This window comes from Pararge aegeria, chromosome 20, assembly GCF_905163445.1.
Source record: "Pararge aegeria chromosome 20, ilParAegt1.1, whole genome shotgun sequence".
Taxonomy (NCBI): domain Eukaryota; kingdom Metazoa; phylum Arthropoda; class Insecta; order Lepidoptera; family Nymphalidae; genus Pararge; species Pararge aegeria.
In genome coordinates, this window is record NC_053199.1 from 9,615,563 (window position 1) to 9,687,651 (window position 72,089).

At 34.8% G+C, this 72,089-nt stretch overlaps 1 protein-coding gene across 1 annotated transcript; it reads right to left on the bottom strand.

Moving 5' to 3' along the window:
- Positions 1–19,095: 19,095 nt before the first annotated feature.
- On the bottom strand, positions 19,096–34,865 carry LOC120632879. Its single transcript, XM_039902918.1, has 8 exons — positions 34,624–34,865; positions 33,118–33,329; positions 31,552–31,664; positions 31,118–31,193; positions 24,514–24,646; positions 22,897–22,996; positions 20,863–21,018; positions 19,096–19,149 (listed from the first exon to the last, which is right to left on the bottom strand). Exons 1-8 carry the CDS (start codon positions 34,863–34,865, stop codon positions 19,096–19,098), a joined length of 1,086 nt encoding a protein of 361 aa, XP_039758852.1.
- Between the last annotated feature and the right edge of the window lie 37,224 nt (positions 34,866–72,089).

A 72,089-nucleotide genomic window follows, 5' to 3' on the forward strand; every position in this document is an offset into this window, starting at 1 on the left:
AATTTGCAAAACTAAAAAACTGGGTCATTTATGTTGAATATCGCCGAGTGTCTATGATGACACTAATTTAATCATTGATTATATTATAAATAAGTTCAATTCAAAGAAATGGTTTTAAAATATAAACAAATTTAAAGTTAAAGGTTTGAAAAAAGCTCTGTGTACCTATATCGTCAAAGTTTGTATTAAGCGAAAGCTTATAGAAAAGTCCTTTTATAGTATAAAGGATTACGTAAACGATAAAAAAGCTTGGCTGTGAACAATTGCTGTAACCAGGTTGCTTCTTAAATATTTTCAAATGACAATGTAAGATGGTGATAACAAAAAGAAAACCCGGCTAAGTTTGTTGTAGGGTCTTCTTAGACCAGGGCGCTTTTGGAACCCTCGTAGCTTTAGTTTTAAGTTTACGGATGTAGTTATCGCCATCACTACTCACTGCTATGTACACATTTTGTATATAATCAACACATCAAAAGTGCCATCTATGTGCCTATTTGAATAAATAAATATTAGACTTTTTACATTGACTTTAAAAGTTATTCATTGATATCTTTATATTGTTAACTATATTAATGGCTCAATTACTAATTTTAACATGCTATCAGTTTGTAAAAATCAAACTTCATCAAACTAGCGGGTGCTATTTTAACTCACATAGTTTATCACAACTTTACCCTCGTCATCATCAATAGCCTATAACTATCCTCTGCTGAACTGAAGGCCTATCCCAACGGGAGGGTTTGCCCATAATCACCTCAACGGGTCAAACAAATAATTTTTTTTATATATATAATTATTGTATTTGTAATTATTATATATATATATATATATATATATAAATTTAACCATATAATTATTGTAATTGGTAGAATACTTTTTAAATAAATCTTATTTTTTCACAGAAACGCAATTTCGTATTTGTTTCTACTACACATTGAAGGGGATATTTAAAACATTATTATATAATTTTTTTTAAATAATATCAAAAGATATATTTATAAAAATTAAACATACAAATAAAAAAGAACATGAATGTTAGGAACTTCGTGATTTGTTGAAGTTATTTTAATTAATCTGTTATATCATAATTTTAAAGTCAAGTCGCGCTTTTTTAGGAAAGATACGTTAAAAGGTTACTTCAGAAGAAATTTACTGTCCCGTCTAGTAATATTCTAAGGTAAATTGTTTATTGGAGGAGTTCCTAAAAACCATTAATTTCAGTGACACAAATGAGAGCAGTCTCACAAAAGTATAATTAAATGTAAAAGAGACAAAATAACTAAATGGATCTCAGCTACTGAGCATTATGCAAATCTCGGGGTTCCATGAATATTCATCTTCAGGGTACTCATTACAGGAGGTATTTAGAAGTATCAAAAATATATCGGAATACGGAAGTAGGAAGATGTTTTATTAAAATTCCTGAGCAGATTAGGATGTAAGTTTCGTTTGGAATGTTTACTGGCTGACTATATATTTTTTTAATATATTATCAAGCGGCTATATGGTATTTTTTTTCTCAGATGATAGCGGGCTTATTTGTTAAGAGGTATGGCAGTCATAATAAACCCATACACCTAATCGGCTTCTACGCGCACTGGAACGTTTCATCGCTTAGCGGCACGTCTTTGTCAGTGGGGTGTTAACCGAACACGGCCGAAGTCTTCCACCAGACCAGAGAAAATTCTATAGAGTGAAGGAAAATGGCAGATGTCAGTTAGGCATCCCAACATATTTTTGTTAAACATACATTCTGGCTAGAACGGAATCACAAGATCAGCAGGCGGACACTTCACAATCCAAGATAAAGTTAAAGCTCCTATATTCTCCGCAATTTTAGGGCCTTATTAATAAACATGGCATCACGTCGGAGTAGTTGTGCATTTTTTGTCGCCCTTCAACTGACCGCAGCTGTGATAAATATGGGCACGTGTTTAAGTGGCCATATTAGTGGCTAGAGGCATCAGAGAAATGGTAATCTATAAAAATACATGAAAGCGATAATAAAAGTAATAGAAAGTGACGAAAGAGGGAAGGTAAAGGGACAACGACTTTAGTGGTAGGCCAAAAGGCAGGTACACTAACGTTTAAAAGACAGGAACGGTTTTAGCTTGTAGGAGTCCGGAACTCTCCATAGGGATCTCCATGACGATTTTCCCCTCCTAATTATAAAAAAAAAAGTGGCCAGGTGATCATACTACAAAGCTGCTCAACTTAATCGTGACCCAAGAAAACGTGGCAGAGCCCATACTAATCTAGATAGCAATCAAACGCAGTAACCTGAATAACGTAAAAATACCTAGCCTGATTACCAAGGATGATATTAGTTTTTGATAGTTGTGTGTGAATATTGTTTGACTGTACAAATTTCGTATATGATCAGGACTCAGGACCGGTATAGAATTCCTATCACGCTAAATAATATGTTGAAAGTTATTACTTAAACAACACTGTTTAGTAAGATAATATATACTAAACATTCTACAACCGAGTGACTGTTACTATTTGTACAGTTTGTACAGCTTTGCTTACTTGAAGGGGTAGCATATGTGGTTTTGATTACAGTGGTTACAAATGCAATTAACTTTTATGACAGGTTAGTAGGTTTACTTGACAGATTGTTTTGTAATAATATTAACTAGTGGTCGCCTATTGGAGATAATTAAGGTTGTATTGTCAAAGATTACAGATTTTGTTTTCGAAGGATAGATGTTTTGATTTGTCTTATTTCCCTACTGAAAAATAGTAGGTATACAATAATAATAATGATTTTTCTTTATTGTGGTGAAAACCCAAAAAGCACAAAAAAGTACAAAAGTATATAAATAAAAATATAAAAAATCATAATTAAAAATCGAGAATAAATTAATAAATATTCTGTCTATATATATATACTAGCTGAGCCCAGCGCCATCTGTCGGGCTGATTTGTGAAACTAAACCATGCAGGGTGCCACCCAAACGCATACCGAAAAATTCATTCAAATCGGTCCAGCCGTCTAGGAGGAGTTCAGTGACATACACACGCACACAAGAAATATATATATAAAGGTATGCATTTGTGTAAAATATGTGGTAATGTTGTTTATGTAGCAGTTTTTTTAAAAATTTAATGTATTTTTGTGCAAAATTTAAAAAAAAATAGCATTCTGCACTTTTTCTCTATATAAACTAAAAGTGTGAGAAATTTCATACAATTTTAAATGCAATTTTTTGTAAAAAGGGGTACAAAGTATTTGTTTTACCTATTAATATATCGGTGATAGCCTAGATAACCTAGTGGGCAAGTCTTCGGCTTTCCTTTCGTGGAGACCGAGTTCGAGCCCCAGCATGCACCACTGACTTTTCGGAGCTACGTGCGTTTTTAAATTTAAGCTATTTAAATATCACTTGCTTTAAACGGTGAAGGAAAACTATACTCGGAGAGCCATGCTTGGAGTATATCTAACTGATCAAATAAGAAATGAGGAGATCCGTAGAAAAACCAGTATTATCGACGCGAGGTGGACAGATCACATCAAGCGCCACGCAGGGTGCCGCTGGACGCAAGCGATCTTCTGAATACTTTTATTCAGAAGTGGACGTCTATCAGCTGATTATGATGATGATGAATACATTAAATGGACTTAACAACAACCTGATCTATACAAGCAATAACTCATACAATATCATTATTTATCACTAGAATTTACAGCTACTGTACTACTTTACTTTTATATAATATTCAATTTTACAAACTAAAAAAATCTGTAATCTAACACCATGCTATTTGTTGGACATCCGAATAAAAACTTTATTGAAAAATCATTTTTACGTGCAAAATTGAAACAAGCTTAACTAACAGCAGTAATAGAAAAGCAAAACAATTTAGATTTGAATAGTTTCATAACATACTGAATTGGATAACTAAAATTGCGTCAATTGTTAAAATACTGCGTATGGCTTTGGGTAAAACATGTGACCGCGGCTTCGCCCGCATTAAAAATATTATTCTCAATTCAATAAGACATGAAATGCGAAAATGTGAGCAACTCAGATTATATGACGTCAAACTTGACACCTCTTAGGACAAAAAGTGTCAAGAATTACAGTCGCGGTTATATTTCAACATCAAATTGCTGTTAGAATTCTCACTCATAATGACGGGTAAGCTAAACTTGGGTGCGTGTAAGTTTGAGAACGTTTTTGCGAACCCAAGACGAGTTCGATTCCCGAATCCCGTCGGGCTAATAATAATTAGGTAGGTATTGAGTTTTTCTTGTAAATCATTTTCAGGAGCAGCAATTGTTAGAAAACGTGCGTTGGTTGCTCTTTACTCTTTACCGTCTCACGAAAAGTAATTGTCCAAATAAAGTAAATCACCGGAAGTGATGTGTAATGCCTGCTAGCCCACATTAACGCCAAGTGGTGGGTCCAAATCCATCTCTCGTCCGAGAGAGGTCTGTGCCAAGCAGGGCGGCGTGAACAAGCTGAAAATGATGGTGTATAGAAATATGCTTGATAACTCTTTGCACTAATATACATAGCTGAGGTTTAACAGTGGTCGTTAGGTAGAAGATAAAAAAATAAAGGAACTTCTTTCACTGGTTTTGCAGTCTTCTAGTTAAAAAGTCAGTGTGAAATATTTTTAACAAGAAACACTTTTATTTTACAGTTCTAATTCTAGTTACATAATTTTTATAAAGCAATGTTTACTACATAAAAATAAAGCTATGGTATTAAATTCGCAACACACTTGCTACAAAGAAAGAAATTTAACTTTAAATAAGAAAATTATGTTCTTTATAAATTATATATTTTATAATAAAAATTCTTCATAAAACTAACTAACTTCGAAATAATATAAAAGGCTGAGAAGTACATTCAACTAAAAATATAAAAGTAATTAAAATGTAACATAAAGAAAAGGGGATTTTAAAATAATTATTTCTCACGTTGCAGACGTTATTTCTGTTCCACATTTTTATAATTCACAGCGTTTCAGCCTTGGAGCTGATTTACAGACAGGCTTCTCTGGAAACGTCGAGCGAATAATTTATTTCTATACGTATAGCTCCATTCTTACTTCTTAAGGTTAAGACATAAATTATGTAGATTGAGTGGCCCATGGATCCACGTAAGTGATGACGACTACATTAATTATACATGGTGAGCTAAAATGGAAGAAAGTTTTGGTTGAGGGTGGGTGATTGCCAGATCTGGTGTCCAGATCATTCTATATTAGTCAACAAGTAGTAGGCTCTAACATGGTTGGCTTCTGTAGTGAAGTCATGATATTCGTTGAAGAAATCGGGAGAGATTAAGTCCATTTTTTTATGGGCATCCCCTTTCCAAATAGCCTTAAATATAGATAGTTTATTACACAAGGTTTACATTTCAAATCGAATCAAAATTTTATTTATTCACATAAGCCTAAGAGAAGGCAATTTTAATAAGTCACAATTTTTACATTGTAGTGACATGATGTTGGCAACTACAATCGTGAACTAAAAACTAAAGATATGAAAGATTCCAAGCGCGCCATGTAGGGCTGGCATATCTCTATAGAAAATATAACTGGCAGAGATAATTATTTCGTGGTGCGTAAGTTATTCTGATCTAAGAATACGTTAATATTCATAAACATGTAGGTATTCACAACCTTGGTATCTCTCATCCGATAGATAATCACCTACGCCAAAACATGTATCTCATTCGAAAATTGATATTATCTAAGTAGCTTCGCGGTAATCGTTATTCCGGTTTCCGGAACATGACACTAAATCTTAACATACATTTAGGACACCGTGGCATTTGTAATGTAAAACATAATCACTAAATTCTGATATTTATATCCAGGGACATAGGGACTAAAATTATTTGAAGCCGCAATGATTATAATCTAGATTATGCAGTTTGTAACTCCACACACGCGCCGAGTTACGCTTAATGACGGTGATGTAGGCAATTACCTCTCTCAAGTTTTATCTAACCCTAACATTAAGTGATTTAGAATGATTTATATACGTTTGAGTATACTGTAGGGGCACTTAAAGTGATTAAACAAATATACCTTTCAGCGATGTCACTAGTAGATATTATATATTAAACTCGTGGAATATTAGTTACTAGCTGTTGTCCGCGTTCTTGATCCACGTTGATTACAGTTTTGTAAAAAACTCTAATTAATCCTTTCCTGGGACAAAAAGCAGCCTTGTTACTGTTCGTTCTTTCAAAAATTATTGGGTTGGTTAGTTAGGGCATGAAGAAAGGACAAACAAACAAACAAAAATTCTTTTGCATTTGTAATACTTTAGTAAGGATTATCAGACGTCAAAATAAAAATCATAATATTACTTTCGGTGGCGGCCACCAGCCGTTTCGAATACCAGTACTTACCTCTAAGTTTTCTGAGTTATGTGCGTTTAAAATATCACTTGCTTCAACGGAGAAGGAAAACATCGTGAGGAAACCAGCATTCCTGAGAGTTCTCCATAATGTTCTCAAAGGTGTGTGGAGTCCACCAATCCGTGGTGATATAGTATAGTGGTTAGCATTTTCAAATAGGGATCCCGAGGTCTTTAGGTTCGATTCCCGTGTCGGGCCGATTGTAACGTACCTAATAACAATTCTAAGTAGATATTTTAGGAAATTAGGCATAGTATATCCTCGTGCCTCGAAGAGCTCGATAAGCCATCGCTCCAGGTTCAATTTCACAGATTTGTGATAATAATCGTTAAATCCTTCTAACCTGCATTACAATAGCACCGTGCTATTGTAATGTGGGTGTATGCTCTAACACCTTTGCTCCTATGACAGAGGATGCATGTGCCCAACTGTGGGACATCAATATTCTAATGATGAACATCTGGAACAGATACAGACGTGTTTCCAAGCTGATGTTACTACTATTTTCTTTCGACTTAATAAGATTAACTTGAGTTAATTTAAGTATTCCGCTCGTACTAGAAAAAGATCTCATTCGACAAAATGAGGCGTCTCAAACAAGCTATCAAAGGATTCCTTATCACCGACGTGTTGGAGCTTGGAGTGGCCTGAAATTGATTTCTTTCTTTGAAACTAGTCGCTTCGCCTTTAGGAAAAATCCAATTATCCTTTTTATCTTCCTGTTTATTTGTTGATGAAATTCGTTTCCTCTAGTCTTATGAAACAGCTTGAATAAATCTTTCAAACATTTTTGATCTCTATTTTACGTTGGTGAAAACGTTTCATCTTACGCAATAATGCTTTGAAAATTAACACACCAAATGTTAATTCTCAAAGCAGAGTCTCAGGTTACAGGGATGTCTACCAAGTTACATGAAAATAATACGCATCTTGACTTGTCTAGATCTTAATCTGGGCTTAATGTGAAATCAGTATTTCTGGTATTATTTCCAGTACCACTAGACACTAAATATAATAGAATGAGAAAAAAAATATCCAAGCGTATCGGTAGGGATATTATGATGACGTGGATAAGAGATAATAATATATAAAAACAGAGACCGAGTTCAATCCCCAGACGCACCTCTAACTTTTCAGTTATATCCGTTTTAAGCAAATTAATTTCACTTGCTTTAACGGTAAAGGAAAACATCATGAGTGAAACTGCATGCCTGGGAGTTCTTAATAATGTTCTCAGAATGTGTGTGGAGTCCACCAATCCGCACTTGTCGACTATAGCAGCCTAAAATGTTCTGACTCCTATGCCCTGGAGTGTGCCACTAATGGGTTGATAATGATGACGAATTGGTTGTATTTTCTATAAACACATACCGTATTAGTTTCACCGATTGGCGCAGTGGGCAGCTACTTTCTGAGCCAAGGCCGTGGGTTCGATTCCCACAACTGGACGATGTTTGTGTGATGAGCATGAATGTTTTTCAGTTTCTGGGTGTTTATCTATATATTATAAGTGTTTATGTATATTATTCATATGATTATTCATCAGTCATCTTAGTACCCATAACACAAGCTACGCTTACTTTGGGGCTAGATGACGAGGTGTGTATTGTCGTAGTATATTTATTATTTATTATTACTTACCACATACAAAAGGCTCAGGTGTGATTGTAATCGAACACTAAAAGTAATTCAAAGAAACCTGTAATAACTTTTATATTGAAAATATGCTATAATAATAATAATTTATAGCCATTTCTATTTCAAAGCCATTATAAGTTAACCAGTTCAAACAATTAAAGGATTGCCCCGTGAACGTTGCCACATCCTTTGTCCAGTTGCGGTCGTTATTATGAAATGTGGTTCCGCTGAGAACGAACAATGTCCACAAGACAATTTATTGAATCTGTTAAATTTAATATTGACTCTGTTTTAATAGCTGCAAAATTATTTTCCATTGCGTAAAGCCCAATGTTATGGAGAGGAAAATGGTTATTATCAGTTATGGTGTACAACGGAAATTAATATTTAAGCATTAGCTGCTAGTTTTGTTCGTAGACAAAATATTAGTCTTTATAAACAACAACTGTAAATAATAATCAAGTTACTTAAAACGTATACAAATTAGTTGTATCTGCATATGTTCTGCGAAAGGAGCAAAGGTATTTTGTGGGGATGATTTTTTTTTATTACAAGGTAGCTTAAAAAATGTTAGCTGTGCTTTCATGTCCCACTACATCGATAAACTATTGTTTAATTTTGAAATGTTGATGCTGGAATCTTATCGAACATCAACCGCAAGTGCAAGTTGTCTATCTGTCCGTCTTTCATCAAGTTTTCATCTCATGAACCCTGATAGTTAGACAGTTGACATTTTTAAAGATAATGTATTTCTGTTGCCGATATAACAACAAATACTGAAAAACAAAATAAATACAAAAAAAAAATTAAACATGAGTGCCTATGGAATGAGAATATCGTTCAGAAGAAGTACAGGCAGATGAAGCCATGGGCAATGTTAGTTATAAATAACATTATGCTAACGGTGATTTTATTAAAAAGTAGTTTTTCAGATTACATTACACTCTAAAGACGTACTTATTATATATCTTGGAGAATCGATGAAATGGTAGATAAGATAGCAAGGTCACAAATAATATATTTCTGTACAGTTTTTGCTTTCAGCCATATAAAAAGCATTTTGTGAAAGCGAATAAAGTATTAAACAGCAGAAACCATTTTGCTTCGCCCCCTTACCTCATTAATTTTCATCACATACAAGCGCAAACGACGTAAATAGGTCCAGTTTGTTGGCACGCGCAAGAATACAGCCCAGTCACGTATCTATTGATTCCCAGAGGCAAAAGACTGACGTGCCTATTACAAAGATTTCTCTTTGGCTCGACAACTGATGTAATCCCATTGTCTTATTTTAGAACATAAGGAGAATCTGTGTCTAAAGCAAATGCTTCAATGCTTAAAAAAAAGGCCACAATGTAATGTAAAAAAGTAGGGATAGATTATCTTTCTTATGGCCTCCCTTTTGGGGGGACGGAGTTTGATTTCCGGCACGCATTACTTTCTTTTCATAGCTGTGTTCGTTTATAATTTAAGAAATTAAGTATCACTTGTTATAATAGTAAAGTGTGATGGCCCAGGGGGTCTTCACTTTCGGGGGAGCGAGTTCGAATCCCTGCACGCACCTCTAAATTTTGTAAGTTATGTGTGTTTTAAACAATTAAAATACCAATTCTTCAATGGTGAAGGAAAACATCGTGAGGAAACCTACATACCTTAGAGTCTTAGATAAAATTCTCAAAGGTGGATCTCATAATCTCAAATTCTCATAGTGGACTAAGGCTAGAAGGAGACCCGTGCCCTGTAGTGGGCCGGTAATGGGTTGATATGATGATGATGACGGTGATGGTAAGAGTGAAGGAAAATATTGTGGGGGAACCTTTTTTATTCTGATAGGAGACGCGTTACCTGTAGTGGTAATGACATGACAGACGCGGAAAATTATGTGATATGGCGATTTATTATTTTCATTCCGTTACATCACCAATGGCATTTGATGGTCTATCTGTGTCTATTTGATTAGCGCGTTATAACCATAGTTCTTTATTCACGTTTATTGACCATTCGAGATTAATTATTGGTAGACATTACAAGTGCTTAGAAAGTTAAACTTATTTTTAGAGTACCTAAAGCACCGAAGATATGTTAGCTCCCTTTGTGTTGTCTATCGACTTTATAATAGGAAGTGTTCTGCTAAGTTTACATTGATGCCACTATCCCTGTATTCGGGCTGTACCTCTCGCCGAAGAAATAAATTTTATCCCCACCTGCTAGGAGCCTGGTACTTTTCTACTACTTTTTATTTGATAATTTCTGCCGCGCTTTTGCAAATTGCAGAACAATCTTCTGTGTTCCTTCAAAACTGCGATTTAAGGGGTATTATATTGGTAATTTATACTTTATTTTATTGGCATTTATTTAAAGGGGCAGACATATTTATTAAATCCAGCAACGCATCGGTGGCTCCTCTGTTGCTGTAGATTTTTAGCAAGAATCACTTTAAGTGAGGTGACCCGGTGGCTCGTATCCACTATTGATATAAAAAAAAATACCTTGTACACGAAGTGTTTTACTAGTCAGCTTATTTTTCTTTCTGTTAAGACTAAGTGGTTCGCGCACATTAACGGATTAACGTTAACGCATTCAAGTCATTTATAGGTGAATCGATTCATGTCGAAAAATATATATGTACAGTTACTGCGTAGTGTTTTCTAAGCGATTGCACTGATTGTGACCAATAATACCAACAATATATATAAAATTCTTGAAAGTATGGTTTCGTGACCAAATAGAAAAGCCATTTACTTTTTTTTGGACAGAAAAACCTTCAATCGATAAGGCCGCCTTTGTGCATATGTGTATTATCGTTTTTTTAACCTGGCTTTCTATTCTTATGTGCAATAAAGAATTTTTCTTCTTCTTTTTCTTCCTTATGAATAACACACGTTTCACGAATTCAAAAACTGGTAACACGTAAATAATAGCTATTTATGCAAATGCTACGTAATAAAAAATAATATTAAATCGAATGCTATTTTTAATACGAAAATCATGAAAATTAAAATGACTAATTAATTACAATTAAACTACTTTTAAATAAAAAGCAACCAGTTTTGTAAAACATTAAGCCCATAAAGCCTTCCATAATAATGACATTTATTGCATAAGGTGGCAGAGAAGATTCATTCGAATGTTTATGGCGTAGACGAATGTATAGGTAACGACTTTTGCCTTTCTTTTCCCTTGCAGATTATGAAGATTAAAATTTCGATACTGGTGGTTAACTTATTTTTTTTTAATAATTGTTACATTTTGTTACCCAAGGAGATAAAAATACTCGTACCTAAAACCGCACACTTATTTGTGCTAGTTTCGTACTTTCATTCATTCACAGGATATAAAATATGATTAGGATTCTGTAAATAGGTTTTCTAGTCAGATCTAGTCGGACGTTTTCGATGCTAATACGGAAGTTTATTACGCGGCTTTAGAATATTGAGTATTGGCCTCCGTCGGGCATAACACTGACGGTATTAGCATCTCATTTACTTTATCTACTTATTCAGTAGTGCTTTTTGTGACTTACTCCGTTTAATGGAATAATTTACTTAGAAAACAAAAACAACAATGCCGAAGAGAAAGCAACGATAAATATTATTTTTGGAAACAGCCTTCCCTTCTTTATTTATTTATACAAGTGTTTCTCAATACTGTTTCTTGTAGTGAAATAGCCAGTTGAATAAAATGCACGAACTACTAATACATATGCAAACGTATATCATTCAAAAACATTTTACTTTGACGGCCGATTGGCGCAGTGGGCAGCGACCCATCTCTCTGACTCCAAGGCCGTGAGTTCGATTCCCACAACTGAAAAATGTTTATTTGATGAACATGAATGTTTTCAGTGTCTGGGTGTTTATCTATATTTTATAACTATTTATGTACATTATTTACAAAATTGTTCATCAGTCATCTTAGTACCTATAACACAAGCTACGCTTACTTTGGGGCTAGATGGTGATGTGTGTATTGTCGTAGTATATTCATTTATTTATTTATATATCAAAAATAAAAATAAATAAAATAAACACTAATGCAATACTGTTGTGCCGGGCAAATAATTGTAGAAAAAAAGAAGTATCGTGTGCATTCATTTAGATATTGACTATTGAAACAATAAAAAAGTCATTCGATTTCTTGGCCTGATTAATGTGTGAAGGATTCTGAAGTTATTTCCACTCTGCAGTGGCGACTTTGACAATTTTTTCAATGCAGTTGTTCTTGGTCATTCATTTAGATATTGACTATTGAAACAATAAAAAAGTAATTCGATTTCTTGGCCTGATTTATGTGTGAAGGATTCTGAAGTTATTTCTACTCTGCAGTGGCGACTTTGACAATTTTTTCAATGCAGTTGTTCTTGGTCATAATAAATAAGCTCTTATGTCGAAAACTGCCATGACAAATATCAATCTGTAATATATTTTATTATATGAGATTACAACAAACAAAACATTAGTTTTTATTATTAAGGTTAATAATATAATGGGGCTATTGCGTCTACCACGTTATTGTAGTGCATTTGAAATGTTCGCGAGGGCTCTTACTGATGACTTTTTTGCCATCAGAAGAAAACCAATAGCATCCATGACGAAAAGAACGTGGGTGAGCAGCAACGGTATTCTGAAGGCATTAATAAATATATACGACTCTCCAATTTACAAGCTCCAATATATTGAACTCCATGTAGGGCTGCCTTGAGGCAGAAATTCTAATTAGTAAATATTCTGTACTTATGATATTAAAATCTCATGTAATTTTTTTGAATTACTTTTTTATTATTTCTGTATTTTAATTATTCTGTTATATAATAAATAATTGTTATTATTATTTATACCTATTTGTTAATTTGACAATCTGGATAAATGCTTGGTTTTATGTGTCTATTTTAATTTACCTTAGATTTATTCTTGAGTGAAATGTTAATCAAGACTGTTTCTTTATTGTTTTACTCTTTAACGTTATCGTATCGGAAGGTTGGAGAACAAGCGGCTAGCAAGCTTCAGCAACTAAGCAAAACATCACTTGATTGCGCAAAGGAACGGAATTTCATTGAAATGCACAAGGTGACGACGGGTCAAAGGGGCTCCGCGTATCCCAATGATATCAGTGTTAGCCTACGTACTCGTACAATGTATTGGCTGCGGAAACACCGGAACTAGCCTTTCGAAGCTGTTACCAATACATGGATCCTAAGTACTTGAAGTGTATAAAATTTTCTTTCTGTTTTTATTTTGTGGAGCAATTTTCTGAGGTCAATACGAAAGCCAATCTGGCTTACGTACTTTGTATACGGCGAAAATCTTTCCAAATATAGAGATTCTATGTAACATAAACACTCCCAGTGCTAATTTTTTCTCGTACTAAACTATCTATTTTAAACAACCCAATCATTACTTGATCTTTTATTCCTAGACAATAGGCATCTCCTGGAAATCAATTTATCTTTTATTCGATGACAGGTAAGATGTTGACTACGTTCTTACTATATTCCTAGACCATCTACCTAATGTTACTCATTTCCAGTACAGTATCAGTACCAAGAAAAAGTAGTTAATTGACGTAGTATCTCTTCTTAGCTTCAATTGATTGAAGACTATAAATTAAAGCACAAAATTAAGAAAACACTGAAACCTTTTACACGACTTCTACTGAAGCATCAAAAACCACTCCACTTTAGTAGTGTTTCTCGCAAAGGCTAATATTCCAAATAACATAAAATTTTGTGCAAGAAAAGTTTGTGAGCTAGCAAAAATCCGCGGGTTTGAAATGTGACGTGCGCGGAGCGTTTCACTGTTTTCGGACACAGTGCACTGCATGCAATAATAGCTGAATGAGCGTACGTTCTTATTCAATTATAATTATAAACCACAGGTTTTGACATATTGTGGAATACAAGCAACAAATACATATATCGAAACCTTGACATACACAGTACAGCATTAACTCATAATAATCTCAAAATAATCAGGCCACTAGAAAAAACTTGATCTTCGATTGTAAGGGCCGTCTTAACTATATCAGCAATTGAATTGGTTGAATAAAATGGAATGAACGAAGTCAATGGACAATTTGCCCGAGTACAAGTCCCACTCAGAAGCTGCTTCGGTATGTCTTTAATGTATTCAGGTATTTATGTAAACTCTTTATTTATACACATCTATGAATTTAAGAAAATAATAAGTATAATACAAAAGGCGGTCTTATCGCTCAGTAGCTATTTCTGCTTAGCTGCAGTAGGCAACCTTAGGATTAGGACACCATGAATTGAATGAGTGAAACGGCAATCCTGTTTTCTTCTTTCTCTAAAAATAAAGTGCCATGTCGCAGGATAGAAAAGAGAAAAAGAGCAGTGCGGTAAAACTTTTTTTTTGACCGTGACTGCAATCTCACCTTATGGTAGTGATGATACAGTCTAAGATGGTAACGGGCTGACCTATGGGTATGACGTTCATATTAAACCTATACCCCTGGTCGTTTTCTACGAGACATCTTACAGGAATATTGAATAGCTGAGCGACTCGTCGTCCGAAGACTACGTTATAAAAGCTCTCTTTAGGGAGAACAGGCTTGTGCCAGTCATGAAGGCACCGGTGCATTCTTAGGAGATCCCGGAGCCTCCCAATATATGCCAGGGATAGTTACCAAGGGGATTTAGTGGGTAAAAATATTAAAAAAACAAAAATTGTCCCGTGCCAGTGGCACATTCCATTAGCTCTCACTAGATTTTTACGAGCACAAAACCCACTGCAGCGATCACAAAACTGTCTCAACATTGGTAAGTTTAAAACTTTTCCATCCATTCTGGTTTTATATAATTTTTGTGGTCAATGAATAAAATATAATACTAAGCCATGTACCCGTGAAGTCGTGCTGAAAATGTTGGCCGCATTTCTACGCAAAACAGGTTGATTGTTTGCCATCACCATATGTGTCAATAAAACGCGGTTTTACTAATATGTGGTCTTAGCATTTCCATTGTACACACGATGTCATTATGTCAGACCATTATACTTAGTGGGTAGTCAAGTAGGAATATTAATTAAGAATATTAATTTTCCATGAGCATGGGGAGTAAACCTATTATTCTAATTAAAGCTAAGCATGTAATAAGCGTTGAAGCGTAGCAGAAAATAATTAAGGTGAAATTATTTTACTTAATAACTGCACAGCGGAGGAAATTGCACCCTGCATTAATCTTAAATGGCTCGGTAACTTTATTATGAATAATTATGAATTTTCCGAGACAAGGAAGTTTATTTAAAGTATGCGGTACTCGGGAATAGGCCATAAAAATTAATATTATACTACACCACTTTTAGCTATAACAAGCTCGTAAGTCTGAAAGCATTTATGGATTAGATTCAATGACCAGGCATATGATTGTATCTAAACAGCATTTCATACAGATCTTTGGGTTTAAAGCATTCGTCATTACCCTTCTATAGTTATCCCTTGATTGCAATCACACCTGGTTGTAAGTGATGGTAACAGGCTAGCGTGTTAGGGAGTATGGCAGTTTTAATAAACGCATACTCCTTATACGTCCCGAAACGTTGAATCGCATAGCGACACGTCTTCGTCTGTAGGGTGGTAACTACCCACGGCAGAAGCCTTAGATTAGATAAAATTCAGTAATAATGCCTTACTGCCCCTTCCGGGAATCGAACCCAAGAACTCCAACTTTAAGCACAGCGATGACCGCTGATGATGAAGAACTCGAAAACGTCATAATATAGTGGTGTTGAAGTCAAGTTTTGACGTGACAACGTCTTATTATTCGGTGGAGCCGGCTGCACGCACAAAAAAATATGACTCATGTGGCGTTACCTCGCTCACCATCGCTTTCCATTTAAGGCTTGAAGTGCAAGCGAGAGCGCGGATCCAGCGACAAAGATGCACAATCGGCCTCTGCGTTCGGCAGCTTTCGACATCTGTCTCTTTCCTACTTGAGTCAGCGATGCGTCCGCGTGGACAGCTGCTATAAATTAATACATTTACATGTTTTCGTCAAGTAAGAAGTGCAGTGAAAAGTGAATATGGTGTCAATTGTGATGAAAAATTTACATAATTATATTTATGCGTACAAATAAATGTAACTTGATCGATTCACTTGTGATTTCAATTTACCTACTTCTCTATCCATACAAAATATCTATCAAACAAATAAAATTAAAATTTTCTTTTGAAAAATGCAACCATTCCATCAGTATTTACCTATGGCGTTGTCACGTTCAACTATCGTCCGTAAACCGACGTTACAGACAACCGATTTTTTCAAGTAGGCACAGTTCAAGGTCAAAGTCAAAGTCAAAGTTAAAAATATCCAGTTAGAGATAATTCACACCCAAGCTTTTTTATCGATTACGTAGTCCTTTATACTATAATAGGACTTTTCTACAAGCTTACGTTTAATACAAAATTTGAACTTTTAAAGAGACATCTCCAAGATGTCAATGGGTATATGTTTAGTTTATGTGCCATATTTCAAATAGGTTAAACTACTAACATCTTATAGACTACATCATCACTTACCACCAAGGGAGATTACAGTTAAGGGCCTAGATGTTAGAAAAAAGGCTAAGTACTAGTATCATCATCCAGTACTGGTGGTAGAGTCACTTAGAGACATGACTTTTCAGAAATGTCTATAAAATATGGCCGAAATATTTTTTTTTCTATCCTTTGACCATTTTGAGATTAATAAAATAATGTGTCCCTTTTAACAAAATATATTAAGTTTTTAATAATAGCATAATAATAAAATATTTATAATAATATGCTCTCAGGCATAATATACTCGTACATGAAGATAAATAAAATCGTTTGGAATTTTTTAACGAGATCTCTGACCTCTCGGTTACTCGATATTCTTTTAAAAACTCTCCTATATTATGAGAGGTGTCGAGAAACCGATAACGCAAAATGAAGGCAGCGACAATATCGTATGATAGCAATTGTCTGTTATCAGGGATCTTTGAGAACCGTGGGGACGCATAGGTTTCACTTTACTGCATATTGAAGTCTTGCGCAAATTAAGATAACTTTACGATAATTGTTACTTCGCTCGGGCAGGTATCTATACCATATAGCTAATAAGTCCGTTTTTTTTTAGCGCGCTAAGCTCTGGAACTACCAGGATCGAAAATCTTTCTTGCCATCAATTGAAATAAAGATTTTTGACCAAGAATTGGGTTAACAATCGCCCAATTCTTGAAAGTAATTCTGATCTTTCATCAAAATTTTCATCCCTAAGCCCCTTAAATAGTGGATGAAAGTTCGTTTAAAGGTTTTAAACCTTGGTATGTATATAAACTTAAGTGTAATATAAATAAATATTTTCAATTAATACCAATAATTTATAAGAATACCACTGGCGGTGCCCCAAAGGGAAACTTTATTAGAGAGAGAAAAAAATTAAAATTTCCACTCCGGCGGGCAAGTCGACGCGGTGGGTCGGGGTATACCTAGCTGTTGTGTAGAATAGCGTAAAAATGCCTGCAGACGAACTCGCGGGGGAGGGGGAGGAGACTATTAGTACATACGTGCGTTTTCATAATCTATTCTACTCATAAAAGGATGCCATATATGATTTAGTTCATAATTTATTTTAATTGGCAAGAATTATTAGTACTTACTTCGGTATAATTCACTCGGAATTTTGTACTATTTAGATTAGTTTTCAGTGGAGCATCGAAACTAGATTTTACGTTAAATAATTACATAGTAGGTAAGTAATCTAGTTTTTGGTAAAAGAAGCAAAAATTGTAAACAAAAGTAGGTAATTGAAAATGTATCATTCCGTTCCCAGCGCGCTAGATTAAAGGTCGTTATTAAGTTATTTATTCAAATGGCAAAATTACATTCTAAGATATAAGTGCTGACAGTTTGAGAGTGGTATTACGTATAAAACCACTAAAGTTGTTGACTAGTTATATCCTAAACTACTTTAAAAACGTGATAAATTTAGAACACACTGACTCCCAGGTGAACTTTTTACAAAGTATGTATAAATTTATATGCCAGATATTTTATTAAATCGACTAGCATTTAATTAAAAGCGATAATAATTTTTATTCTATGTATAAAAATTATTATCGCTTTTATCGCTTTTATGAATTTATCGACAAGTTTTTGGCAGTTTCAAAATAGTACCTAATTGGGTGCATTAGAAATACTATTCTAGTCTTGTATTGAAACTTAGACGGCGAATATACCTTCTGGGGATTTAGTCGTTAATACTTGTTGCTTAGTCAGATTTAAGTGTAATTAAGCATAAAAATGCATGTAACGAATTTAAATAATGTAGAAACGGTATTACAACTCTTTTTAAATTGCTGTCACAATTTCAAATTTTGGAGGACATACCGCTGGAAGTTATAGTATTACAAAACCTTATTTAGGTACCTTACTTAAGGTAAATTTAAATTCTGCGAGTAAAAAGTTTTTCTTTTTATAAATTTAACAATACTATTATTTAGTTACAATAAGTATAATATTAAAATTAGGTCAATTCTATGTGTTTATTTAAATAAATAAATAGTTATCACAAAAATACACATGATTTAAATGAGTACGTACAATATTGAATTAATACTACGAGTATTTACTTTCTATTCATACGTATTGCACAGAATGCGAAATAATTTTATGATGTCCATTGAGGAGTTCTGTATTCACGAAATTTGTATGAAACCACTCAAACAATACAAAATATCAAATAAAATTTTAAAATTGTTCAATAAATAAAAAGCGATGCTAAAAGTAACATTTTTGTATTTATTAAACAGCGGGATTTATTTGGAATCCAGATATTTAGAATAAATAGTAAAAATTGTCCGCGTTTTAACTCTTTTTTTTTAAATCCTATAAGAACCTTTTGATTTCCCGGGATAAAATTTCATCACATGTATGCATGCAACCTAACTTGAAAAATTCCGCCAACGTCAGTGAAGTGCATGAGCATATTTCTAAGAATACAATGAGTTGCTCAGTTTATGTACTACCTAATTGTGAACCCAAAGTTGTCTACTCTAGTGCACTTTTGTGCTTTTTGTAAGTCCATATTAGTTTATTTTTTCATTTGATTCAAAACAGCAAAGCCTTTGTAAGTCCAATTCATAACCTGGAAAAAATAGTATGCTTGAGTAAACACGTTTAATTAATTGATGTTTCTCAATAAGTTTAAAATAAGAAATGGCATTAAGTTATATTACATAAAGGCAAATGATGAAGTTAAGTTATATGTGTGTTTTCTTTCTTTCTATACTTGTATATCAATCAATCAATATGTTTTTCTATTCCTTTGTTTTTCTTTTGTTTTTTTTTTAGTAGCACTAGAGATTTTTGCATTAACTTGCTATGGCAGCTAATTTTAATTTTTGATAAACCTAGAGTTAAGATTATCTGTCATAGTAAGTGTTACTTGGATCTACATCGTATCGCCGTACTGTTCCCTACAATATTATGTGGATAGTGTTGTGGATGAAATATTAACCCCATTTTTTTTTTTTTTTATTTTTATTTATTTATTTCCAACTTACGACTAGTTTACAGGAATTTCCTAATGCACTAGCGTAGATACTACCTACACACTAAACTTTACAAGAGTAGCAAATGCACCACAAAGCAACCTTTGTGAGTTCAGTCAGAGTACAACAAAACAGATCCGTTCTCTCAGCTATGTCGTTTAGGGTGCGAATCGCGCGCGTCAGCGGCGCCTTGTTGAGCAAGTTGGTTCGTCCGCGCGGCACCGCCAGCAGGGGCGGCCTGCGCCTGCGCCACACGAACCGGTCCGGGGCACAGAGATTAATCTGACCTAAAACGTCCGCCTGCGTCCGTTTTGTTTAGATTTAAGAGTTATACCTAATATGTATATGTTTCCCATCCCAAATAAATAAAATAAAATAAAATGATGATAAAACTTGGCTACTAGTGACACTGTGAGATGGTGGTGACTAAAAACCACCAAGCAATAAAAAAATTCCAAATTTCGTTTTTATTAAAGTAAGTTGTTGAAATCGTCGACCCACAATAATTTATTTGTTTATTTATTTAAACAACTTTAATGCATAATATAGGAAACACACAAATAAATACTTACTTAAATACTCGCATAGTAATGTGCAAAAGGCGCCCTTATCACTAAAAGTGATCTCTTCCAGGCTACCTTAACTAATGGAATAAGGTAATAAGTGCCGGGAAATCGAAATTCTATACATACATAGATTTACCCACTAAATTATGTGGATAGTGTTAATTATAACACATAAATAATTAATGTAATAGTATTCATATATATATATAGTGACTTCTTACTAATAAAAACGTACGTTACGTTTACGTAAACAATATATATAAACAACTGATAGGAGCCTATCAAAGACTATGGGATTATACTTTTAATTTAGATATGTTTATCATGATTCTTTATCCTGCTCTTTACACAGAAACAATTAGTAGTGCAGGTTTTACTAGTTATAAGAGACCTAAAAAGGTGCGGGTGAAGGCTTTTATTGAACTTAAAAGTTGAAAATCCTCTATAAGATCACTGTAATATATAATAATATTATTTAGCTTGTCCAGCTAAGATTATGGTCCACAATATAAATGGATTTGGTTTGTTTTATCCTACTCAAACCGGCTAAATCTTATTCACTCTCTTCAATGTAAGACAAAAAATCCAAACTCATCGCCACCATATATGTTTTCAAAAACGCTATCTACGCTGCACGTTTCAATCTCCGGAGAATCCTCAGGGACCGTTGATTGTAGAACGCAAAAGAATTGCGAACTATCCAACCGGGGTTTTTAGGTTTTCATAAATGTAAAAACTTACCTTTCCAAATGTCGCCATAGATATAGGTAATAGTTTAGAAGCGTTTATAACAAGATCTTGTTGGTTTCTTACAATGAATATGATAATGTTCTTCTTCATATCTTGGGCTAAATAGATCCAAGGGAAACAATAAACAATTGTCGACAGGCAGGATCCCTGAAATTTCAATGATGATGTGACATAACTCAACCTTCGTCATCTCAGGTTTTTGGACTTATCTGTGGACAGATGGGCATAGACTTGTGGAGATATCCACACGCTACTGTTTTGTGCTTTTTTTATCTAGCGACTCCGAGTTTTATGTCAAATGAACATTTTATGGGTGGTCTAACAACATTGCGCTTTCTAACGCTCCAGCAAATTGGAACCCCAGCATCCATCGGCTTTTTAAGCTGTGTGCCCCGCCCACTGCCAGTTAAGCTTTGCAGTTCACTGTGCTATGTCGGTAACCATGTTATTTCTACGGACCTCCTCATTCTCCAGATGCTTCAATTAAAACTATTTTTATTGCCCCCTAAATTTCTCTGATCCTCCTCATTAGGCCCATAGTTATTAGGCCCCTTAGATTATTTAAAAATCGAGTAGTATAAGTACTCATCTATGTTTTAATATGATAAAATATTAAATTTTATATATCTATGTTTAAAGAAAAACAAAATTCAATTATTACAAGGATACTTATATTATAACTAGCTTCTGCCCGCGACTTCGTCCGCGTGGACTTCAGAATTGGGTCTGAAGCATCCTAACATGGTTACTATTTCAGAGATCGGTATAGAAAGCGCATGTCCTTTTCCATCGCATACTAAGTTTCCAAAAGCCGTCTGCCCGCGCCTTAGCTCGTAAACTTCTTAGGGAATTGAGAAAAAAGGTAGCCTATATTCATTTCCATATCAAAGGCTACATGCATGCCAAATTTCATCCAAATCCGTTCAGGCGTTTTTGCCTGATTGAGTAACAAACATCCACACTTTCACATTTATAATATTAGTAGGATTGCACTTTTAAAACATCCAGCCTGTTTGTTGTGTGACTCTAGCACCGGTTTAGAAGGCAGATTTCGGCAAGATATAGTTCTTATCACTTATGTAGCGATGAAAGCACAATGGGTAGGAGTTCGCCATCACTTTCGGGGGCGGACTTCAATCCTAGCACGCTCTTCTAACTTATCTTATGTGCGTTTGAAGTTATTAAATGATCACTTGCTTAAACGGTGACGGGAAATATCGTGAGGAGACCTGCATGCCTGAGAGTTCTCCATAATGTTCTCAAAAATGCGTGGTGAACTACGGCCTTAACCCCCTTCTAATTTTGAAAGGTTACCCGTGCCCTGTAGTGGGCCGGTAAAAGGTTGATATGATGATGATGATGATGTAGATCGATCTTACCTTTTCCGTTATAATGCTCCCTAAATAACAATCAATGTAAAGCATTATTATCATTATAAATAAATATCCAAATATCCATACCAGGTCCATTATATTGTTAAGTGGGTTCGGGATCTAGAAAAAATATAATATTGTTCATAGAGAATTTCATCGAGTATTGTACAAAAAAAAAATAACATTTCAGCAGATTGGCGCAGTAGGCTCGACCCTGCTTTCTGAGTCCAAGGCCGTGGGTTCGATTCCCACAACTGGAAAATGCTGGTGTTATGAACATGAATGATTTTCAGTATCTGGGTGTTTATCTGTATTTATGTATATTATTCATAAAATTATTCATCAGGTATCTTAGTTATCTTAGTACCCATATCACAAGCTACGGTTACTTTGGAGTTAGATGGCAATGTGTGTATTGGTGTAGGTATATACATTTATTACCCTGATATTATTTTTTTAACCTGTTATGGGTATGGTAGTAATATTAAGTCCCTAATTGGTACCTAGGTGACATCGCACCGGAACGCTAAATCTCTTAGCAGCACATCACTGTCAGTGGGGTGATAACTAGCTACGGCCGAAACCTCTGACCAGACAAAATAATACAACTCCAAAGGAAACATATAAAACAAAATAAATAAAAAGTGCTTACCGAAAAAAATTGCACTGCAGTCGTGCAAATAATAATCGTATTTATCAAAAAGAACAGTAGAAATTGGCCTCCAAAAGTTCTTGCAATTGTATCAACAAATCTGAAAATTGTAATAAACCGTAACCGCAAATAAAATCAATTATCAGTTTAACCGATTGACGTCCACGGCTGGGCATAGGTCGTTTTGTAGGAAGTTCCAAAATCCACAATCCTTCATTTACTGTTCCCAGGGGCTCCCAGCGACAAGCATGATGTCGTCTGCCCACATTGTTGCTGCTTTTACCGGTGCGGGTTCGCCATTCTAGCACCTTAAGGCCCCAACGTTCTTCAAGATATGTGCCCGTCCAACTGCCTCTTCATCTTCGCGACTCGCTGAACTATGCCGGTAACTCTAGTTCATCTACGAATGAAGTTAATATAACTTACCTAATTATATTATATCCTAATAGCGGTGTCAAAAGCCATAGTCAAAGTCAAATATTTCTTTATTCATATAGACACAAAGATAGCATTTTATATGCATTTTAGAAATTAATATATTGGATAATTCCTTCAGTGTAGGTAAAAACTTTATATTATTATAAAATGCTTAACAATAAACTTGAATATCTATGTTTTTTAATAATTTTGGAATTCTGGTTTCCTAGGATTCAAATATCATTTCTCCTTTAAGATGAGTTGACTGACAAAGCTGCATTATACAAATGAACAAAAATACAAACAGCACTTATAAATCATTCATGTTGAAAATTTAAATACTATAAGAACTAGCTCCTTAGGAAACACTTACAGGGAGCGTTGCCCTAATCTTTCGTAAAGGTCGTAGTCTCATCGTTAGGCAAAATGTTTAAGGTTATACAATTTGCAAGTCTAAGTTTAAATGGTTTAGTTAAAAGGACTGCGGGTAGATTGGGAGGACCAAATTAAGTTTAGTAAATACTAGTATTAGACAAACATTCGTGTGTTTATTCTCAGCACAGTCTAATTTAATGCAATAAATTTAAGCTCATTTGAAAAGTCTGTTTTAAGTAACAAATAAATAAAGGACCTTTATTAAGTTTGGAACCCCCACTTTAGTTTGAAGTTTACGAATGTATTTTATAAATTTAAAATATAAATTTGAAACATATGAGGAGGTTTGTGTTAATACAACTGACATCTCCTTACTATGTTAGAATAAAAATAATAAAAATAAATATTTCAATATGTATTAGACATTGTAAGTATTAATAACAAGCTATTTAACAAGGTAATACTTATTTAGTTTCCATGAATGAGAACATAATATGGAATATACACATAGTTTGGAGAACTGATTAGCGTTGGAATCCCAAGGTGCTGGAACGGCGACCTCGAACCGATAAACGCAGGGTTAGTAGACTCCCGCCGAGGTGGGCGGATGGCAAAAAGCGGCTCAGGACCATGTAATTTGGAACTCACTACAAAATAGTTATGTCCAGCCGTGGACGTCAATCGGTGAAAATAATGACATTCATTTCTCATTTAAAAAGCGTTGCAAATATAAAATGTAACTTAACCAATCTCAAGCTCAGCATAATAATGATGTTTACATAACAAAAAAAAAAAATTAATACACTAACAAGCTTGTTAACTTACTTTATAATGGCACAATGATGAACGATGTTCTTTTTAAATTCATCCTTAAAGGCTTCATTTATCTCGTAATTCCGTGCCTTAACGAGCTCTTTCATGTTCTCGAAGTTATAAATTAAAACGTCCAATTGGCTGACTGCAATAAAATAAAATGTCAGCGAACACAACCCAGGGTAAACACGTATTAAAATATTTCACTCTATTTAAACCTCTATTGGTGAGGGAACAAGATGACAGTGAAGTTGAACTGAGAGCAATTATAGCCAAGAACTCCCAACTGAAAGGTGAACTAGCAGAGTTAAACAGTGCACACAATCTGGTCATAGAGGAACGCGACCAACTCCAGAAGGCAGTCAGCTCATTTGAACAATGCATATCAACCTATGAAGAAGCTCTAGGGAAAATTTCTATGTTGGAGGGAGAATTAAGTAGGGCATGTTCAACAATCAATGACCTTCAATCACAATTACACAGTGCTGAAATACTATCAACAAATAATCTGTACGATGAACTTGTTGCTTCATCCTCAACAATGCCAATGTGTATCGATCTGACTTGTGATAGTCCTTGTATTAAAAACCCCAAGCCTCAGCAACATTCCTGTTCCTATTTAAATAGCCATAACAAAATAAAAAAATACATTAAAATAAGTAAAATAATTAAAAAAACTCAAACTTTAATAAAAAAACAAAGGGCTGGCACAAAAAACCTGGCATTAAGAAAGGAACGCTCAGTTTTAGTAAATAAATTAAACACCCTTTCATTATCCTCTCAGAGAAGTAGAGAAAACTATGAAAGTGAAATTCAAAGCCTCAATGATGTAATTAAACAATTGGAGGACTCACTTAAAACTGTAACCATTGAATATGAGCTATCACAAAGGCAGATTGATGAACAAATTCTGGCAGCTGATGAGTTGTTAGCCCTAGGTACCTACAACATGGCTCGCTTTGAGTCTTTAGCAAATAAATGTAACTGTACTCATGAGATACCTATGACTAACCTAAAATTATGTGATACAGTATCTTCCAACCAATTAGAAACATGCCTGGAGCAGTGCTCAACTGTCATACCAGACCCTTCACCTTTATTAAAAAGTATGCCTGAAAAACAGACAATTATATTTTCCGACATGTTAGGTAAAGGTTTTGGACCTATTATGAACCATTACCTTGATCACTCAGTGACTAATAGATGTTCACCGGGGGCTAGTTTCGATTATCTTATTAATAGTTTGAATAGTGACTATTTAGATGTAAATAAAAATGTTGTTCTCTTAATAGGAGACAGTTTGAATGTCAAAAAGCATCAAATTATAAGATGCATTGATAAATTACTAGCTTTACATAGTAAAACTCAATGTAAATTCGTTATGTGTGCCTTTCCTTACTGTGGCACATTTAGTTCAAAGCAGAATGAACATATTTATAATTTAAATTTATTAATTTATAACCTGACATGCCGTCATAGTGACGCAGTTTTTTATTTTGACATCAATAAATCCATGTCATCCCTATTGTCTAGAGATAGTTTAATTTTATCTAAGAAAAGTAAGCATCACTTGGCATCTTTACTAGCTTACAACTTAAATGATACTGTTACAAGTATTGTAACTAAGTCTATTGACACCTCTACATATTGTACTTCAAGTACCACCAATATTTCTAATATTGACCCTAGTACTTGTTCTAGTACTATAATTAATTCAAATAGTTATTTAAACTAGACAGTGAGACAACGGGGAAGCTCTGTAATATGAACATTGTACATCAAAACATACAGAGCTTCACCGGCAAAGAATTAGAAATAGAACTGTTTGTTGAAAAATTCAATATACACATATTGTGTATAACTGAGCATTGGCTCACTGGAGCACAAATAGCAGTTAACATCAATAACTTCAAAATGTCAAGTGTGTTCTTTAGAAAGACTGCTATTCATGGTGGATCCTTAATTTTTGTACGCAATAATATAACATGTAAGGAGCGAAAAGATATAGTTAGTCTTTCTGTGGAGCGCATAATTGAACTGTCTTGTGTGGAGCTGGAGCGTTTTATAATAGTGTGTGTGTACCATCCCCCCTCAGGTGATTTCAACCAATTCGAGGATGTAATGGAAGATGTCCTTAAGCGATTGTGTATGTCTACTAAAAATGTAATAGTATGCGGGGATTTCAATGTTGATATCTTATTACATAATACTACTACGACTAGGTTGTTAAACTTATTTAAATGCTTTAATTTGAATAATGCTTTCGATGAACCTACTAGAATCACAGCAACTTCAGCATCTTGTTTAGATAATATTTTTTTTAACTGTGATATCTTAGGTAAATCGATATTAAACAATTTAAGGTCAGATCATTGTGGCCAACAAATTACTGTTGTTGGTACAAATAGAAATAAACATATTGTTAAGTACAGGCCGATAACTCAGAGTAAACTGACGCGATTTGAAGGTGAAATATCAGCCAAAATTCCTGCTCTCTTTTTTGAAAACTGTCATCCCGACAATCTTTATCGTACGCTTTTCAATGAAATAGAAAGTGCATTTAATAAAGTATTTACTTTTAAATACATAGATTCTAATAAAAAAATGAGGTTTAGTGATTGGGCGACAATAGGCATTTACAAAAGCAGGGATAAGTTGTATGAGCTATATGATGAAAAACAATACAATCAGACTCCAACCTTCCTTGAATATGTAAAAAGTTACTCCAAAACATTTAAAAATGTTTGTAGACAAGCTAAGTCGCTATACATTAAAGATCGGATAGTAAAATCTGAAAACAAAATACAAACAACCTGGAAAATTGTTAATAATGAATCTGGGAAAACTAAATCTCGAGACGGAAATTTTGAATTAATTATTAATAATAATATGGTAACTACTGATACAGAAGTTGCTAGTACTTTTGAAAACTTTTTTCAGAATGTTCCTATTTTGTTAACAGATTCACTAAATTCCTCACCTACTGCAGCTCAGAATTTATTAAGAGGCAACATTAATGAGTGCAAAGTTTTATTTCATTTCAAACATATAGATGCATCGGATATCAGTAAAAACTTCAAGTTGTTAAAATTAAAGAAAACAGGTGATATATGGGGAATGTCGGTAAAGGTAATATCTCAAATTATTGACGTCATTGCTCCTCTTTTAGCCATAATTTTCAATGAATGTGTTGATTTAGGTACTTTCCCGAACCTAATGAAACATAGTAAACTCATTCCTCTATTTAAATCTGGTAATAAAAATGATATAAACAATTACAGACCTATCTCAATCTTACCAGCTCTTAGTAAGATATTTGAAAAAATTATATTAAATCAACTCTTATATCATTTTAATGTAAATAACTTACTACACCCTGAGCAGTATGGCTTCACTAAAGGTCGTAGCACAACGGACGCAGGCGCTAAATTTATAAAACATGTTTATGATGCCTGGGAATGTTCACAGAACGCCATGGGTGTTTTTTGTGATCTATCTAAAGCTTTCGATTGTGTTGATCATAAAACCTTGCTTCTTAAGCTAAGCCACTATGGTATCCAAAACGTTGCACTAAATTTGGTTGCCTCTTATCTCAGCAATAGAACCCAAAGAGTTTGCATAAATGATGCAAAGTCTCAGGGTTCAAATACCTCAATGGGTGTCCCACAAGGCTCGATTTTGGGTCCTTTTCTATTTTTAGTGTATATAAATGATCTACCGTACCATGTCAGTGGAACATGCGACATTGTATTGTTTGCAGATGATACATCTCTAATTTTTAAGACTGATAGGAGTAAAGATAACTCTGACGAAGTAAACCGTGTTATGTCGCATGTGTCGCACTGGTTTACAGTTAACAACTTACTTTTAAATGCAAAAAAAACAAAGTGTGTCGAATTTATCTTACCAAATGTAAAGAAAATTGATAAAAATATAATGATAAATGGTGAATCACTAAAAATAGAGACTTCCACAGTTTTTCTGGGCGTGACCTTGGATAATAAGCTACAGTGGGGTGCCCATATAGATTCACTAGCGGGTAAACTAAGCTCGGCTGCCTACGCAGTCAGAAAAATTAGACAGATTACTGACGTTGAAATAGCTAGGCTAGTTTATTTTGCGTACTTTCATAGTGTTATGTCCTATGGAATCTTGTTATGGGGTAAAGCAGCTGATATCGAAACTATATTTATATTGCAGAAAAGAGCTGTACGGTCAATATATAAACTTAAATCACGCGAATCCCTCCGTGAGAAGTTTAAAGAAATAGGCATACTTACTGTAGCTTCACAATATATTTATAACAATATAGTATTTGTAAGACAACATATTAGTCTTTATACACAAAAAGTGGACATAAACAGTCGACTTACAAGAAATGGTCATAAATTAGTGTCATCTGCATATCGTCTGCGTAAGGTACAGGGATCATTTGTGGGATTGAGTATACGCTTTTATAATATGATTCCTAAGGTGATTTTGGACCTGCCAATGCACAAGTTTAAAGAATTTGTTAAAACACATTTATTAGAGCGAGGTTACTATACAATTGATGAATTTTTTAATGACAAGGTTGCTTGGAAGCATCCGGCTCCGCTTTCAGCTCTCACAAGATAGAAAAATGAATGTTAAAATACAAAATGTAAATTGTTGATGTTGGAAAAGAGCAACTGCTGAGTTTCTTGCCGGCTTCTTCTCGGTAGAATCTGCCTTCCGAACCGGTGGTAGAATCACTACAAACAGACAGACTTGACGTTTCAAAAGTGCTTATATTAGGCCTACTTGAAATAAATGAATTTTGAATTTGAATTTGAATTTATTACTTGTAGTAGACTTATTTCTGTATTGGATAGAAGCAATCGTTACTTTGCGGAATTCCATGACATGATATACAATGATAATCACGCTTAATTTGCTGTGCTCCGCGAAAAGCAGGGGAATCTGTAATGCCTTATAGAATAACTTCTTCAACCCTTATACCCCACACCAATAAGATTTTCGGCAATGTACCCTCTACACACTTTCGCTCCAGCATCCTCAGGAGATGTTGACTTTACAATAACTAACTGTTAATTTTATTAGCTAAATGTGCTTAGAGAGTACAATGCCGAAGGTCTGTTTGAGCATAAGAATTATTGGATATGAGCGGGCGTTACTTTGCGGAATTCCATGATATATTATGAAAATTAAGCTTAATTTGCTCCGCGAAAAGCAAGAGAATATGTTTGGTGTAATTCTTCAATTATAAATAAAACATAAAGATTCTCCTGCTTTTCGCGAATTTTTTTTTTTTTACAACACACACATCGCCATCTAGCCCCAAAGTAAGCGTAGCTTGTGTTATGGGTACTGAGATAGCTGATGAATATTTTTTTATGAATATAATACACATAAATACTTATAATATACAGATAAACACCCAGACACTGAAAAACATTCATGTTCATCACACAAATACTTTCCAGTTGTGGGAATCGAACCCACGACCTTGGACTCAGAGAGCAGGGTCGCTGCCCACTGCGCCACTCGGCCGTCAGTGAATGTATAACAAATGAAGCTTAATTTTCATAATATATAATTGAAGAAGTTATAAATTACACCGTACAGATACACCGACAGACTTTTCGCAGAGCATAGCTAATTAAGCTTGATTTTCATTGGCTTATTTCTACCGCTAACCAGCATTAATGCAATGTTTTGTTCCGGTCTTGAAGGCGTAGTTAACCTTACGCCTCAGTCCTTCATAATGTTAATAAATAATAAATAAAAATAAAATCATTCAATCATAAACAAAATTGAGAGATTAACATAAAATAAAAATAAACACACTCAGATTTAAAAAAAAAAAAAAAACAATAATTAATTAAAATCTAAAATTAAAATAAGAATAAATTAAATTACAATTCAAATTCAACCAATTTTGCCAATGTTTAAAAAATAAGTTGTCAGGGGATGCCTGAGGGACGAATCTACGGAACTTATTATTAGAATTTTCGACGGTTTCCCAGAAGCACAGCGTATAAGTCGGGGACTCCGGCATCGGCAAACATGCCCGACGCACTGCAATACCTCGTCTTTTTCAAAAGGCGGAGTGCGTCGTCGTACTGTCTGAGGGTTTTAAAGAATCTAAAAGGAAAAGGAGGTTTTATAGGTTTTCCACTTACCATCTGGTTAGTCTGTCAATTGTTACTATAAAAAAAGACTTAATTATACGATGAAGAATGATAGTTATGACGAATAGAGTGTGGTAAAGATAATAAAAACAGTCTATATACTTGCGGATACTTTTTTTTAAGAATATTCGACAACTATCATTAGCTTGTCTGTGTTAGAGATATTATCATGCCAATAGCGGCAAAGTGCTCAACATAAATCTCACGTTAACAAGGAAGAAAAAGACCAGCATAAAACCATTAGCGAGTTTCTTTTCAATTTCTTATTGATACATATTGAAAATTCCAAAAAACCTTTGTTGTAAGAAAAAAATATCTTTCATATTATCTTCATAGATCCAACCGCAGAGTTTTACCCCAAAGATCCTTCAATTGGATCTTTGAAAAAAGGTTTTTGATATTTTTATATCAAACGACATTTTAATAAGAACTTTTATACTTACTTGTGCATAGCATGAATGCCCATCTCATAGTTTGCAGGGACGACAAAACAAGAAGTATTACGGGTTTGTAGAGAATCTACGGGACAAAACTCATAAATATACAAAATAATTAATAACTTTTATATTAACTTATCTATAGCATGTATAGCGAGTGATTAGCTGTTAGAGTTTATCTTACTAAATCTATAAAAAAAATCTACATTAAAATTTCCAATAAATAAGTATTAATTTTTTTTTTCCAAAAAGTTAAAATGTAAAGATATTAGACAAGAAGTGAATTTAATGAAAAAAGCTTAAAAGCTTGTGTTTTTATAACAGTTAATAATGAAAAATATGTACACAATAATAAACACGCCTTTTTTCTATTTATTATATTTTTCTAATAGAATAAGTTGGTACGAGCATTTTGTGTTGTTGAATTACACAATACTGACCTGATAGACGCATAGGAAATTGAAGTACCGCCCGTTAGCATCGAAAAATATGAAATCCATTTTTACAGGCAACGCTTGAAATTTTTTTATTCCCGGTACCACTATTATATGAACTGCGAAAATTATATTACTTTTATTATTTACGGATTTAAATATTTTTTTCAAACAGTGCGGGCTTCTTATTAAAACAATCAATAAAGCTTGTGTCTCAAAATCTGCCATGCTAATGAAAAAGGCTAAGCAAAAAGCTACGTTATATTTTTTTAAAGTAATAATTGACGGACCAAGGAGATGGCCAACCTGGTGGTGAGTTAAAAAATATTGCCTGTAAACAGAGTAACACTCTGCAGTGCATGCAAAGACCACGTCCTACAAATTGCTACCCTGTGTCCGTGAGGCGTAGGTGTTAAGCCTCATGTGTCTGTAATTATACGGGCAAAAACGCGCATCAGACCGGATCACAGCAATGCTATTTGATGACAGAAATAAGCTTGACAGTAGTATTTCCCCGGACGAGCTCTGTCACAAAAAACTCTACTACTATTAAACTAACTCGTTATATTTGGAAACAGGAAACGGAAAGACATAGAAAAAAATTAGCAAGTGCAAAGTATGCAGATAAAGCTCCATCTACATACCTTTTGCTATGTGTTAAAAGTCTGAAACTAAGTTAAAGTAAAATGTGCAAAAATTGCCATATTCATTAGCACTTTAGTCAGGCATTTCGAAAAATAAAATAAAATTTTAGTATATGAGGCTTTTTACTGGCAACCTGCATGCAAAAGCTTAAATATTGAGACCACAGAATTAAGATCATACAGAAACCGTGTAGACTAATATTGAAGCACCAAAAACCACTCCGCTTTAGTAGTGTCCCTCTAACAGGCGTTTAGTCACTGCCTTCCATTTAGCAGTTGACAGTAATTATTTTTACCTTTAATATTCTAAACTTTTACAATAATACGGAGAAAGTGGGAAAAGTTTGTAAGCTAGCAACATATCGCGAGTGTGAAGTGAGACGTGAGCGCGGCGTTTCACTTTTATTGGACGCAATGCACTTCTTGCAATAATAACTGAAAGGGAAACTGAACTAATTCTGTATGTTCTTAATTCTGTGATTCAAAAACTCCAACATGGCTGACATAAGAAACAAAAATTCACAAAGAATATTTCAAATGAGACCGTCTAACGACTGATAGGTATTTTGTATAAATACCAAAAGAATAAGAATTGTAGTGTTATTGTTTTTGCCTCTGTGTAAAAGTACACTACTTTTTCGATATGTCAAAATGTGTATTCTGAAGGAAAATGTAAAAGGTAGATACTAAATTTATAACATAGATTAAATGGAAATAGTCCCTATAGATATCTACTATACATATTACATATGACCTGAAATAGGTAGCTGCAAGAGCAAGGCGGAGAACTTGTGTGGTGGCGTGCTTTCGGACATGTCTATGTCCAGCAGTGGACGTTTGTAGGCTGACGATTAAGATAATGATACGTATATAGCTATAATTATTTTCACCTCTTTCTTATTCGAAATATGATACTTAGTATGGGTACCTGCAATATCAACACCTGCACTTGCAAAAATCGAAAAGAAAAGCTTCTTGGACAGTTTGACGCTTCGCTCAACAATTCTTTTTTCAGGAAGTGAAAAGTGCAGGAATTCTTTTCTTTGCATTTGCTTCTTCAATTCCAATAATAAATTGCGCCGGTAGCTCAAATCCAGTAATATCAAAGAAATTAACAGTTCCGTCAGTACCAAGTTTATTCTGTGAAAATGTTTGTGGAATCATTTATTCTAGAACTGTCGAAGAAAAGGCGACTTATAAGTACCCAAGCTCCCGTGTTAATGTAAGTTTGCAGTTTCAGCGAATTTTTATGACTCAGCTCTTTATATTTTGCTGTCCCGAAGGAATGCAGTTTTGTATTAGTTCCAGTATTTGAACTCTAAATCTTTAATAGCTTTTAACGGCTGTTTGCGATCTTAAAAGGTGTGATCAATAGTCAGAGTCGCATGTTGTAATCGGCGACGGCCGATTAGCACAGTGGGCAGCGACCCTGCTTTCAGAGTACAAGGCCGTGGGTTCGATTCCCACAACTCGAAAATGTTTGTATGATGAACATGATTTTTTTTCAGTATCTGGGTGTTTTTATATATATTTATGTATGTTATTCATAAAAATATTCATCAGTCGTAGTAAATATTTTCTTTTAGTATATTTTGATATCGTAGTATATTGAGTTATTTAGAAAAAACGATATTACATTTCCCTATCATGAGAAAGAAGTTAACGCATGTCCTCAGTTGTGGTATATCGACAAAGTTTATGATGATAATGAGTTGAAGAGTATCTTTGTCTGTACTCTTAAATTCATTACTCACTCACTCACTCATTCATAACTAGCTAACTACGGCCTCCCAGGCCGTGGTTACCACCGTACAGACAAAGAGGTGCCGCCAAGCGGTTAAGCGTTCGGGTACGACGCCTTCCTAGCACAGTCAAGACTGCGTAAAGTTAAAATGATCCTATTATTTCTGTGACATTAAATTCGGATGCGAAGGCTTAGCTCTAAACTCTTGTCAGGTATTTTTTTCTTATATTCAAATTCTTGATGGCTCTCTGGCCAGGTATTCGTTACTAAAATTTTAAGTAATTAAGTACAGCTGAAATAAACTAATCAGGTAATCCATAGATGACTTGATAATTGACCCACGTTAACTTCCAGTACGGTGTTTTTTTTTGGTTGCCGATTTTTTATGAAGATTTGAAGTTAAATCAATTACACCGCATATAGATTCTTATTTCGGACACACATAGATTTTTATTTCCAACTAATACTAATATTGTAATCGTTTCTTTGTTAGTGATACGCGTTTTTGGAAATTCTTGTAATAGTTATCAAGCAATTTAGTAAAAAGTACCAACTACTTCGGCGTCCGTAGAGATGAGATTCGCACGAAATATCCGAAAGAAGTTTTATTCATGATTCCGGGTGTGTTTATTGTTATTGTGTTTATGTTATAAACACCATTATACCTTAGTACAAAAATCTGAAACTTACATGCCAGCCGCTTCTTGTACCTCGGCATTTTCAGACATGATCAATCTGACAAAGTACAAGAACTGACCTGTTATCGGTAATACAAAAACGAAAACACCAAAAACAATACGACTGAGCAAAATAAACCAAAATATATACGACTTTGGGTTATGCGACGTGAAAAAGTAGAACCCGGTCAATTTAAGGGCCCTAATTTGCAACGAAATGTGTCGAAAAAGGTCGGTGTTTCCAGACGTCTCCATATTTCAGCGAGCGCTACTGTAATGAACTTAACATAAATTATGATACGCCGTGAAACCAAGTATATTGCTCATAAGGCTGTTTAGGTGTTTTAATGAAATTAGGGTTCCTTTCAAACGGATTCATATAATTACCATAACATTAAAATATAATAATTCGCTTGCAATATGAATAAGCCTGGATTCTTAACTTCATACTGCCAACAAAGTAAAATAAATAATAAATAAATAAATATACTACGACAATACATCGCCATCTAGGCCCAAAGTAAGCGTAGCTTGTGTTATGCGTATTAAGATGACTGGTAAATATTTTTATGAATGATATACATAAATACTTATTATGTACAGATACACACCCAGACACTGAAAAACAATTTTTCCAGTTGTGGGAAACGAACCGAACGGCCTTGGACTCAGAAAGTAGGGTGGCTGCCCACTGCGCCAATGGGCCGTCAAAAGCAACAGTAGCACAAATACCAAACTATTAAAACTGTAACATAAATTAAAAAAAGATTTTTTTTTGAAAATTGATTCCGTTGTAATGTCAACTCGCACAACTAAAGCATGAGGCACCAATTTGTTATGTTATTCAATACTTTTTAGTGCACTTGACGCATCTTGTGTCGATTGATACACGTATTCGAGTCCTGTGTTTTCCATTATTTCAGTTTGAGTGGAGTAAGATGAAAATAAATAGATTTATATTTGTTTTATTTACTGCACTCTTACTTTCTTGCTCACTTTATAGAAAAATGTGAAGTTATCGAGCAAGGCGGTTTAGTGTCGTCAGGCCATCATCGTGTTTGAGGGCGCCCCACACTACGCTTGCTTTTTAGCGGTTTCCACTTTAGGAATTTCCAGGTCCACCGGCCATCGCACCTACGGCAAGCATGACCCACCGATTGCTACTTTAAATTGGTAAAGCTATGTCAGTGATTTTGATTCTCTTGCGGGATTAAAAAAAAATATTGCGTACTTACCTACAGCGAAACCAATTTAATAAAATTTTGCGGAGAGATATCTTGCATTTTGAATACAGACTTAGGATACTTTTTAAAGCCGGAAATTATGAGGTACCAGTGAGGATTTTAAATAAGTGAAACATACGCGGGCAAATATGCGAGTACTAGCTAGTCCGACAACACAAATATACGACAGATGGTCTATGAATAATTTTGTGGCAGTCACGGTAAATTACAATAATTGAACAATTAAATTATTATTTTTTTAATTAATGATATTTGATTTAGTACTTTAAGTCGATAAAACGCCATTATACATCTGTAAACGTTCGTATAAAAAAGTGATTGATAAAAATAATGAATTAATTTATTGTTTCTAACTTACCCTGCGATTTCATCCGTATAATAGCTAAAATGTGGACTAATGAGATGGGTTTAACGAGTGAGGATTTTCGCAAACAGCGCTCTCGATTACACACCCTATTTACCGATTCACTGGACCTATATTTCCATATTTTTTGCCCTCAGTAGTTCAGATGTTTCAAGTTTGCCTGCGATCGAAATTGTTGCTTTTAGCACTTTCAATAGAGACGTGAATGGAAGCTCATTATGCATTTTTGTAGCAGAGTTATGCTAAGGTTATACGGGTAAGTTTTATATATAAAGATGGCATGTTTGTGGCAACATTGCAGCCTTATTTGAAAACATTTCAATTTATTTTTAAATTAAATTAACAAATGATAAATTAAATATAATTAGTGAATTGTTTTAACCAGCTGGTTAAAGGTGGCACTGTGATATAATAAAAAAGAAACCCAGCCATATTGGTAGTCAGCTACCTTATCAGACCAGAAGAAAATAATCATTATCATCATCTCACAACAAAGGAAAAGTCTACGCATCAACTATGGAACTATATGGAATGAAAGTTTTGACTTCATGTAAAAAGTCGGAAATCTTCGGCCACGGTTATTTAACTCTACATGCCTTAACTGCTGAATGAACCACTATGTTGTTAACCACAATAAGTTTGTCCCAGTATTAGAAACCCGACTGGAGCATTTTGGAATTTAATTTTAATTTTTTTCTTGCATGGTCTGCCGGTACTAGTTACCACCCTAACGACAAACACGTGCCACGTGACAGCGATTTAAGATTCTGATACGATGCTGCGTAAAAACCGATTTGTGGGTTTAATATTAACTGCCATAACAGGTAAGTCCGCGACCATCTTTCACAGTACCATCATTTACCACCAGATATTGGGAGTAGCAGTAGTGGAATTAAAATAAAAAAGTATACTAAAAATAATACGAATCGCAACAATAAAGCCACAATTTGAAGTTATAATCTGAAATGTAACCTCGGCTTTTGTATCAGCAACGATCATTTGTGTTGGGAAGAGCGCGAGCTGAACCTAAATGCTCTACTTAAAGAGACAGATGGAGCGTCATTAAGCGAAACTGCAACTGTGCAGCTATTTCCAGGAGAATTTTAGTTTTCCTTACAAAAGACGTTGCTAAAATTTTGCGTAATTCGGTCGTTTTCTGTTGAACCTTGATATATTCACAAGCCGTGATAGAAAAGTGGCAAGTAAGACTTTTTTAATCCTTTCGGGGGCATCAAGTTTGATTCCTGAAACACATCTCGTAAGTTTTTGGGGTTTTAAGATATTTATGCAATTCAATGTCGGTGAAAACATCTTGAGTAAACCTGCAGGTTAAAGGTTTTCCATTATGTTTTCTAAGGCATACTGTACCAATCTTCACTCAGTTTAATCTGTTATTTGTAGGAATCTCTAGCAAGGATATCACCACTAAATGAAATGTTTAAATCACTGTCGATACAACTATGTAATTTTACATAGAAATTAATAATTTTGTTCTTGTGAAACTTTTTAACATAGTATAGTGTACAATATAGTGTATTAAATAAACAAAATAAATACATAAGAATGTATTGTGATTATAAGTGGTCTACGTTGGTGTGCTTTCCTGACGCTCATAAGTATCCGCATTTCTAGGCTAAAAATTATCGAAACGCCGTCTAAAGAATCATCATTATCATTCATCATATCATATCATCATCATTATTATCATTATCATTTCTGCCTGCGGATGTTGACTGCTGAACATAAGCCTTTCCCAAGAAGTACCACCAAGTGGCCGGCTTATTCCCATTTCAAATTGCTGATGGTTTTGGCTATGTCAGTGACTTGAGATCGAAATAGAAAGTCACTTTAAAAATATAAAAATAAAAACTGGTAAAAATGTTGTTGGCATTTTACCAGTTTTTACCATAACACAATATTACATACTAATATTAATTACCCATAATACAAGCTATGCTTACTTTGGGCTAGATGGCGATGTGTGTATTATCGTAGTATATTTATTCATTTGTTGATTTAAAATGTTATTTAGTGGCAAACTTCCACAGTGGCTACGTAAATTTGGTGTAAACTGAGTTACAAAAGCCTGCTGGATTAACGAGCCAGTTGACGTTGTGACGAGAGTACCCAGAGAACAATAGGTACTTATTATCATTCGATCACGTTCTGCAAATAAGATGAATCCTTAATTTGTATTGAGACTCGGAAACATAAATGCGGGTAGATTTAGAAAGCAGTAGATAACGGTTTTAGCATGCATGAAGCTATAAATTAGTTTGACGAGTACACCGCTTTGTGATGCGTGAAAAGTAATTGCTGTAGAAAAATTTATGAGCACTCAATATATTTACTGAAAAAAAGAAACGTGAAACCATAGGAAAAAATTGAAATATACATTTATAGCGAAACTTTTATTAGTAAGGTTTTCGTTTAAATTTCAAAGTATAAAAAAAGTGATTTGAGAAAGCCACGTCTGGACGGTTTAAATCTTTCTGTCTAGATAAATCTGTCAATTTGTTAAATCGTAAGTGAAATTCGAATTTGCAGACTTATTTCGAAAATTCAAAGAGCTGTAATGAAAACGTTAGTAAAGATGTATCTAATAATATTTTTTGATATGTGCATATCTCTGTGTGTCTAGTTCAACTCAATCACTCATAAATAAATGCCTGGGAAAGATTTTGGTCTCACGGGAAAACAGAAATACCTCGCGCGAAGATTCTGTCGATTTCTAGTATACAAATATATAAATAAATATGGTGGAAGAAAATGAGGATATTTCTGACTTCTTTTTATAGAAATTTCAGCTCCAGCGCTCACCGCAGAGCGTCAAAACAGGTACCGTCTGTAGCAATCAATCTTTTTTATATATCATGAATAAAAAATGAAATCAAAATCTCAAGCATATTTACTCGTATATATAAATAATTCAAATTCCTGTCTCACTGATATATCAACGCACAACTAAAACCGCTGATCCCAATGAAAAATGTAATTCACTCCAGCTTCGAAATAGAAGCAATTTCAATATTATTGTTTTATTATAGGTTATAAATGCATAATTATATATTTTTTATTAGTGTTTTTACCTACACTTGGAGGAATTATCAATTTTATTAATTTAAAATGCATATAAAAATTTTCGGAACCGACAGGATTTGAACTTGCGACTCTCTAGCAATCGCAGCCTGAGCGCTTTAATCAATTAAGCTATAACGGTTCTCCTACCGTCGATGCCGAAATTAATATATGCCTTTCACATCAGTCGTATAGCGACTGTTTTTATACGCATTTTAAATTTATAAAATACAAGCGGACCCAGCGCCATCTGTCGGGTTAATTTATCAATCTAAACCATCCAGGGTGCCACCCAAAAAAATATCAAAAAAAAAATTGAAATCGTTCCAGCCGTCTAGGAGGAGTTCAGTGACATACACACGCACACAAGAAATATATATATAAAATATAAATGCATATGTCGAGAACTCCAGACGTTAAATAACATAAAAGTTTCAAATGCAATATGTTACAATCAAATTATAACTAAAAGTATTGAATTTAGAGAAATTCAATACTTTTAGTCCCAAATCATTATTATAATTGAAAATGTAATTACTGTCTTGCCATCATTGTATTTTCTCTCATTTTTTAATTTCTGTTCCTTATCATAGATTGATAGATGTGTATATGTCTCTTGGGTGACTGATATCACTATGCTAAGTTTGTAGAGGAGTGCATTGGTAATAAATAAACTAACAGACGAGAGAGAGTTTCACATACGAATATTTATACATATAGTTATTCAAATTAATTCAATCAAGTTACAATTATTTTCACCAGAACAATTTCTTGGGTAGGCAATAAATCTGCATGATCCAATAATCTACATAGTAAAAGCAGGTAAACTTAAGTGAATTATAGAACTGCAAACTGAACTAGTTAGTTAAGATCGCAACCGGTTTTAGGTAACATAAATCTGTCGGGCTAAGGCCATTCATTAATTGGGAAGAAGGCGTGCGATATATCTATCATGAAGAATGTTAGGTTTGCTCTTTTATGGGGAGGGTATAAGCTCGTTTTATCGGAAATTATACCCAATATAGCATATAAACATCACATCTACGTATGATGCCACTACTGAGTGCATGTCTCTTCTGACATAGGAAAAAGTGATTTAGGAGCTGAGGAAGCAGCAAGCCGATTCTGTATATCAGTCGGCATCAAGTTTAGCTAGCCAATCAGAAAGTTGCCACTAAATAACCTGTTAAACCCATATGTTGCATTCTTAAACCTAAGTTTCCAACTGTGTTTATCTTAACTCGGTTGGCAAATACAATTACGTAAGATATAATTTTGTTTTGGACGTTATTTAATTGCAACTTCTCACAGTTTCTAGCTAAATTTGGTTTCAACTGAGATACAGAATAACGCGTTGGATCTATTGCCTTTTAGCCGATTAGCAACACGTTAAAAAAAGCTCTGCAAATTATTCAATTTGAAAATGTGAAGAGAAAAGTTTCTTAACGTAAAATGACATTGTGAGATGGTGATAACAAAAAAAAAAAAACACCCGGCTAAGTTTGTTGTGGGCTTCTTCTTAGACCAGGGCGCGTTTGGAACCCTCGTAGCTTTAGTTTTAAGTTTACGAATGTGGTTATCGCCATCATCTTACTACCGTGTAATTCTTATGTACGCATCAAAAGTGCCACCTACTTGAATAAATATATTTTTGACTTTGACTTTATTTTTTTCACACTTTGTTTATTTTTATACAAGTTTAATAAGTTTCACCGATCGTACTAAAACTAAGCGAATTATGTTATATAGATAACGAAAAAGTTTTTTGAAAATTATTTCATTCAAGACAAAAAATACTCTTTAAATACCACATTACACAAAGAGAACCGAAAACAAAACTATTTGTTTGAAGGTGGGTGAATGTATACATCGGAAACCCAATTCTTTTTTAGAAGGCACTTCCGTTCGGTTCGTTTCCGCACCCTTCGGGCTAACAGTTGAATGAAGTGTATAATGTATAAGGTTTCTTCAACGTTATTTTTGTTTTATATTGAAAAACTACATCGTAATAAAGGGTTTTCTAATAAGAGGTGTTATTTCAAAGAGCCCGCTATTTCGGTAGATGTCACTTTTAAAGCTGTAATTTTCGACAGCCCAGAGTTTCTTAAGACCTTAAAGATGGAATTCGTGAAGCTATTGAAGGCATACAACAGCCACTTTGCGATTTGGTTGTAGAAAATTTCATGAAAAGAATATGTTCCTGTAGTGGCTTTTAGGGTGATATTGTTTTCAATTATTAATGGCATACCTTCCTCTATACATTGAAATAAACATCCAATCAGTTATCTCAGAAAATGCCATTTTTATATATTAAAATAACCTTTTTTAATAATTATATAATTAATTATAAATGTATTGTATATAAAAAGGTTTTAAAAAAGAGGAGGTTCTGTTATTTAAATAATATTAATCAAGGTGAAACTGTGTCATCGTTCATCACTTCATATTTCATAGATAAGTAAATGTTATGGATATAAAATTAAGAACATTTAATAGATACGGTATCTATTGGAATAAAAAAGTATTTATTGCGAAAGGGATGGGGGTGTTGATTTTTTAAAGTGGAATAATGTATTCTGTTGGAAAACATGGATATTGCTTATGCAAAAAAGACATAGTTTGAACACACAGTACAGTACTTAAATGTTGTTCAAATGTCGATAAAATTGTTAAGCCGCGTAGTTTTAGTTCTTTTTGATAATTAAAAGTATCGAAAGAATACCATTCCTCTTTTATCACCCTGAAGTAAATGGAGCTAATAAAGCTATGCCTGAATATTATACGAACATAATATATGCCATATCATTTTCTTTAACTAGCACAGTTTTAGAAGCGGAGGTCAAATTATTTTGACGCATCTTTATATAATTTAGCCTTATAGTTATATGTTGATATAATTGAATTTGGGATAAATTTCTCTGCAAGATTTATTGAGTTTAATATTGTGTTAAGATGAAGCTGCGGCTAAAAGCTAGTTTGAATATAAACTACGATCTGGCCAGTTCAATGTTTTGCCGGTTGTGTAGTTTGATATCCAATACACCAGCATAAACTACGCTTGTAGGTAAACAAGTCAACAAAGGCACCGTTTGGTATACGCTGCAGTCGGCAATACGGCCAGTTATTTCGTCTATGGTATTATTGTTTGAATATTGCATACAATTTATAGTGGCATTAGAATAAACTAAACATAAGCATATGCATTCATTAATGTCTAGCTGTTCCCCAAATTCACACCCGCGTTTTTTAAAGGTAGTCACGTAATGTTATAATAACTACAACTCTTAATATTACTTAACAAAGTTTAACCATAACGGCGTCTGTTGCGATAAATTCAATATTAACAGATTTCATACGGTTTTCACCAATCGACGTAGTGCTTCGTGATGAATGTATTATGTTTTTTTTTTTTGTAAATTAGTTAGAGCGGGCTAACTAACCTGTTAGGGAGCATGGTACTTAGTTATACCTACCCCTAATTGTTTTCCACGCGACATCGAACCGGAACACTAAATCGCTAAGCTGCACGCCTTTCTCGGTAGGTTGGTTACTAGCCAAAGCCGAAGCCTCCCACCAGATCAGACTAGAGAAAAATCAGATATTATAAATTCCGCCTCTGCCAAGAATCGTACCTTCTTATTAAATTCACAGCGCTCACCGTTGCGCCAGGGGGGTTGTCGAAAGCTGTTTGATATGATAGCAATCCTTATCCATTAAATTAGTTTCATAATCAAGATTGATTCTATACATAACTGCAAAAGAGGCGCGTGCTGGGGATGAAACTCTTTTTCCTCGAAAGGGAAGCTGAATCGCTAAGCCCAAGGCTAATTAAGTTCCGTTATCATGATGTGAAGTGCAGAAAATATGGAGGAACCGTAACATAACCAAAGCCACGAAAATCCGGCTTGTTAGAGCGCTTGTGTTCCCCATATTCCTCTATGCTTCGGAGACTCGGAGAGTGAGAAAAAGAAGATAGACGTTCTTGAGATGTGGTGCTGGAGAAGAATGTTAAGAATACCTTGGAATGCATTCCGGACCAATAAATTCTTTCCGGACCATTCTTGAAGAACTCGGCATCACGCAACGTCTATCCTCCATAGTACAGGCTCGTATTGTCACGTTCTTTGGTCACGTATCCAGAAGAGACAACGACTCCATTGAACGTCTGGTTGTCCAAGGAAGAATCGAGGGCACCAGATCACGCGGAAGATCGCCCATGAGATGGGCTGACCAAATAAAGGCTGCAGTGGCTACATGAGTGTGCTAGAAAAGCAGCTGCCAGAGAGGAGTGGCGACGAATAGTTAAGCGTGCCACAACCCTTAAATGACGACCACGACCGCTCTGACAAGAGCGAACCAACTGAGAAGAATCATGATGTGACGGCAATAGGAGAGTAAATAGCTGAGTAGGCCAGATTTCACTTCTTAAGTATTGCTTACATGCTTGCTACCTCCTAATACCAAGCTGATATCAACATAGAGACGGAACGACAAATTATAGAGTAAATGAATGAATACAGATTATTGTACACCACATAAACATAAAGAAAAAATTGTACATTTGGCGGCCCTATCGCTACATAGCGATCTCTTCCAGGCAACCAAAGGCGTACACAGCTCAAGAAGAGTGCATATAAATATACATATATATCTGAATATATACCTATATATACATAAATACTATGTATATATATATAAATATAATAGACTTACAATATTATATATAGAAAGTCTAAGAAAAGCAATAATTTTTCTGCCTCCATAAATGTTCTGTAAAATCTTAAACCGCGTGATAATTGGTAAGAAAACTTACAATTTAACTTGAACCTTTAAAATACAGGAAGGAAAGTTTTAACTTTTAATTACACAAGTTCAACAATAAAAGTTTTAATTTGGAATGGGAAGGAACTTCCAACGTAGGTATACACAATTGATGTTTTTTTATCGTCTGATTTCTCCTCTGCGTGTTTTGTAATTTTTATTACGATCAAACAACTTTGCTCGGTTTTAGATTTACAAAGTTATATTATTATCATCTCCTGAGACATGTATAATGATCTTCTGGATAGGAACGGACTCAGCCTCCGATGATTAAGTTATAATGGCAGAGACTCTGGGAAATCTTAATACGATGTGAGTTCATTGTGCATCGTATTAAGATTTCCCTGAGCTTCTCAACAGTAGGGCCTACGTTTGAACATTAGAAAGACGAAAAGGTGTAATATTTTGGAGCTCTTTAATCGAAATTATAGACGAAAACATATAACTAGGACAAACGGTAGGTCTAGGTAGGTAGGTCCGTTTTCGAGAAAGAGCTCACCACCAAATCCAACTCAAATTTCCCCAATACTGCCCGTTCAGGAAACTTTGTGACATTTTTTCGTCCATAATCCTTCAATGCCTCAAGACTAATTCTTTAAACCGTGCGTGCTGCGAGTTTTGTCTTATGGATTTGAAACGCGGTCGCTTACTATGGCCCTCATAAGAAGGCTCAGAGTCATTCAGCGGGCGACGGAGAGAATTATGTGTTCAATTCAGAAATGAGAAGATCTGTAGAAGAACTAGAGTTACCGACATAGCTCAACGAGTCACTGGAAAACTCAGCGTTGGTCAGCCTCCAACGACGACATCAAACGAGTCGCTGGGAGCCGCTGGATCTCGGAACTCCCTACAAAAGACCTATGTCCAGCAGTGGACGTCAATCGGTTAAAGTTATTACCATCATCCTTTCAACCAATTGACATTTCAAGCACATCTACGTGCACTTGAGTCTTATGGCTTTCACTCACCATATTGACTCAACAATTCTACACGGACTTAACTATGCTGTGATATTAAGCAAACTTTCGAATATTTTTATACACTACACGGGACATCTTTGTGGTCACTACACGGGACAGCTTACCACCCTCTATTACCAGATGGTAATAGACGGTGGTAAGCTGTCCCGTGTAGTGACCAAAATCAGAATACCATCGTCACCACCCCTTTTCCTCACCTCCAAGCCACAAGCGCATCTCGTTTTTATATATAAAGATTATATTTTTCTGTAAATAGAAATTTCTTTTCTGTTCCGGATATTATTTTGCAGGACTCTCGCAAGTAATTTTTACACATTGACATAAAGCTGATAACGGAAAGGACCGACTTAGACACTTACATAATAGGGTTTCTTTATTGATGAAACCATAAAAGAGGGTGAAAAGAAGAAAAAAGGCATGATTTCGCATTATTGCTTTCGAACTACGCATCTGTTTCTACATGAAGAGCGGACAACGTAATTTAGTTTTCTCCTGGAATAAGTTGAAAACACTTCTCAATTTTCACGTAAATTTTCTTCATTATAATCTAGTAAATTTCAGACGTTTCAACTCATTCCATCATTTACCCGCTAACGTATCTAGAAGGCAAGTAATTTTTGATTACTCAAATCAAAAACGCACATAAGTCCGAAAGGTTAAAGGTGTCTGCCGGGGAACGAACTCGCTCCTCCCGTAGCCATAACCACTAGACCATCACTATAATGTCTTGATATAACTATCTCGGCACTCATATAGTATATCAATTAATACTACTATTGAAGTGTCTGTTTGTAAATAGATAACTTTTAACATGGAAACGGGCATGAAATACTTTTATACCCAGGAAAACAAACGGCTTCCGTGGTATAAAACCAAAGAAGTCGCGGGCAACAGCTAGTTCTTGATAAATCAAGTACTTATACAAGCTACAATCAAATATACGAGAATAATTCAAAAGACTCCTGAATTGATACATATTATACAATAATACCTTTGGCCTAATTTACCTCTGATCTTATTTTCTGAATTGACCGCAATTCCTAATCTAAGGATCGGAACGCAATAATACTTGCGAAGGATAATATATTAGACATCTATCTGTTGGTGAAGTTGTTGATGTCGAATGCTTTCACTGATTTATGCCAAATACAAATTACTCTGAAGTACATACCATGTGTGGTACATTTGTATTACCAGCAATACTCTTATTTATATCACCTTCTTATATTATATACGCAAAAGTATATATGTTTATTTGTTTCTTACTATGTTTACCTTATCAATTTAATCGATCCTAAATAAATTTAACATGTGACAAAAAGCATCCTTTAACTTGGAATAGCAATCTTTTGTCTTACAACAGTGATCAAGTTATTGAATCCAGTATCTACAATTCTTTGGTAATCACGGTGTACTGTAACTTTGTTTGGTAAACAATCATTGGACTTATCTTGGTGTGGTAGTAGTATCTGTATAATTGAAAGTGAATCTTTTTATTTCGAGGTTCCCATGTATAAGTAGATAAAAACATTGAACTGTTGACTTCGTCTAGTTAAACCTTGGAGCCGAGGTAACAAAGCCCAGCGGAAATGCTCTCCGAAAGAGGATTTACGTTAAGTAGCTTATAGGCGTCCAAATAGTGTACCGAGTCGAAATAGTTTTCTTTTCTTTCTTTATATTTAAGGCAGTTAAAGTCACTTGGAAAAAGAGGATGATATGCTTGGGTAGGAGTTGGCGGTTTAGTTATAGTGCAAACATGAAGCTTTTGTCAAGGTTTTGATCGAGTGGCGCAGTGGGCACAGACCCTGCTTTCTGAGTCCAAGGCCGTGGGTTCGATTCCCACAACTGGAAAATGTTTGTGTGATGAACATGAATGTTTTTCAGTGTCTGGGTGTTTATCTGTATATTATAAGTATTTATGTGTATTATATTAATAAAAATCAGCTATCTCGGTACCCATAACACAAGCTACGCTTACTTTGGCTAGATGGCGATGTGTGTATTGTCGTAGTAGTATATGGTAGTATAGTATATTAGTCGGATTCAAATTGATGATAAATACTTCAATAATTTATTTCGATGCCGAGTTTGAATTCTATGAATGTCGCTCAGTTTTTGATAAATATTTTTACAAATATATCACCTAGGAACAACTCGTGTGTTTGGTTAAAGTTGAAAGCCAGAGAGTTTTTTTTTAATATTATTTTAAATTTTTTGTCACACCTTTGCTTAGACACCATACTAAGTGGCCAGAAGACACCAAGCAAGTCGCAACGCTGGTAACTGCTAGACACATGAGTCACAAAAAACCCCTACCAGCTATTCTTGATGTCGCCCGTCGATATAATGGACTGTAACAATATTAATTAATATTAGAAGCAAAAAAAAACTCGTTGTGCAGTTTACTAGGCTACACAAAATTGCAAATTCATTCAGGGGCAATTGTATATTATTTTATTTAAAATTCCCAAATGAAATCTTTGAGATGTCTCTAAATAAGTTCAAAGTTTATATGTATAAAACGTAAGCTTACAAAAAAATCCTATTATAATATTAAGGATTACTTGAACGATAAAAAAGCTTGGGTGTGAATTGCTCTAGCTTCATAGCTTAATATAAATAAACTGTTTGATGGTGATAACAAAAAGAAATTTACCTGGCTTCGTTTGTTGTGGGCTCTTCTTAGACCAGGGCGCGTTTTGAACCCTCGTAGCCTTAGGTTTAAGTTGGCGAACGAAGTTATCACCATCCCCTTACAATTATGTAGACATATATGTTCGAACGCTTCATAAGTGCCTGTGATAGGCCTACATGAATAAAGAAATTTTGAATTAGAATTAGAATTTGATAAAAGTTGTAAACAGAAGAAGAAATACTTCTTTGCACGCAAAATTTAAAAGAACACCGAAGGCACATACAAATTTGGACATGAAATATTAATAAGGCCTTACGGCGGCATGCAAGAGTACAAGCTTATAATTTACATAAAACTCAGAAAATTTAGAGGTGCGCGCTGGGATTCGAACTCGGCCACCCGAAAGTGAAGTCGAGCTCCTACCAGCTGCGCTATCACCGCTTCAATACAACGTAATTAAGTAAATTTTACATTTTGGTTGAATTACCGCTATGTAGAACGAGCCTAATAGATTACTCTCATGGATCAGATGTAGAGCCGAGTTTAATAAATTTAGCCCATTTGATACCACTCAACCAAATTTATTTCCGTTGTTTGCGTACTAAACAAAATACACGCGTATTTTGTAGCATTTTTTTTTTATATGTATGCGGCTGTACTTATTCACTGTGGTTTTATAAGTGGGAAGTTTGATTTCCGTTGAAGGCTTATTTTGGAAATCGATAGAATGTCTCACGTGAAGTATTGAGTTTGTCTCATGAAAATTTTTAGAGCTACCGGTGGTTACGACAAGTAGAGCACATTTAACTTCGGTCCCGATTATAATAACTAGCACCGGTCTTTGCCTACCGGTGATCCTAGAGCGGTTACCTTGGCCAACGAATTAGTTTGGCCATCCAAAGGGGCAATGCTGCCAGCATCTTAGGAACTGTGCCTCGCTGCGGTGGTTTCGAGGACGTTTACGATTTTATTTAGTTTTAAATAGTTAATTTTAGGTTATATTTATTTAAGTCTCATAATATATTAAATTACTAACAAAGCCCAGTTACCCGCATCGGAGAAGCGTGGTGGGTATATGCTCTTAAGCCAGCTCTCCCATTAAAGAGCTCTATAATAATATAATAATTGTTCTTTATTGTGATAAGAATCCAAAAAACACAGAACGTAAATAAATTAACATTTATAATTAAAAATAAATAAATAAATATTCTTTCTGTGCGGTTTCGCGGCACTTTAATGTTACAACTGGTAAATGCTAGAGAAGAAGTAGACTGTATTTTTGTGTACGAATGAGAAATATGGTCAACCCTTGATGCTCAAATCGGTGATTAATTAAATTCCACTTCACCCCGAATGGGATGGACAGCTGATGTCACGCACGACGCTCTTTCGGCTTCGTTGCGCAGTCACTACCGATTTTCAAGAGACTTCTTAAAAACATTTCATGCCCCCCTAATTCGTTTCTTTTTAGCTTCTGAGTAATTTTCCTTTGTACAACACAAATATACTTTATTTGATATAAAAATTGATATATATATATATATATATATATATATTATAAAACAATATATATATATATATATATTGTTTTTAATTTGGTAACTTCTTGTGTACAACCTAACCGTAAAGTCTAAGTATTCTTTTTCCCTTTCCTTTGTTGGGTTGCCTGGTAGAGATCGCTTATTAGCTATAAGGCCGCCCATTGTACCTGTGTGTTTTATTTAGTGTTTTTTTTTTATAATTTCATTTCTGTTAGATGTACAATAAAGTGTATTTCATTTCATTTCATTCATTCATTCATTCAAAGGATCTGTCTTTCGCAACATCAAAGTATGGATAAGCACGATTATGCAACGACGATAAACGGTTGCATTACAACGTGAAAACGTTCCACATGGAAATACATGGCCAGCAATGACGCATTGCCTCGTAGACGGTCGTGGAACATGTCTTTGTTCAATTGAGCAAAGAACGAATTCTATCTATTATAAATTACCTACACTGAAGGTGTTTATATTGCCCAGCCATATCAGCATATTAATATATTGCGGTTGTTGACAATGGAATCTATTTGGTATGGCAGCATTCGTGACAAATACATTTCTGTAGATATCAGTCAAATAGCCTTCCATTACTGGCAACCCTAAGACGCATTAAGAAAATATAATGGTAAAGTAAATACACGTCAAAAGTCAATTGATGATGTCTGTAGGATTACGATGCGATGTTTCGGAAATGATATTTCCTGAATGGAATCGGTACCGGGACCGCTTATTTCCTCTTTGATATTCTACTTAATATACAGGTTAACTTCGTCTTATATCAACCAAATTCAAAAAGAGCAGTTAATTGATGTGGCCTTATTATCACAGAAGGATTTTTTTGGATATTTTAACGGGACTCATAATGTTGTTTTCCAGTGTTGTATATCGTTATTATATAAGATTATCTGGGTTGTTTTGTCATCGTCGATTTAGCGTTCCGGTACGATGTCAGAACCGATTAGAGCTAAGTGTTTAATTATACTGCCGTACCTCCAACAGGTTAACCCGTTACCGTCTTGGACTTCATCATCACTTACTTATAGTAGAGATTTAGGTGAGATTTAGATAGCTAAGTTAAAATACGGTATTTATATATATATATTGATATATATATATAATATATATATATATATATATATATGTATGTGTATATATACATATGTGTATATATATTGAAAGTATTCTACAGCAGCGATGAACATTGTATAACGGCACTTACACTCTTACAAACGAAATCCTTTTTCCAAAAGTGTTTTCTATAAGCTTGTTACTTCCGCCCCGGGGTTCAAATGCAATGAAGTTGATAGTTCACAGTGTAAGTGTGTCAGCAGATATTATTAGATTACATTTGAAACAGGAAGCGGGAGACAATATCTACTCTACTAGCTTGTGTAGAACTGGTAAGTCCTAAATACCCATGTGTGTTAACCATTTTGTGCTGTGTGTCAAAAACAAAAGGCATCCAACCATCAGGCAAACACAAAAGTTAAATAATTATATGCAAATAATTTTCGTATGTCTTTCAGTTCAAAAGAATAAACAAATTATAACTTCAAGTAAAACAGTTTAGTTTTATCTAAAACATTACTTTGAAGTTGATTAATATCCAAAATGATGGTCTGAATGATGTAATAAATGACCTACTTAATGTTCAACTCTTTGTAATGGCATAATTACTTGTTACAAATTACCATCATAAACTATATTCGTATCAGTAATACGCTATTTGCCTCCCGGAATTGTATTTAAATAATATGATTATTATATTCCATTAATAATATCACATTACAGAAATAACTTTCACGAATGAATCATTTATTTTTGGATCATTTAAACAATCGCTTTTATTGTTCGTTTTAAATGATTTTAAATTTTTGAAATTAAAACAGTTTTCATTTCTTTCATTATTTAAAACTTATTACAATTTTAAATTTATTACAAGCTCGTAATAAGTATTGTTAGGCACCAATACTGAAATCAAATTATATTTCAAGAAATTATGAAAATTAAATAACTTCTAGAACGCAAGAATTTCTAGTCTTATAATTAATTCCTTGGTTAAATAATTGCCTTGAGAAATATTTCATAATTAATTTTGATCTGACTTCTATTGAGCTTGGTGTAGTCGCTTCAGGCAAACTTATTGTAATAAGTAATATAATATACTAGCTGTTGCCCACACTGTTATTTATCCATTAATATTTTTATGGTAAAAATTATAATTGGTTAAAATATTAGTTACTCGTTGCAGTCTCTTCATTTAAAAAGCCTTTAAACATTTCCTAAAATCGTTTCTACCATACGCTTTTGCATAAGTGTTGGCGGCTGTGTCATGAAATGTGTAACATTTAAGTTTTATTTACAAATAAAATTTGGTTTGAATCGCTCATTTATCAGTTCGAATCAATCAATACGCTATTGTGATTTTCTCAATACAAGGTTGGAGTTAAAAAAAAGCCGTTGTCCAACCGCATGCTTTGGCTTATTTAAATGATTTGTAATATCTCGTCGACTTCTTATCCGAAGGGCATCTTGATATGTAAAGATCATATAAACATATTATCGACCAACTACAGGGTATGGCATGCAGGTTTCCACATGAAGTTCCCTTCACCGTAATATATAAAACGCACATAACTTAGAAAAGTTAGAAGTGAGTGCTGGGATTCGAACTCGACTCCCCGAAAGTTAAGTCGAAGTATTGTACGCGTTCTTCGTTCGCATTTATAACGGTTTTTTAAAAATTCCGTGAGAACTATTTGTTTTCCTGACATAAAAAGCTTACGTTATTTGTTTTCCAACTATGCCAAAATTCAAGTTTATTGGTTGCTAAGTTAGGGTGTATGGAAGGGACAAACGAAAAAACGCACACACTTCGAATACCATTTCTTCACATTAACAACAAATGGTTCCCCACGGGATTTGTGAAAAACCCTAATAAACCGGATGAAAAACGCGAGAAGTAGCTAGTAATGTATATTTTTGCTGCAAGAACTGCACAGCGTTTAAGTATAATTAAAAGTTTATGTCCTTGCAAACTCATTCAGTAGCACTCGGCAACTTAAAGCTGTATAATTGGTACGAGCGAGCACTTCGTTCTAGTTGGGATACCAATCATGTCAATGGGTCTGTTGAACGCACAATAAGCGATTCGCCCATTAGTGACAAATGTTTGCTGCAATCAGACGCGACTTGGCGGATGTTGGCAATTAATCAATGATCAATATCGGTACAAATTCCATAGTAATGTTTCCGAATTGATAATATCCACTCCACGCTATTATTACAATTGCGAAAATATGCCTGTTTGTAGGTTACCTATGTTTGGCAAAATAAAAATATCAAATAACAATGTACGAATCATTTTCCTAAAGAAATGAGAGCGGTTCAAGAGCCCTAAATATCAAGAGATTCAACAATTGTAACATAAATGATTTAGCACGTAGTTTAAAGCTATTTACCTCAATATCTAGAATTACCATAAAAATCTTAAACCCGCGACAGAAGCAAAGCCCATAATTTTAGATTTGTGAAAAAAAAATTGCTAATTTATGCATAATGAAAAATTGCCAATCCAAGATGGCCACTATCTTGGATTTTAATTTTTTCCTAAAAAAATATCATATCATGTCATTGTGACAGTTGTGAAAAAATATTTAATCCGCCATTTTGTAGCGGCGGCCATGTTGTGAAAACAGGTGCAAGATGGCACCCATGGAAGGTGAACAGCCCCGACTTATTTAACTTTCATACAAAAAAAAAAAATCGGTTCATCCGTTCGAGAACTATGATGCCCCAGCCAGACACACGTAAAGACACACTCACACACGTAAACATTAATTCACACAAACACACACAAACACACACGTACAGGTCAAACTTATAATACAACGTCGTTTTTGTGCCATAGGTTAAAAATAAAGGCTTTAGGCGAACCTTAACTCTTTAAGATAAGAAAAGTATCTAAGCCTACGTTTGCGTATAATATTAAGTTTGTGAGCATTTGTGGGACTCTATTTTTAAACGCCGCTTTCATCCACCGGTTAAGCCCCGAGGCTGAGGTAATAAGCTCAACGGAAACGCTTTCTGAAAGAGGATTTTCTTTCGGAAGCCCAGATATATCTCGCGAAGGACGAATTTACTTCATTGTTTTTAAAATGAAACTAAACCCTGGCCCTAGGGGGCTTTAAATAAACAAATAAACGCAGTCAGTTGAAGTGTCACGAAACACAAGTTCTAGATAATCATTGGAATATTGAAGTATTTTTTTTACATACATTTGCAAATTTCTGGAACTTAAAAATAAATTCAGACACGAATAATGGAATTGCCTATTGTGTTCTCGATATTGCCCGGCTTGATTATCATATTGCGACGTAATCTCGTTTACTTCATGAAGTACAATATGCAATATTCATACATCTTCGTTACATTGATAAACACCTTTTTACAGACTAGGTACCAGGTTTTTTTATTCCTCTACAAACAAGCCTTTGCCAACAATCTCACCTAATAATATTAGGCTAAATAGTTAGAAGGTATGACAGTTTAATCCATATCCACTTGGCTTCTAGACGGTATCGTATCGGAATGCTTAATTTCGTTAGGGTGAAAACTAGCCACGGCAAAAGCCTGCCACCAGACAAGACCTAAGAAAAATTAGCTCAAAAAGCACCTGCAAAAGGTACGATTTTTAAAATTTACAGCGCCGACATTCGATAGAAACCTCACCGTCAGAACACAATTGTGAAATATGTCAATGGAAACAGAACCTATTTGCTTGTATAGGTATAAAATATTATAACCAGAAACTGATCCTCGTTCATAGCAGTTGAAGCATCCATAAATATTTAATACATAATTTTGTCACTGAGCTTAAGAAAGTAACTTATTAATTATATTATGGTAAAACTATCTTCGTGTAAGTATAGTGCGTTGCTATTTCGACTAACCAACCAAGTGTGGACATGAATCTTTTCTGTCCGGTCCATAAAGTAAATCCATGCTATATAGCTGTTTTGTTAGTAAAATAAATGAATAATATACTATGACAATACACACATCGCCATCTAGCCCCAAAGAAATCGTAGCTTGAGTTGCGCACTGATATGCGACTGACTGATGAATTTTTTCATGAATAATATAAGTCATGCTATACCTATTATATGACTGCGAAACTTGGAATCACTCTGCCAAACTAGTCAATCAGCTGAAAGTCTTCATTGAAAAGTGCCTGCGTAGCATTTTTGGTATCTTTACAATTTTCAATTCATATTTGAGCAAACGAAAACGTGGAAGGCTAAAGGCAACATAGAAGCGGTCTCTGGAAGCGAAAATGAAGGCTTCTAACTTATCTTTGACCACGCTTAAGTCTGCAACTCGGTATAGGTCTGAATGGAAAAGTAGTCTCAGCCGGTGTTAGGCACCACCAGGGGTTGAAAAACTCGAAGCAGAAAAAGACCTTTTGCTAAATGTCCATGCAGCTTCAGATTGAAGTGAGTTAATAACTAGTCGTGGTCAAGTCGCGGGCAATGAGTTTACCGCAATTCACAGGAGAATCACCAATCTTGATATGACGCTCACTCAAAGTTCTTACGGTAGTGGACGCTCTTTAGGTCGTCGGCGTTGTAATACTCCTATTTTGTCAAGGACAGCGCACGGTTCGCATTCAGCACAAGTGTACGCTTGACCACCGCGCAAGGAGCTGACGTATTTCTCCAGGAGAGCACACGGGTTTCTATCGGCACTAGTGAACGCCTGACCAGCGCGCAAGAGAGCTGACCTATTTCTCCAGGAGAGCGTACGGTTCACGATCGGCACTTGTGAACGCTTGACCATCGCGCAAGAGAGTTGACGTATTTCTCAAGGAGAGCGCACAGTTCGCTACCAGCATTAGTGAACGCTTGACCACCGCGCAAGAGTGCTGACGTATTTCTTCAGGAGAGCGCACGGTTCGCTACCGGCACTAGTGAACGCTTGATCACCGTGAAATAATGCTGATGTATTTTTCAGCGGCTGCTATGACATTGCGATACCAAGTTCCATCTTTTCTGACGTACCTCTGAACTCTAATAATGATCAGGTTATCGATATCAGTAACGTGTGAATAATTCATAAATAGCACCCCTTACATATTGATGAAAATGGCGAGATGTCTAGCTACATGTGTCGCAATTTAATTTATAATGCTAGTTGGCAGATAGCTATTACAGATTCTTTGAAGGAATGTGACATTAAATTGGCAGCAGCAAAGATTTAATCACCATTTATGATTAAGCTTTTGAGATTCAATATGTGTTTAGAAAGTTAGACATATCTATACATTGTATTTGAGGGTTAACTGTTGTTCGATTATTAACATTCACCAATTCACCGAAGAATCAATCAAAACAGTCTCTTATGGGTACAAGGTAAAAACTATAGTACATTTAGGTATTATGTGCTCATGTCCCCAATTCCACTTGTTTCTATATGAATTCGAAACAAACATTGGCAAAAAATTCGTTACAAATGATCCGATAGTTTATTGTAAGGATTCATTTGGCTTGGGTCATTGGGACAAGCGTTTGTCACTAATGGAGGAATCGCTTACTGCGTATTTGATATTGCCCGTGGTATCTGATCGGATATCGATTGACGTTCTATAGTAATATCCTTCGTATATCATCATCATCATCATCCTTAGTAAAGTAATGCACCACGGCTGGGCACAGGTCTCCTCTCTCATAGAAGAGGGGGTTTAAGAGTATAGCTCCACCATGCCAATCCAGAACGGATAGGTAGGGCTTACCAATTATTTTGTCATGTTAGAGTTTTAAAGCGGGACTATTGGGAGTGGACATCGCCAATTTTCTGGTACCAAAAAGTCACTTAATAAACATGATTACCATACTACGTCCGCACCACATAATTTCGGAATGGCTTTCGTCTTATTTCGAAAGTTATTGTGAATGTAATTTGTCAAATTTATTCCGCAGCCCATAGTAAAATGTGTAAAGGACTGAGCTTAAGTAAATATTTGTAAGAGCGTACCCCGTCTAGTTTTGAACCGGTAAGTTCAACCGTTTAGTATATTTCATTCAGATTATTAGAAACTTTAGTTGGTTTTGCGTTTAAATTTTCTGACTTCTAAAGTAATACTTTGACTGCAAATTTGTACCGAGTAGACGTCAAAGTTACTAAACGATATCTTGGTCGATTCTAATAGTTAGGAAGATGGTTAGATAGTTGGACTTTCATAATCATAATATTGTTTTCTTATCATAAATTTACTGCTTTAAATATACACTCTTTAACTTTCTTCTTCTTTTTCTTAAAAACCCATTACCGGCCTCCAAAACCAAAGCTGGCCCAGTGGTGAACTTCACACCCCTTTGAGAAAGTTATGGAGAACTCTGGATACCTGAGAAGGTATGCAGGTTTCATCACAATGATTTTTTCTTTACCGTCAGAGCTAATGATATTTTAATTTCTGAGAATGCAGATAACTTAAAAAGTTACAAGTGCGTGCTAGGATTCGAACTGGGCCCCCCGAAAGTGAAGCCGCAGTCTTAACTAGGCTGTCACCGCTTATAACCGGTTAAACTGTCTACGATTTAGAGCTATTTGGAACCCTTCAAAGGATAAACTTCAAGGAAGGATAAACTATTCTATCCGAGAAATTTAAGTGAACTTAATTATGGAATCGATATTGCCCGCAAGAACTAAGTTAATTAAGCAAACTTAGTTAAAATCCATGACCGCGTAAAGACAAATCCCTAAAGAATTAACTTTTGTCCCGGTTGATCAAGTCATGAACTTACTTACCGACTTCTTTCGAGAAAAGGTTTATCGTTGATTTTGTATTTCGCCAAAAATATGTTGGTAGGAACATATTTTTGGCGATATACAAAATCAACGTTCGACGACAACGAAATTCATTTATTTCAAGTAGGCCTACTTTATAAGCACTTTTGAAACGTCAAGTATGTCTGTTTGTAGTGACTACCACCGGTTCGGAAAGCAGATTCTGCCGAGAAGAGCGGGCAAGAAACTCAGTAGTTGCTCTTCTCCAACATCAACATTTACAATATTTTTTCTATCTTGCGGGAGATGAGAGCGAAGCTGGCTGCTTCCAATCTACTTTGTCATTCATTACAATATATTTTACAAGGTGTGCCCCGCGGTTTCTTCGATACGATAGGTTGCCGTGAATGTAATTTAGCCTTTCTCAATAAAATCAAACTGGCATTTACTGACATAAGCCCGTTCAAAATATCTAGATGCTAGATGGTAGTAGTAGTAGCACAGAAAACGCTGCTGCCCGTTCTATTCCATACGAAGCGACTATTCGCTTCGTATGACGTATCAAAAGTGCTTATATTAGGCCTACTTGAAATAAATGAATTTTGAATTTTTTTGAATTTTGAATTTTATGAAACACCCTCACCCGGGTGGTGGCATCTGTATTCTGATCTGCCGTCACCACGCGGCACTGTACGTATCATAATATTGTTTATTATCTCTCTTCTCATATTTTATTGAAGGTCAAACCCTTGTATGAACTTCACAATATGGTTAAACGGAATTTCCGTTTTTTTTGTGAGTGAATTGTGTTATTATTATGTTTATATCATTTGTTTATTACTTGTTCCGCTTGGTTAATCATGAAACGCATAATTAATAAAGGAATCCTATAAAATACTAAACATCTTCATTGTAATGGCAAATGGCTCTATTACAGTTCTTTTACACATCTACTATCCTCTTGTGAGAATATCGAAATATAGTTCCTTTTTTAACATTATAAATTCCGAATCCCATGCCGTAAAGGCATTTTTGAGTCCGTGAGTGAGTCATCACTTTTTTTTTCTTGTAAACTCGTGGATTAGTGAATTTTTTACAATTACCTCTAAACGAACCGTGTAACTATTAAATCTATCCAAGATAATGGCTTTCTCGAAATTGCCTTGCAAGTTTGTACACTGAAATAATGGGTCTATAAAAGTGTCTTTCAACGGACTCCGCCCCAGGCGATCGGTCAAGCGATCTGATAACGCGTAAGGCCAGGGGGCAGCTGAGTGATGCACGCGATTAGTCAATTTTCAGGGCAACACGAAATAAAACCTTAATTCTTTCTCATTGTAATATATTACGACATGACACGCGTTGAAGTGGCGATAATGACTATTACCGTTTCAATCACTGGCACGCATAGAGGGTATGCACAGGGTATGCAGATGATATGAAATGAAGAAAACCTCCGGTACAAGTTATAAAAAACTTAAGGATAGCCATTGTAAGGTTTATAAAAAGCCTTGTCCTTAAGTATTTATAACTCATACTGGAGACTTTCTTCATTTTATATAATCTGTGTTCCCTGTGCATACCCACTGAGCACGCCACTGGTTTCATCATTCATCACCCTGGCACAGTAGTGTTACACGTGAGGCCACTTTTATTAGCCAGGGTCCAATTCATCAATCGCACTAATTGGGGATCTATCATTTCATTATTGGATCATAGACAAGACTATTCTCGAGGGTATCATCCCAACTTCCGTACCAACAAAAACCTAGCAATCTAGCAGTACTCCAGTACTATGCCGCTTTAAATACAGGGACGGATGTGAAGTCAAAAAGTTAGGCGCATACCCATTTACCTGTATCACCATTTACAATTAGAACTGATACTCTAAGCTTTTCTATAAGTTCTTTTAACTACAACTAGAGATATGAAATATGACAGATAAGATCAAATTTGGTACAAAACTTGCTTTTTGAAAGGTATAGGATACTTTGTATCCCGAGAATGCTCAGATATACTTTTACCACATGAACAAAAAAATTTGCAACAAAACCGATCTTGAGAAAATTTTGAATAGATATAGCAATGCAAAAATTTTTAGAATTAGAAATTGTATTCTTCTAAGCCCCGGAAATAAACTGTTCCTACGCGATTCTTTAAAAACGTCAACAAACGCGGACGAAGCTGCAGACTAAAGAGTTAAGCTAGTAATAATCGAATAAAAAAAATACTACATTAATGTCAATATATTAAGGTCACTGGTATCAGTGTTTCATCTGCATCCATGTATTATTTGCATGGAAAACTGTCAGTTAAACTATGAAAAGGTTTTTGTTTGATGTGTAAACAGTTCTTAGTTAGACCAGGATTAGTTGTAGGTCTTTTGTTGCTAATCATCGGTTTTGTAAAGCATTCAATGTATGTATGAACTCGTTTTTGTCCAAAACTTTTAGGCCACTTATAGCGAACGCTTATCAAGCTAAGATTTAGCTCTTTTTTTATAAGATTGCGAGTGATTGTCATCTTCACCACTAAACTTACAACCTTAATGCCAATGTATTTTAAACCGAACTCTTTGGAAAGAAGAATGAATCCTGAATGACATAGCACTGGTGTTTATAATACAAAATCCCACGAATATCAAACTGCCCTAATTGTAAAAATATTGGTATTGGTAAAATATTTTTTACACGTGTGGCAATATCGTAATGCGTTCATTTATTTCAATTCAGTAGGTATCATTGAAATATTCGACTCACTGGCTGCTACAAAATAAACACGATTTACAGCAATAATATAAATACACTCGATGAGAATTAAGTAATCAATGTTTTTGTGCCATTAAAATGTTTTGTTTTAAATGTAGGTCGCTCATTAAATTACTGTGACAATAATTAAGTGAATAGAATGACGTTTATATTTACGATGAACATAATTTATTTTGTTTTATCACTATTTGTATCCAGCAAGTTTTTTATTATTCAGCCCTATACTGCAATTAGTTTTAGTTGAGCATTAAGTAACAGAGTTCGTCCGGGGAAGAACTATCGTCGCGCTTATTTCTTCCGCTAAGCAGCATGGTTGAAATGCTGTGTTCCGGTCTGAAGGTTTAAGTTGCCGGTGTAATTACAGGCTCATGTGGCTTAACACCTACACCTAAAATTGTTGGACACATGGTGGCATATTGCAGGACGAGCTCCTTTTATGCTCTGTGAGTTGTTGCATAGTTTATAGGCGATAGTTTTCCAGTTACCATGAGGGTCATTTGCTTGGTCCGCCAATAATTACCATTAAAGAAACATTTCACCGTGTGGCATGAGATGATAGTGGGTTAGCCTGTAATGACAGTTATAATATAGCCATAAATAGCTCTAAGGTCCTAATCGCGACTTTATAACTGAATGCTTAGTCGCTTGGCATCACGTCGGTAGAAATGTAAGTAACCACGGCCGAAATAATAGCAGACCAAACTAGGGAAAATTCATACGTTAAAAATTATACATTTCGTTTATTTATATGAACCAGTGGTCGCCTAGTGGTCGGAATTCGTCCATAATTAATTTAAATTATAAATTCGAACTATCGTCATACACTAAACCATTTTAATAACAGATTTAACCAAGGCTACACGGTTAATTTGCCATTTTGTTCCAAACAAATTATAATCCAAAAATAATTATTATAGAGTATCGATGCGTGTGTATGTCAAATGCATAGGAGTGTAAGAAATGTTTTCTTATTAATTTAATATTTTTTTTAAGAATAATTTAAAAAAAGGCTCCATAATAAACTAAAATTAGTGTGGGAAATTTCAGCCTCCTCGGTCCGCGCAATTATCGTAATGTATTAATATACAGATGATAAAAAGTATAAGCAAATACTCCTAAAGCAATGCAAATAGTTTTTTTTTTTGGAAAGTAGAACTCGACCTGCTTTTATTTTAAGCAATTAACAACAAACATGTAGATTTAGAGTAGTTTGATTATGCTCCTCATTCGAACAATCGAACGTCATAAATTCAGTGTCATGAATATTAATAAAATTATAGTATCGAACTTGATTTCAGCTCGTGCTATAACTGTCTGAACTAAGTTATACTAACTGGAAGCTATAGATACAACCGCATTGTGACTATTTCAGAGGGATGCAGCGACTAAGACATAGCTTTTTATCCTGTATGAGGTCATCTTAGTAAAATTATTTTGGATATCATAATCAAAAGATCTTGATGATGAGAACTTACATTTAAATACCCCAATAGTCACAGATGGTTTTTTATTCTAACAATGCCAATGCAATTCTAATGATCTTTCGCGTTTTTGATTCCCCAAACCCTGATATATACAATACCGCAATAAAAAATATATTTTCAAGTTCAATAAACACTCAAATTAATATTAGGTATATTATATTCCAAAAATATCTATATCAACGATGAGCGCTATTATTTTAAGTAGAAGTTCGCGGGCAGTTGCAATTTGGAAATTTCTAATTTTTAAACTTTCTATGGTCTAGTCCGGTGGAAGGCTTTGATCGTGGCTAGTTACCACCATACTGACAAAGACGTGCCGCTAATTGATTTAGTGTTCCGGTGCGATGTCGCGTAGATACCAATTAGGGGTATGACTGCCGTACTCCCTAACAGGTTAGCCCGCTACCATCTTAAACTGCATCATCACTTACCACCATGTGAGATTGCAGTCAAGGGCTAATTTTTAGTGACCTTACTGAAATAAAAAAATATATATATTGGTTTAACTAATCTCAGGATTTTTTGGGATAGGTAACGATTTTATTAAAGGCACCCAAAGCAAAACGTGCGCCATTCGAAGGCTACCACCCCGGCTATGGTTTCCATTGGCCAAAGGGGAAATACGCAAACATCTATAACACCGATAACGCTGTTGCCGATTATCGATCAGTTGATTTCGGGCTAGCTCGTGTACAAAAGTTAAATGAGTGGAAAAATATCTTCATTATGAACCACAGAAAAAAATTATTAACAAACCAAATACAAAAAAGGGTTGAAGTATAAGGTAAGACTGCAGTTTTATCACTTCATAGCTATCTCATCCAGGTGACCAAAAGCGTAAAAAGGAAATGATATACACTTGAAACGCAAAGTTTTTCCTTCATTGGTATAACTTTGAAATATAAGACAGGCAGACAGTAAACATATTTAAAAATCAACTACAAGAATTTTATTTATTTAATATAATATAGTATCCGTATGTTCTTTTGTTTGTTTATATATATTATATATATAAACAAACAAAAGAACATACGGATATTATATGTAAGAATATTTTATTGATATGTATTTAATTTAATTTTATGTATAATTGTATGAATGCTATTTATTTTATCACCTGTTGTTACTTAATTCATTATTATAAAGGGTTGTCTGGAGGAGATCGCTTAAAGCGATTAGATCTCCTTTGCGCATTTTATATATATATATTTTTATTGTTTTTGTTATTCCTTGTTTCCTCTTTTTGTGAAATAAACACATTATCTATTTATCTATCTTATAGTATATTAAGTTAGTATTTTTATTTGGACCTACCAATGCATAAGTTTAAAGAATGTGTTAACATTTATTACAGCAAGGTTATTATACAATTGATGAATTTCTTAATGACAAGGTTGCTTGGAAGCATCCGGCTCCGCTTTCATCTCTCACAAGATAGAAAAATGAATTTTAAAATGTAATATGTTGATATTGGAAAAGAGCAACTGCTGAGTTTCTTGCCGGATTCTTCTCGGTAGAATCTGCCCTCCGAACCGTTTCAAAAGTGCTTACATTCGGCCTACTTGAAATAAATGAATTTTGATATTTTTTTTTTAAACTAAAAATTTTATTCTATGATTTTCGTGGTTAATCAACATTTTTTTATCCTTACTTCTCAGACTTAAATTATAAATATATAAAAGTATGTCTCTTTGTTAGTATGTATAAATGAATGAATAAATAAATAGATATACCACGACAATACACACATCGCCATCTAGCCTTTAAGTAAGCTTAGCTTTAAGTAAGTTATGGGGACTTAGATAACTGAAAAACACTCATGTTCATCACACAAACATTTTCCAGTTGTTGGAATCGCTGCCCACTGAGACAGTCGGCCGTCAAGTTAAAGAATTCACTTGTAGTGTACAGCAATTTGACGGCCTTATCTCTACATAGCGGTCTCTTCTAGGCAACTAAAGTCGTAAAAGAACATTTCTATAGTTGCAAGGTAGGTGGTGCGAAATACCTACTTATTAACATAATAAAACAAAATGTTTGTCGGCACATTTTCAGCTTACATACTGTAAATTAGCATAAGATGCTTTCAGGAAATACCGGACTCTAAGATAATTATTCCCACATTAATTCAAAAAATCCTGTTAACTGTATATAATACTTAAAGTCAATTTGAACTTTAATACCATACCATAAAGTTTAAGTGTTAGTGGAGCGGTTCCGGATAGGCAAAAGGTTACTTAGGGTAAATATGGCGAAATATGGCAAATATTAAATAGTTTAGAACTAAAACTGGACCTGGTAGGTGAAATTAGATGCTAGGTTTTTTAAGATATTGAAAACCGTAGTAACCAATTCGATGCAGACGTAGTTCCGCAGGTCAGGTATTATTGAATCAATTTTGTGACAGTTGCTGACGTGGCATCTAAACACACACACATACCGAATTCGCAATTAGTATAAAACTAGCGTTATCTTAAATTGTGTATGCAGACCTCCATTTGACACTTTGTTGGAAAAGTTACAAAATAGGGCAGCAAAAGACTCAGCTGTACCCGGTTCCCAGTCGGTAAACATATGATGTAACGACAAAGAACTACTTGAGCCCGATCTGCAATGTTGTACAAAACAATACTTCTGAAATAGCAATACTATTATTTCCTTTGTGGTAATTTTGCCCTAGTCCTTTTATCATTTTAGCTAATTAATTACTAAATTTGACCCAAGAATAATAAATAAAACAAACGGGGTGAGCTAAATAAAACCGTTTAAAAATGAATACTTTCTGCATGTATTTTTCTCATCATCATCTTTATTTATTATGAATATTAAGCTTAATTTGTAATAAATGTTAAGACTTAACAATTATTAATTGTAAAGTCAACATCTCCTGAGGATGCTCCGGTTTCGGAGCGAAACGTGCGTAGAGGGTACATTGCTGAGGATCTGTTTGGTGTGGAATATACAGATTGAAGTTGTTATAAATAATACCATACAGATTCTCCTGCTGTTCGCGGCAAGCAAATTAAGCTTAATTTTCATAAAATTTTATGGATTTCCGCAAATTAACGCCAGTCTCTGTCCAATTTTATCTTTTTTCCGGCCCACTACAGCACGGTCTCCTCTGAGAGTGAGTAATTTTTAGGCATTAGTTAACCACGCTAGCCAAGCGCGAGTTGGTGAAATTAACGCGCATTTGAAGAACATTATGGAGAACTCTCATATGCAGGTTTCCTCACAATGTTCACCTTCATTGTTAAGGCGAGCGAAATTTATTATTTTCTGTGTGTGATAATATATACTTTTTGTGTACTAACCTCATACTGTAACTTATCCCTTGTTCTGTTATAGGTTGCTGGTAGAGATCGCTTTTTATCGATGAGGCCGACTTTTACTTTTTGTAATTTTACTGTAGTTATTTATTATATTTTGGTGTAAGATAAAGTTTATTAAAAAAATTGATTAAAACTTATTTTTATTTTATTAACTTCTAAAACTAGAGATGCGTGCGAACTCGGTCGCTAGAAAGTGAGGCTGTAGTCCTAACTAGGCTTTTTTCTCGTAGAAAAGTAAGATGGCAAGTCCATCTTACTATGGCCGAAAGCTATTTTCAAGTAACTTTCAAGTAAAAATCTTCGTAGGGATCATCCGCTTAACTAATGTGTCACTGCTAGGCATAGGAGATTTCTTATAGATAAAAGTTGAACAAAATACAAAAATGCCATCAGGCACGCAGTATGAGAAATACGAAACAAGAAAACTCAGATACGCGAATTTTCAAACTGGTACCAATTCGACATATTTTTTTTGTTACAAGTGCCGGAATAGCAACTCGAAATCATGTAAATATTTTAACGATACTCTGTTATATTTCTAGCATAAACTGTACTCATATTTGCTAATAATATTGACGGGGGTATCGTTTATCAAACAAATATATACGTTGCTGATGCTGTATCAACGGAAGCCGATATTCTAGAGGCTTCACAAGAGTGACAGAGACTCTGAATTACAAGAGTGAATATTGTCAATTTAACTGCTCTTTTTATATCGTAGTTAATATGTCGTCTACAGATGATAACGTCCTAGATTCGTTTCCCAGGTAGGGCAAGAGTTTTTATATAGTACCTTAAGCGTTAGTTTTTGTTAAATTACTGTTACTACTACCTGACTAATAGAAATAGTAAGTACATAGAATACTTTTTACCCCGAAAAAGGAACACGGATAACATTTCCGTGGGATTAAAAAAAAGTTACCTTTGCAGAGTTTGACGGCAATACCAATCAAGGTGAATTTCTGTACAGGTACAGCTTGAATGCCGGAAACGGACAAAGGATACTTTGATCCCGGGAAAGCGAATGGTTCCCACGGGATTTGAAAAATCCAAAACAAACAAGAACTAATTCGTGGACAACAGCTAGAATAATTTTATATTAGGTTTAGTTTAAATCAATATTTATGACGGATAATTATATTTGTTACATAACAAGGAAATTAAATCAATAACATAAAATTAAATCTATCGTAAAATAAAAGTGTATTCAAAAGTTCTGACATTTTACTCAAGTTAGAAATCATCAGTACCACTGAGGTTTTCTGTAATGATATTACTTATTGAGAGAAAGCAAAAAGCTCTTAAGTTAATCTTTTAAGTGCAATCCCCAGTCAGAACCATTAGCCAATAAAAGTTTTAAAATCTCAACTTATTGGACAAAAGCGAGATTGGTCGTAGCTAGTTAATTCCACCCGAACGATCTGACCGCTTCATTCGTCTCTTTGACGCTTTATTTTTTTTCTTTATGCATATAAGGTTATAATGAAGTACCTTACATTGGAAGCGGAGATAGCCGGCTGGGCCGAGTTAGAATCACAGCACGCACCTCTAACTTTTCTTAGTTAAGTGCGTTTTATACAATTAAAATTTCACTTGCTTCAACGGTGAAGGAAAACATCATGCAGGTTTGCAGGCCTAAGAGTTCTCCACAATGTTCAAAAAGGCGTATTGAGTCCTCTTCTCTGTACTGGGCCAGCGCGGTGGACTATAGCCTAAACCCTTCTCAATTTGAAAGGAGATCCGTGCTCATTAGTGGGTTGTTAATGGGTTGATATGATGATGAACATGAGCTAACTAGATTTTAAAAGCTTACAGGTCTGTTAACTGAGGAACCATTAGCAACAATTAGGCACAGTTTGCTTACCTCTGTATTCTTGTTATTGATAGTGTTTTTATGGACTCCGTCGAGGAAATAGTTTATTTTGATCTTTGCTTATTAATACTTTACTCGAAAGCTATGATCTCAGTGTTCTTACTTCTCCTGTGCCGTATGAGAACTTGTAATTCACATAATCTGTTATGGCAAAGAAAAGGCATCCGTACAGAAATTGCATTCTTTTGATCCAGCCGTTTGTTGTATTTACCCAAAACACTAGTGTTCCAACAATTAAAGACCTTATTGTCTTGCTTTATCGTATATTATCTTTTATTTCGACTCTGTAGTATAACAGGAAAACGTATAGAAAAAAAACAATAAATTTTTTACATTTAAATATTTTCTTCACCGCGGTTTCGTGGATTATTAGTTCTACACATTATATTGTCCTTATCCCACGCTAACTGTTGTCCGCACAGCATATCTTCTCCTTCCATTCAGATAAGTGGATAATGAGCCATCACGGCTCATATAATATGAGCCGTGATGGCTCTTATTGGTTCTTCTCATCTTGGTTCTCTTGTCACGGTGGACAACGAAATATCATCTGAAATTAACAGGAGAATCACATCGGCAAATAAATGTTACTTCGGACTTTTACCTTATCTTCGATCAAAGATACTGTCGAGAATTCTGAAAATACTCATCTATAAGACCTTGCTTCGGCCAATACTTACATATGGCGCAGAATGTTGGGTCTTAAGCAAGAAAGACGAAAACAGTCTGCTCATTTTCGAACAAAAGGTCTTGCGACGAGTGTTTGGTGCTATGCAGGATAATGGTTTTTGGCGCATTCGGTATAATCACGAGCTATACGAACTATTTAAAGAACCGAATGTCGTCAAAACTATCAAACTGTTAAGAATGCAATGGGCAGGGCATGTGCAAAGCATGGAAGGCACGAGAGCGCCAAAGAGGCTGATGGAGGGCACTTTGGAGGGGCGTAGAAGCCGAGGATGACCTAGCGGTCGGTGGAGTGATGGAGTTGAGAGGGATATGAGGGTTCTGGGAGTTCGGAGTTGGAAAGAAGCAGTTCATTATTATCATATCATAGCCTACTTTTCGGGCCAGTTATATAATAAACTTATTATTTGATAAATTTACTATCCTTATTTGACCGAGGCCAAATTAACAAACTTAAGCGTCTACAAAATCTTGATATTTGTTTCTTCTTTGGCCTACGGAAATATATAGAACAAGTCAAATTATTGTGGAACTGAAGTTCTAATATTTTTTAATTTCTTTTTGTTTTGGTCATCTTGGCATTTCTCTTCATACGCTCGCCGAAAGGAGGCATTAGTGTGATCGAAGGGAAAAGCCTTCCGGCATATGAGAGAGGCTGGTTTTAGTCGATAGAAATCCCAGTCGAGTATTTCTTGTTAGGAAATATCTCCCTTTCAAAATAGTACGGGAACTCGATACGAAAAATAAAAACAGTGATAGACATTTGAAACAATGCGTTCCGTTAGTATTGATGGAATACTTATGGGATCACAATTAATCATTTTTAGGGTTCCTAAACTTAAAATCGTTTTTTTTTTAATTTGTACACTTTATGAGTACAACACATAAAAAAATGGTTAGTACAAGAGGAAACTGAAAAGTACGATACAAAAGGAGGCCTTATCGCTTACGAATCGATTTTATGTACATCTTTCTGACCGTCCACCGATTCATTAGTCAGTGTATCAAGGCAGTCTATATGCAAAAGTAGGATATTTTAGTAATATACAAATAAATATACTACGACTATACACACGTTATATATATGCCGACTAAGGTTTTTATTTAATTTTTCAAAATTTCGAAGTATTCAAGTTGAAACACCAGTTCTTATCCCGAAAACATACATAGTGCAAAACACGAAGTAATTAAAGTCATTAGAGATAAACGTTTATTTAACATATAAAATCAAGTGCCTCTTTGAAGTACATTGCTTAGTACCTTAATCAAACATATTATTTGTGCTGTTTGAATTAAAAGTTATATATAGTATGGTTTTGTTAATGAGGGTTATTGAATTCAATCAAATAAATAGCAATATATGTCCTTCCAAGGCCTGGTACATTCAGTGCGTTAGATTGACTTGCAGATGGCACGTTTTTATAATCCGGAAGCCTTTCCTTATGCAAATGTTAAGCTAATCAGGTTACGTTGAACGTTCGTGACTGACAAACATTTCTTACAATACAAATGATTACAACAGGGCTTTAAGCACATGTCCTAGGAGGGTTGTAATGTGTAGAGCTCACAATGGAACCCGCGTTGAAATACGCGAAATTCGTGGCACGATTTGCGTGTAATCTGACAGTGTATACTAACACACATGTAACACAAATTCTGTCGCATGTAATTCTATCGTCGTGGGATTAATATCGGTATATTGTACCTGAAATTGTTCTATTGCCTCGTTTAATATATGGCCTTATCAGCTGAGAATGAGCTGTCTTTATTACATTCAATTATACAGACGTTTATTACTCGAAAATATTCTACTCGACATATTGTATTGTCTTATTGGATATTAATTGTATGTCTCAGCAATTATTGATAATTATTATTGTCGATTCCCAAATAATTTTACGTAACGGATAAGGTATATCGAATATTGATCGTTTGTTTGAAAGCTTTATTGCACTCACACATTATATACAAAGTAAACACATATCCAGAAAAAACTTAGAAAATAAAAAAGAGCATGCAAAGGCGGTGTTATCACTAAACCGATCTCTTCGAGACAACCTTTGACGTTAGGAAAGACGAAAGATTGTTTGTTGTATATTTATATTTGTTTGTTGTATTATTAATATCCAAATTCGTAATCAAGTAACTTTTGAATCTACAATAATTATAATAAACACAGCTGACGGATAACGTCATTATTATTTCCGAAAGTTTAAAGTGAGTAATTGAAAAGTTTTGGTTTGTGGAATTCAATATATTTAAAAAGCAACTTTTCTTAAAAGTTTATATTTTATTATAATTTTGACAAAATTTTCATAAAATATTAAATGTTTTGGTTTGTAGCATGATAGTCTAACAAAATATAATAATCATCATCTTCATCATCATATCAACCCACTACCGGGGCACGGCACTCCTCCCAAAATGAGAGGGGTTAAGGCCGTATTCCACAACGCTACCCTGCACATAACTGAGAGTTTGAGTCGAACTCAGCCCCTCGAAAATGCAGTCGAAGTCCTGTCCACTGGGCTATCAGCGCTTCAGGATTAGGATTACATAAACTAACAAAGGTTGGTTTAAAAAGTTTATTGTGACCTTCTTCTTGACCGGGGCAAGATGATCTTGCAAAAACTTTAATATAGTCTGTAAAACTCATTGGCGTGCATAGAGGGTATGCACAGGGTATGCAGATGATATAAAATGAAGAAAATCTCCGGTACGTGTTGTAAAAAACTTAAGGATAGGCATTGTAAGAGTTATAGAAAGCCCTTAAGTATTTACAACTCGTACTGGAGATTTTCTTCATTTTATATCATCTGCATACCCTGTGCATACCCTCTATGCACGCCACTGGCTAAAACTAGTAGGGGTTATTCTACTAGTTGTTATTCCAGAATCTTGGGACTCTAAGATGTGTCTGCGGAGATTTGATTTGTTTCATATAAATGTTCTTTATTTATAATTGCTGAATTTTCTAGAATATATTGTCAAGTACCTACAGTTTGTTTAATAGCCTGCTGAGTAATACTGAACTTCCTCATCATGCGTATAGACACGGCAGCACCATTTAATTAAATCAGCTACGGTTCGTATGATCCCGCAATTCCCGCGTTGATCACCGAACCCTAATACGAGATTATTATAGTATTGGATCAGATGTGATCTACTAATTAATATCACTGCCTCCAAGTACTCAGGCAAATTAATTCATAATTTCACGATATTATTAGAAACTCAACGTCAACGTTGTAAGTTATGATAAATATTTTTGTGTGATTTGAACTTATCGGGGGAAGTACTGCAGCCATATTGGATAGAAGCAGGCGTTACTTTGCGGAAATCCATGATATATTATGAAAATGAAGCTTTAATATACATTGCTGAATACATGTTTGGTGTGGAGTATAAGGATTGAAGAAATTGTAAATTACACCATACAGATTCTCCTGCTTTTCGCAGACTATAGCAAATTAAGCTTAGTTTTCATAACATACTGCCGCCATTTTTATTTCGCCTCCAAACAGCCTTGTTGTGTACCAGCGGTCAGGTTTGAACAACGTTGTGGCCGATGTGATTACAGGTACATGAGGCTAAACACAACTAATACATATAGATTCAGCGCAACATTAGTTAGGCATTGCTCCTTCCTGCAAAGTGCTGCGCTGGTTTTTAATTACCATGGTGGGCCATCTGTCACTCAATTGTTAATTTAAAAAAAGTACATGATCCGTTGGTTAGCATGATTGACCAATGAGCTTGAAGTTCTAGTACTGATTCCCGGGTTGAGCTGTTAATTTGCATGTATTCTGCTTTCTGACAAGCAATTTCCATTTACAGTCTGGAGTATTGATAACTGGTGATAGATACCACCAACTAGAGACAATAATGAGAAGGGGTTAAGGCCGTAGTCCACCACGCTGACCCAGTGCGGATTGGTGGACTAACCCCTTCTCATTGTGGGATGAGACTCACGCTGGCCCAGTGAGGATAGGTGGCCCATTGTGGAAGGAGACTCGTACCCTGTAGTTTGCCGGGAATGGGTTGATATGATGATGATGATGAGAGAATCGCTAAAGGCGCTACTCCAGGTGAAGTAAAATAGGGTGGAGGGTCAATCCCTCTCTATCCTGAGAGTGCAGGACTCAGGGACAGTCCTGTACTTTTATGGCTGGAATACTAATATTAAAAATACGAAAGTGTGTGTGTTTGTCCTTACTTAACGCCCTAACTAACCAACCATTCGACTTCATTTTTGGCATAGAGTTAGTTGAAAGGACGGAGAGTAACATAGGCATTTTATTCCGGGAAAACAATCAGTCCCACGGTATTTGTAAAAAAACTGATATACGCGGACGAACTGCTAGTTTCAAAGATACATTTCATATTTCACTACGTTTCGTAGACCGGTTTTTAACTACTTAACAGCACTCGTGGGAATTAATTTTTACAGCTCCATACAGAACGGCTTATACTGACTGTTTCGTTTAGTATGAATTCCATTTAAATTGCAGTCCATTCAGAAACTCTACTTTGACTATACCAAAGGGCTATATTTGTATAAACTAGTTTTATTGAGTCAAATATAAATGAGCTAGTTAATGTGAGAAACTTAGATTGCTTCCTAGACGTCTAATGTTGACTAAGTGCAGACTAAGTTTATTTATTAATTTATGTATTTATACAATTTTTTTTTTGTACACCACTCAGAAAAACGAGACAAAAAAAAGAACAAACACATGAAGAATGAAGCAGGATACAAAAGGCGGCCTTATCGCTAAGTAGCAATCTCTGCCCGACAACCTTAGGATTAGGAAAATTGAAAAGAAAAACGTACTCTTTTTAGTACATACATACAAATATCTACATACTAATACATAAACCAGA

Coding starts and splice junctions, on each gene's coding strand:
- LOC120632879 (XM_039902918.1), bottom strand. CDS start 34,865: ATGGAGACGTCTGGAAACACCGACCTTTTTCGACACATTTCGTTGCAA. Junction 33,330..34,623: donor GTACAAGAAGCGGCTGGCAT/GTAAGTTTCAGA, acceptor ACATTTTCACAG/AATAAACTTGGTACTGACGG. Junction 21,019..22,896: donor CTGCAGTGCAATTTTTTTCG/GTAAGCACTTTT, acceptor TTGAAATTTCAG/GGATCCTGCCTGTCGACAAT.